Below are 72,089 nucleotides of genomic sequence, written 5' to 3' on the forward strand. Positions count from 1 at the left end.
GGATACAGTGATAATGCAATTGTGATCTGCAGTTTAACCCACATCTGTGAATGGTGTAACCTAAAAACAAAATAACAGAATGGTGCATCTTTTCAGTTCAGGCAAAGATCTCCCTTCTTGAATTGTTATATGCATCTTGAAAAAGAGACATGTTAATTGGTGAAATGATTGGTTTTGATGAACCACTACCTACCATCTTTTCCTCTGATATATCTACCTCCATGCACAGACCATTCATAATATGACCATCAACCTGTTTCTGCCTTCACTGTCCATTCTATCAGCTCCACTGACCATACAGGAGCACATTAGTTCTACAATTACTGGCTGTAGTCCACCTGTTTCTCTCCATACGTTCTTATCCACATTACCTTGTGCTTCAATAATCAGGACCCCCACAAAGCAGCTATGGTTGGGGTGGTGTAACATTCTCAATGCTGCAGGGCCACTGGCGTGGTACTGACACTGGGTGTTGAATTGATATAAGTGGATCAGACACAGCAGTTCTGCTGGAAGTTTTAATACTGTGTCCACTCAGATAACACCTACCTTACTGATCCAATTTGCAGATTTAAATCAGAGATAGAAGCTCATCTATCAATGGGCACAGGACACTGCTGGCTGGATTTTTTTTTTCCATGGACTATTCTCAGTCCAGCAGCAACTATATATATACATTTACCTTATCAATGCACTTGCTGCTAAGATGATACCCAGAATTAATGTCCTGTATTTTTTGGTCTGTGTGTTTCTGCTTAACATGTTTCTTCAGGTTACGTTTGTTCATTAGTTTATTACAATGAGGGCACTTCATTTGAATCACTGCTCCCACACAAACCCTGCCTTTGTAAACAGTGGTGGGTTGTTGGGTTTCCAAGATTGGTGCAGAGGTAGATGTTGAGAAGGACATGGGAGGGGCACAGATTCCAGCACTGGTTATTGAAGAAGAATTGATCCCTGCTTTGGTCACTGGAGGACCGTCGATTCCTGTTCTGGTCACTGGAGGACCGTCGATTCCTGTTCTGGTCACTGGAGGAGTGTCGATTCCTGCTCTGGTCACTGGAGGACCGTCGATTCCTGTTCTGGTCACTGGAGGACCGTCGATTCCTGTTCTGGTCACTGGAGGAGTGTCGATTCCTGCTCTGGTCACTGGAGGACCGTCGATTCCTGTTCTGCTCACTGGAGGAGTGTCGATTCCTGCTCTGGTCACTGGAGGACCGTCGATTCCTGCTCTGGTCACTGGAGGGGCATCGATTCCTTTTCTGGTCACTGGAGGACCGTCGATTCCTGTTCTGGTCACTGGAGGACCGTCGATTCCTGTTCTGGTCACTGGAGGACCGTCGATTCCTGCTCTGGTCACTGGAGGACCGTCGATTCCTGCTCTGGTCACTGGAGGAGTGTCGATTCCTGTTCTGGTCACTGGAGGAGTGTCGATTCCTGCCCTGGTCACTGGAGGACCGTCGATTCCTGCCCTGGTCACTGGAGGACCGTCGATTCCTGTTCTGGTCACTGGAGGACCGTCGATTCCTGCTCTGGTCACTGGAGGACCGTCGATTCCTGCTCTGGTCACTGGAGGACCGTCGATTCCTGCTCTGGTCACTGGAGGACCGTCGATTCCTGCTCTGGTCACTGGAGGGGCATCGATTCCTGCTCTGGTCACTGGAGGGGCGTCGATTCCTGCTCTGGTCACTGGAGGGGCGTCGATTCCTGCTCTGGTCACTGGAGGGGCGTCGATTCCTGCTCTGGTCACTGGAGAAGCACTGGTCAGTGAAAAAGTGCAGATTCCACCATTGATTATTGAAACAGCACTGATTCCTGGACTGGCCAAAGAAGGAGGGATCACTCCTGTAATGGTCACTGGAGAAGTACCTAATCCAGCATTTGTCACCTGAGGAACACCAGCTCTGTCATTGGTCACTGTAGGAGTGTCAACTATCAAACCTGTCACGGGAAGAGTGTCTCCTCCTGCAGTACAACTTGCACTGGAGGCTGGTGGTTCTGTGGCTACAACATGATGCTCTTTCAGTTTGCAAATGAGTAAATAGTACTGTAGTTGGGCAGTAAAGGCAGTGATAATGCAGCAATGGTCGGCAGTCCAAACCACATCTGTGAATGGTGAAACCTAAAACGTGTAAAAAGCATTACTGTAGAGACCACTGGTTACACTCAAAAACACTATACTTTTAAAGTGCACCTACCTTCGTGGAGAACTGCCCTGTTAAAATGCCTTTTAATGTGTGCATTTCATTTTCCCAATCTGGTGGGTTTAAATAAGCTGGGTGAACAAAAAGGACAGTGGTATTTCCTTTTTACATTGATATCAGTTGAAATTTAAGAATGTTTTTTTCCCCCACTCCTGTAAAGTTTGGACAATGATATTTTAACTTCTAATGTTCATTTTAATGGAAATGTTCTGCTGATCTATTTCATGTGGCTACTTTTATTAACATAATTGTATTTAATTAGAAGATAACAAAACATTACAAAAATAAGGGCGCACTTAAAATGCAGAGGCCCTTTTTTGGATTCTTCAGTAACATCCAGTATCCCAGATCCAATCTGTTGATGCAATAGTCCATTCAACCTAACCATATCCCAAATTGGGCGGCACGGTGGTGCAGCAGGTAGTGTCGCAGTCACACAGCTCCAGGGGCCTGGAGGTTGTGGGTTTGATTCCCGCTCTGGGTGACTGTCTGTGAGGAGTTGGTGTGTTCTCCCCGTGTCCGCGTGGGTTTCCTCTGGGTGATCCGGTTTCCTCCCACAGTCCAAAAACACACGTTGCAGGTGGATTGGTGACTCGAAAGTGTCCGTAGGTGTGAGTGTGTGAGTGAATGTGTGTGTCTGTGTTGCCCTGTGAAGGACTGGCGTCACCTCCAGGGTGTATTCCCACCTTGTGCCCAATGATTCCAGGTAGGCTCTGGACCCCCCGCGACCCTAAAATTGGATAAGCGGTTACAGATAATGGATGGATATCCCAAATTAACTTCGGTAAAGTAAAGAAAAACACCTATTTTAATATATATATATATATATATATATATGTAATATTGCTTATAAACTGTGACTCAATACTAAACTAAATTTTTCACTCACGTTTGGTAGTTTAACTACAAAATAAAAAAAAATAAATGAATAAATAAAATGGGGAGACATGTATCTATTGGGCGCCCCCTCCAGGGTGTATTCCCGCCTTGCGCCCAATGATTCCAGGTAGGCTCTGGACCCCCCGCGACCCTAAATTGGATAAGCGGTTACAGATAATGGATGGATGGATGGATGTATCTATTATAAAGTTGCCTTATTCACATGAACAAAGTAGACTGCTTGAAGACTTTCTCACTGTCTGTACAGTGATTGGGTTTTAACCTCTTTTTTATGTGTCAGGACAGAGGCCTAATTCATTCTTAGCCTCAAAGGCACAGTAACAACAGAATATTATTGAATATGTAATTATTAATGATAAGAGCGGATGGATATTTGGACTTGGAAAATTATTGTTTCCATACATAAATCCTCAGGAATATCTGGGGAAATGTTTAAATAGGAGACTAAGCCTTTGCCCTTTTAAATCTAAAAAAAGAAAGCCCATATCTCTAAAGCTAAACCACACTAGGCCAAAAGATAAATTATAAGGTCACCCTCACACTTTTCTGTGCTGGTGCCACGACTGCCGTCTACTTTGTTCTCGCTTCTCTGATTGGTTGTTAGCAGGCCATTACCAAAGTACACACAGATATCAGTTACTACAGAGTCATTAAACCTGCACACCTTCTTGCACAGCGCTCTTAAGTGCACTCTAAAGGTCACTAGGCCTGGGACTTCAGTGCATTACAAGGCAGTATGAAGCTTGTGCAGGTGTGCGTTGTCTATGTCTTGCTAACTACATGCATTTGTGGAACATTGTCTGATGAAGACCCCGAGCAAATCCAAGAGGATAAAGATGTTCTGGTGCTGACAGAAAGCAACTTCAAACAAGCCCTTAAACAACATACCCAACTACTTGTGCACTTTTGTGAGTATTCATGAGGTTTTTTATATATTGTGTTGCAGATTGTTTATATATATATATAAGTATATAGTATAATGAGAACAGAACCTCTTGTCATTGCTATTCTGGACTGAGCACTGCATAAACTGCACTATTTAATTTGGAAGAAGGGTTTCTGTAGTGTTTAGACTGGATTAGCAAAGCTCTATTATATGTCAGTTCAACCTCACAGTGATTTTGAAGCTGGAGTTTTAAGGTTGAACATTCTATCTAGTGTTCCTCTAAAAATAATAATAATTAAAAATCTTGATAAATTTGAGATATAATTAGGATACATAATTTCTTCGGATATGTAATTAAGAGCTGCTTTCCAGACCTTTATGCTACTCAGAAGGTCTGTGACAGCAATCTAGTGGCAATGATTATTTCTTCATTAAAGCAACACAGCATAATTTATCTTAAAATTACAGCTCAAAATCATGTGCACTGATGTAATATGGAGAATATAATCTTTCTTATGGCTACCCCGGGCTCAGCACTGCACTACACTACACTATTTTTCAGAAGGATAGGAAAACACCTCCTCCTCCCTCCCCATTGGTTTTAGTAGAGTGCTGTAAAAATGAAATAAGAAAAGATAATCGTTTGTTCCCACAGTGTGGGAATTCAAAATGTTACAGCAGCAAAGGGACAGTAAAGTACTCAGTAATACAAAAACGCAGCGCCAGGTAGTGTTGCAGTCACACAGCTCCAGGGACCTGGAGGTTGTGGGTTCGAGTCCCGCTCCGGATGACTGTCTGTGAGGAGTGTGGTGTGTTCTCCCTGTGTCCGCGTGGGTTTCCTCCGGGTGACTGTCTGTGAGGAGTGTGGTGTGTTCTCCCTGTGTCTGCGTGGGTTTCCTCCGGGTGACTGTCTGTGAGGAATGTGGTGTGTTCTCTCTGTGTCTGCGTGGGTTTCCTCCGAGTGACTGTCTGTGAGGAGTGTGGTGTGTTCTCCCTGTGTCTGTGTGGGTTTCCTCCGGGTGACTGTCTGTGAGGAGTGTGGTGTGTTCTCCCTGTGTCTGTGTGGGTTTCCTCCGGGTGACTGTCTGTGAGGAGTGTGGTGTGTTCTCTCTGTGTCCGTGTGGGTTTCCTCCGGGTAACTGTCTGTGAGGAGTTGGTGTGTTCTCCCTGTGTCCGTGTGGGTTTCCTCCGGGTAACTGTCTGTGAGGAGTGTGGTGTGTTCTCCCTGTGTCTGTGTGGGTTTCCTCCGGGTGACTGTCTGTGAGGAGTTGGTGTGTTCTCCCAGTGTCTGTGTGGGTTTCCTCCGGGTGACTGTCTGTGAGGAGTTGATGTGTTCTCCCCATTTCCGTGTGGGTTTCCTCCGGGTGACTGTCTGTGAGGAGTTGGTGGGTTCTCCCCGTTTCCGGGTGGGTTTCCTCCGGGTAACTGTCTGTGAGGAGTTGGTGTGTTCTCCCCGTGTCCGTGTGGGTTTCCTCCGGGTGACTGTCTGTGAGGAGTTGATGTGTTCTCCCCATTTCCGTGTGGGTTTCCTCCGGGTGACTGTCTGTGAGGAGTTGGTGGGTTCTCCCCGTTTCCGTGTGGGTTTCCTCCGGGTGACTGTCTGTGAGGAGTGTGGTGTGTTCTCCCTGTGTCTGTGTGGGTTTCCTCCGGGTGACTGTCTGTGAGGAGTGTGGTGTGTTCTCCCTGTGTCTGTGTGGGTTTCCTCCGGGTGACTGTCTGTGAGGAGTTGGTGTGTTCTCCCCGTGTCCGTGTGGGTTTCCTCCGGGTAACTGTCTGTGAGGAGTGTGGTGTGTTCTCCCTGTGTCTGTGTGGGTTTCCTCCGGGTGACTGTCTGTGAGGAGTGTGGTGTGTTCTCCCCATTTCCGTGTGGGTTTCCTCCGGGTGACTGTCTGTGAGGAGTGTGGTGTGTTCTCCCCATTTCCGTGTGGGTTTCCTCCGGGTGACTGTCTGTGCTCCGGTTTACTCCCAAAGTCCAAAAACACACGTTGGTAGGTGGTTTGGCGACTCAAAAGTTTCCGTAGGTGTGAGTGAATGTGTGTGTGTGTTGCCCTGAGAAGGACTGGCGCCCCCTCCAGGGTGTGTTCCTGCCTTGTGCCCAATGATTCCGGGTAGGCTCCGGACACACTGCGACCCTGAACTGGATAAGCGCTTACAGATAATGAATGAAGGAATGAAAAACTCGATTACCCAAATACAATAAACCCAAAATCTTACCTAGTGTTTTTTTAAGGAACTGTTGCCATAAACAATGTGTGTATTACCATTAAGAAAACTGTTTTCAGACTGAGATTAACCCTGGTCTTGGACTTTGCCTTCATACTATTGTGTATATAGGGCAAGGCTTTTTCCCTGTCACACTTTTTTTTTTATTTTTTTTTTTTATTTAAATTGTACTGCCAATGGTTAATCACAACTGGAAAAGCTTTTTAATTTAGGTTTGGACTTAATCTGCGTCTGGGATATTGGCTGTAATGACTACCATTAAGAGTTGGGTTGGTAATGTGAAACCTTCTCCATTTTCATAATGTTCTGTGTTTTATAGATGCTTCTCTGTCTGGTGAGTCTCTCGGCTCAATTTTAGAGTTTGGGAAGGCAGCTAATGAGCTGAAGGAGGCTGAGTCAGAGGTGAAACTGGGAGGAGTTGATGTGACCAAGCAGAAAGAACTCTCCAAGGCTTTGAATGTTACAGCTGTGCCATCTTTAAGGCTGTACCTCTCTGGAGACAAGTATAACCCTGTTTACTGTCCAGGTATTTTCACAGAATTCACCTATTTAACCTGTGGAAGAAAAACACTGTAATTTTTTTATTATTATTATTTTGCAGTGTAATTGGACAGAATTAACTTCCTAGGACTTTACAGTTCAGATAATCCACTGGGACCACATGTCTCTCAAACAAACAAACAGACAAAATAATAAGAGACCTAATGTGACCTAAACACTGTGTTGTATACAGTCTTCCGCAAATGTTTCTACATCTGTTCAAATATGCTATTCTCTGCTAATTTAAGGTTTATTTTTCTGGATTTCAAATACTGTGCCTACATGCCTTTGTCTTTCACAACTGAACAGATTTTCCCTTTTGTCTATTACTGTGTATTACTATTAACCGAACTATTCTGAGTGAATGCTGTTATTTCGTTTAGTTCTGAAGAGCTCCACCTCCATCCTAACATGGCTTAAGAGGAGAAAGGGTCCTAGTGCTGACCTCATCACTGACCTTAACCAATTAGAGACGTTTATTGCACAAGATGACCTAGTTGTTCTTGGATTATTTAAGGTAAAGTCTTTTATACATACACACAGTGTCCAAATACCCCAGGTACCAGTTCTGATTAATTTACAGATTTGTAACTTTTAAGGTTCAGAAAGTGCTGACTATTTGGCACATACCTTTCATAATCTCCATAGAAAGCCATTGACAATAAAAGAACACTTCAGTCACCATGTCCACTGCCAGGCGTTTGTTAAGAGGTTTAAATCTGCTCTTTAAGCGATTGAGCTCCATCAAATATCTTGAGATGAGGTGGAGTGATGTTTGCTATCCAGAACTAATCATACATCATTATTAATTGATCTCGCTAAAGCTATTGTGACTGAATGCAAATCCTCACAGAAATGGCTCTCATCTAAAAACTTTAAAAGTGTAGAAAAATAAAAACAACTGGAAAAACCCTACGTCTGCAGCAAAGGTAAACCAATTCCCTGTTAAAACAGAATAAATATTCAGTAAACAGATGTCTGCAAAGATGAATGGAAGCTGTAAGAGAAGCAAAGCATAAATACATAAGAGAATATTTGATGTTATAATTAATTGTGTAGATGTAGCTGTTTCTTTTCCTGATGCTGAACAATTAAACAACTCACAATTAATGGTGCTTTTCTTTGGAAATTACACAAATAAATGGTAGTCTGTATAATTTATATCAGCCTTGTTAACTTCAGATATGTCTTTATATTTTGTTTTTATAATCATTTAGGATGTGGAGGAAGGTGTAGTAAGTGTATTTTATGAAGTGGCTGCTGATGTTGCTGACCTGCCATTTGGTGTAACACAAAACAAGCAGCTCTTCAGCAAATACAACACTAATGAGGACTCTGTTCTGCTTCTGAGAAAGGTGAGAATGATAAACTGAAACTACATGTAGCATATTGCTTTGCTGTCAAAACGTTTAATGCATGTTAGTTTATCTACTGCCCTCAAAGTAGAAAGTTTCCTTTGTTACAAGCTAATATCCAGATGTATAAGTCTGTGCCACATGTAAAGTTTGGTGTAGAGTATACACCACTACCTTCTATGCAGGGTTTCAGTGCTCTACTTGGCTAAGTATACTACACTAACACACAAATTTGGGCCAAGTGCAATAACTAACCCAGCATAAGCCCACTTCTGTAGCATGAAGGAAACTGTAAGTCGTTTCGTATAGGTGCATCTGCCTTAAATCTGAATATATAAATGTAAATAAACTTGTCGTGATCTCAGTCGAAAACTGCAGAAAGGTTTGAGATGACAAGCACAACAGCGAAAGAGGATGTCATTCACTTCATCAGAATCCACGAGATGCCTCTAGTTACTGAATACAATGGCAAGGTACTTCTGTCCCTCCTAGACTTCTATTTGAAAAGATATTTAAGCAAATATAATTTACTTAATCATAGTTCACAAATGTTTCTCTTTGCTTCCAGACTTCATCAAAGATCCTGAACTCCGTGGTGCAGAATCACTTGGTTCTGTTTATTGACAAGGCTGAGAAAGGATTTAGACTAATAGCCCGTGCCTTTAAAAGCACAGCCAAAGAGTTTAGGGGCAAGGTATGGAATCAATTGATCAGTCAATATTATATGTATATACAGTACTGTGCAGAAGTCTTAGGCACCTAACATAATTATATATATTTAAAATAACGTCTTCTCAGTGAGCGTGGTGCTTGTATAAAGTTATATATAATCACAGGAATTACAAAAAACAAATAAGAAATATAAGATCATTTTATTCCTATAAAGTAGTAGGTGAGAGTGAGTTTGAAGAACAGTGTTTTGTTCAGATTCTCCTAGATTTTGCATGATTTTTTTAAATCAACAGCACACATTATTTAAAATCATTATTTATTAACCACTAAAGCTAGGTAATGGATGATAATCTCAGATAATACGGACTCCACGAGGAGAGATTTGGAAAAAGTTAAACCAACACATTCACACACAGAATATCACACTGGAATAATGTTATTGGGTTTTATTCTAATGAGCCCAGTCCAACCATGTTCTGTATGGTATACCATTAATAAATAATAAATTAAATGGGCGGGCTCTAGTGCTGACCTTTAATATGTAGGTTTATGTAAATTAATTGACTTTTTGTATTTACATTTATTTAGCAATAGTCCATTTACCACAGGAGGCATTATTTGGCAATTTAATTGGAGGATGATCCTCTGATATTGAAAAGGACCTCCGTGGACCCTTACACGGCTCTTTTAGTAAAGGAACATAAAAGAGGTATTTGTTGTAGGTACTGTTTGTGCTGATTGACACGGGGGAACCCCGAAATGGGCGCATCATGGAGTATTTCCGTGTGAGGAAGGAGGACGCCCCTCTGGTGCGCATGGTTAACCTGACTGACAATGTCCAGTATCAGTTACCTTCAGATGTCCTGGATATACAAGCTTTTACTGAATTCTGTGAAAGTTATTTTCAAGGGAAGGCTAAGGTGAGTATTCCCACTTCATAACCGTTTATTTCCTGGGTAAAGGCTTCATCAGTCATTGATTCATAATCTTATTCAAGTTTTGAAACAGCCATTATACTAACACCCAGTGGTCTATATTTATCAGTAATTTTACCTATATTTAAAATGTTAATGTTTTCGCCAACACTACTGAGAGCATAAGCTGGTTAGAAATAATAAATCATTCCATGGATATTGTTTGGATATTGGTGTAAAAATGAGCGATTCCTTCATTAAATACACAGTTTTACACTGTGCCATGTCGGTTTATGTTTTTTTTTATATCTTCATGTTCATAGCCAAAGCTGCAAAGTGAGCCAATCCCTGATGGTTGGGACCAACAGCCTGTGAAGGAGCTGGTGGGAATGAACTTTGAAAGAGTTGCCTTCAACCCCAACAAGAATGTTTTAATCCTGTTCTGTAGGTGTTGTCACACTTTTAAGCGAATGCTAATATGATGTATACCGAGATACATTTCCATTTATTTATTTATTTATTTAAACATGGGCTTCCCAAGTGGCACAAATGTATGAGTATAAATAGATCACAGAAAAAGGCAGTGTTTCCTCTATGCATGTTAAAAGCTGTTTGAAAAGAAGTAATGGTTGGCTTTATGCATCTCAGAGGAAGCATGTACTAACCAATACTCTCAAAGCTTTGCGTCCATATTTGATTGGAGAGAAGAGTTAAAAGATAAATTTGGCAGTGAATAAAACAAGGGAGAAAAATTAGTGGAAAAAATTGTGTATGGTTTGTTGTGGAGCTACTATAACCATGTGCTGTTGTCTTAATCCAGAAAGGTTTTGTTTGGTTATGCTACAGATCATATGAATATTGCATGCTTTATGCTAAGACCACAATAGAATCTCTAGCTTTTTGAGGCATCGGCTTTCTTAGATTAGTTGTGCAAACAGCCGGCTGCACTGAGATGTTTAGTATACATTAAACCAACAAATACAAACTGTCTCCTTGTCCAGATGCTCCATGGAGCCCAGAGAGTCGACAGCTCTTTCCATTGTGGGAGCAGCTTGCAGAACACTTCAGTGACTTTGAAGATGTGGTTGTTGCTAGGATTGACGTAACTGCAAATGATGTAAACATTCGCATGGTAGACAGATACCCAGCCATTAAACTATGTCCTGCTGTGTATGCTGAAAGGGTAAGAAACAAACAAAAACGAAATATGCTTCAAATATGACATGCTTAAAGGACTATGTGCTTCATTGAGTAGGTAGGTGGGTCATGAATCACTCGGGTCCAGATCATTAGGGCTTGTGTATTATAGTGAGATGATGACTGATTACTCCTTTAAAATTAAATGTAGTCTATTTTATATTTCATTTTTTCTAGGTTTACTTAAGATATGTGTTAATTTATTTACTAAAATCATAAATCATGTTCAAATTATCTATTTCTTTTTGCTACTATGCCTTTAAGAGTAATAATGTAAATAAGTTTTTAATTGGCTACGCTGCATTGTACCTTATTCAAAACAGCCCAGGATGAAACCCTCCTTATGTCTTCTGTGTGGGTGGGGCCAAACAATTGTAAATTGAGTAGGCCGTTATATGTAAATACCCTGGTTTTGTGACAAAATGAAGGATGAGTTAAAATGGTGGGTTTTACTGTTGAGGGCCTTACAGTGTAGGATTTTGCAGGGAATCCATGCTACCAGTAAGATGCTCATGCTAGACCCCTAATGGAAAATCTACATGTTGAGTGAAGGAACAGCAGTCAAGGAGAGCTAAAATATCAGTCACAAACTTGATGTCAGGAGTGTTAACATGTGTATTGAAGTCACCTAGTAGCAACAGACGCTAGCAACGAGTGTTAGCGAGAGTGAGTAGCTCAGATAGTTCAGAGAAAAAGGATGAATTAGATTTGGGGGGGCCATAGATGAGGAGAGCAGTAATAGAGCCAGGTGTTTTGACGGCAAGATAATCAAAAGATGATGGTGATGAGAAAACAAGTTCAGTAATTCTGAGATTGTTTTTAAAGATCACTGCCAGACCGCCTCCACGCCCTCAGGAACGTGGTTTTTGCACATACTTAAAGTTGGGTGGGGTTGAGAGAATAGTAATCACCTGGTTGTTGCCATGTTTCTGTTAGAGAACTGAGATCAAGTGCATTGTCCAATATTCGTTCTTGCAACAGATAAGATTTGTTAGTGAGTGAGCGGACATTAAGGAGGGCAAACGAGGAACTAGGGGGAACAGGGGTAAGAGGGCGTAAGATTAGACAGATTAGAAAAACGTTTACATTACATCTAGAATGATCCTATGGTTTTCCATGGCTTTCTAAATCTTTTAAACAGACTTCATCATTAATGCATTGGCTAATTAAACATGTGCTGCATACCTTTATGTATGATTAAGGTTTAGTCTCTTGTTTTTATGTGTTCTAGGTTGTGTCATATTCTGGTGAAAGGAAGCTGGAGCCAATTGCTGAGTTTGTCGATGCAGAAAGAGAGCGTGCAAAAGTGGATAAAGCAGAGGTCAGGGAGCCCTCACATAACTAAAGTCCTTAACTTTATTAAATGTATTTTAGAGAAATTGTGTGATTTAAATATGCCATTGTTTTCTTTTAGGAAGAGATAGAGAGGAAAAAATATCTGGAGGCACAGAAAGCAGCAGCCAAAGAAGAATTATAGAACACAAATGATGAAATACAAATTCTTTTAAAATGGTGAATACTGTGTTGATGATCAAACTCAAGCAATATAATAAAAGAATTATAAAGATATGTTGTTATAGCCTTGCACCCAGTGATTCCGGGGTAGGCTACAGACCCACCGCAACCCTGGATAAGCAGTAACAGGCAAATTACTGGAAGAAAGAATGTTGTAAGGTTACTCTGGGTTTCTCCATACGATATCTTTCTTTTGCAGTGTGAATGGAATTTAAAATATTTTTACATTGACTTCATATTTAACTTCATATTTAACACACACACACACTATATATATATATATATCAGTGGCGGATGCTGGTCTTTCAAGGAGGGGAAGCTCAATTTCAGCCTACATCATAAAATGTGTCGGTTTATTTATACGTAAATTCTACCCTCTGTTCCTTTTTAAGAAAATGATCTGTGACCCTGTCGTACCAACAAGGCGTCTTTTCCAGGGACTTGACTAGTGTCCTCTCAATGGCCAGCAGAGCTAGGCTGCTTAAACGGCCTTGGCCCATGTGAAGTGTGTCCTCCTGTGAGTGCTTTGTGACGGTGGAGGGGCTCAGCAGCACCCGCTGGACAGAAACTGCGATAGAAGTCAGAAAGAGTGATAGAAGTCAGTCTCCAAACACAACCAGCTACAAAAAACCCACCAGAAATAGAAGCTTGATTTGTCGCTAGTCGTTTTTAACAAAGAAAATGCCGCTAAAAGGACTTAAAAAGTCTCCGGTTCAACTCAGAACAGAATGAAAATTTAATGCTCTCACGGATCTTTACACCAAAGGATCGCTGATTCGCTCATTTCGCTGTCAATCAAAAAGGGATTCAGCCTCAGACAGATCATCCAATCATCATGCAGAAGCTGAGCGTCCGGGCCAGCCGAGGCCAACCCACTGCCCCATAGACCCCCAGAGACGCTGAGCGTCCGATGGGCGGGACAAAGCCCAGCATTTATCCAATGACTCGTCTCGTTTCGCTGCTTCACTACAGAACTCTGTGGACGCTCAGCGTCCTCACTGTTTAAAGCACTGTGAAGCTGCGGGAATGATTGAGAGGAAAGCCGCGTCTTTACCAGTGATAAGAAGTTGATTCTGAACAAAAGTTGAGCGCGTTGTAGTGCATATTTATTCAATGACATGTACGCACACAATGGGGCGGCACGGTGGCGCAGCTCCAGGGGCCTGCAGGTTGTGGGTTCGATTCCCGCTCCGGGTGAATGTTTGTGAGGAGTTGGTGTGTTCTCCTTGTGTCTACGTGGGTTTCCTCCGGGTGCTCCGGTTTCCTCCCACAGTCCAAAAACACACGTTGCAGGTGGATTGGCGACTCTAAAGTGTCCGTGAATGTGTGTGTCTGTCTGTGTTGCCCTGTGAAGGACTGGCGCCCCCTCCAGGGTGTATTCCTGCCTTGAGTCCATTGATTCCAGGTAGGCTCTGGACCCACCACAACCCTGAACTGGATAAGTGCTTACAGATAATGATGATGATGATGATGTACACACAACAGTATATATTTGATCACTTATTTTTTGACATTTTAGGGGAAGCTGAGCTTCCCCTGCAGTCTTAGAGCAATCACCTCTGATATATATATATATAATTGCCCTTTTAAAATGAATCATAATTAATCAATCATTCAGGCAGTTTGAATTCACAGACACAGTATAATTTCAGTTACACTTCCCAAGAGAATGCTGAAGAAAACTTTACCTTCATGGAGAACTGCCCGGTGAAAATGGCTCTCTAAGTGGGTTCTGACTTTGCTTAACTTTGTTGGGCGAAACAAATCTGAGCAGCAGAAAGGGCAGTGGAATTCCTTGCAGCATGTGGTGCATCTTTTCAGTTCAGGCAAAGATCTCCCTTCTTGAATTGTTATATGCATCTTGAATATATATATATATAACAGTTAAAGTAAACAATTGTATATACACTGTTAAATCTATTAACGGATGTTAGTCTGAAAAATCAAGCTTTACAATCAAGGTTTACAATCAGGCTTTTTATTTTTAGTAGATGGCATTTCTCAGTGAATGTTCAGGAGAATCTAAAGTGTAACCGCACCCTGCAGTTGAAACAATCACTATTTAATGAAACAGGTAACAGTTAAAAACTTAAATAATGGTAACATATTTCATCTGTCAAAAGAAACACAGACAAAGGTATTCCTGTCACACAAGACCAAATCCTGTCAGGCAACTACAAATACTTAAAAGAGGCATAATCCTTGTAATGCAGTGGTATGCCATGGGTCTCAAAACAGGTGGAGGCTGTAGGGTATCTGCCATTGACAACCTCTACAGAAAGAGTAGTTGGAAGAATCTCCCATCCAGAATTTGACCAGATCGTTAAATTCTGTTGGCGTTGTTATGGAGTACATGAGATTCCATTAAGCAACTGGATACAACATTAATACGAATAAAAAATAAAAAAAGTAAGTTAGACTACTGATGATATAACTAAAACATTTATTTACAACAAAATCCACCCGCATTAAGTATATATGAAATATTTAAATACGACTTGCCAATATAGCTTGACATGCTGCACATTTAGCGTCACCAAAACTGTTCTGATTAAGAGGAATAGGGGTATAACAGACAGACAAGGCTCAATGACAGATAAATGAACAGTCATGAGCTGACAGACCAAGGAAATAACGATTGTGAAAATGTAACAACTTAACAATAAAAATTAACAATATAATTTTTATTGGAAATTTATATTTATTTTACATTTCATTTTGGTGAACATTCAAACATGATTCAACTTGCTTTGTTCCATACAAAATATAGCATATACACCTTCTACACTCACTGTCCATTTTCTCCTCTCCACTGACGATACAGGAGCACTTTGTAGTTCTACAATTTCAGACTGTAGTCCACTTCTTGTTCTTCATAAGTAAGTATTGTTTTAAGCCAATTTTTAGCTGCTATCTCACAGTATATAGAAATTAGATGATTAATTATATGTATCAACACACCCAAGAGAATATTTACAAATATTTAATATATAAGTCTTTATTTGTTAGCATTACATGCCTTCAAATATTCTACTATTCCTATATTTTTATCTCAGATTCCACATGCCATAGACTCCCCGTACATGAAGTGATTAAACAAAAATGAAATCTGTAAATCTGTGTGTGAAAATGTCTGTTTAATGTTAACATGTTTTAGTGCATGTGCATTACTGAATCCAAAACCTCATTTCCCTAATCATTGTCAGTAAATAACTTTTCCTCTATATAATCATTGGCAAATGTAACGATATTTGTTATTGCCATCAGAATCAAGACATCCAGACAAACATTATTGTTGACCTCCTCACTGTAGTTCTTTACAGGGAAGATGCAGTTCATGGGGACGCCCAGTCTGTTACTGCACTCCTGCATCTGTAGGATGAACACAACAGAATTGGAACTGATACATACTTCATTGTAAACGATCAAATTTAAGCCTGTTAAAATCATAATATTTTACCTGCTAATTGATTGATGTACATATAATCACAGTTATATGTGATTCCCAGCTTTAGAGATTTAATTTGTATCTCCAAAGGGAGGGGAAATATATTCACTGTTGCCCCCTAATGCCAAAATATTCTTCTGGAAGCCCCTGCTGCCAGATTTTTCTAACTTTTTTTACAACTTTGACCAACCCTCTCAACTGAGCCCAAATGAGCAACAAATGGTTATACAAGTTGATTTGTGCTGTGTGTGGAATTTTGTTTAACATCTAACTATTCCATTTATCTACTTGGAAATCTTACAAACTGTTGTCTATATGCCATAAAAAAAACTAAATAACTCGCACAAAGACAGATGATAACACCAATGAGACAACACCACTGAATTCTTTAGTGGTCGAGCATTGAGGCTGATTGTAGACCATAAAAAACCAGAAAACCGCAACCACAAAATAATCTGGCCATTTATTTGGCCTGGCTCCAATCTTAGACTTGGAGTTGCACTTTGAGTTGGAACATATTTGTTGATGGACTGTAGCTCTGGTCTCTCTGAAGCATGGGAACACAATCTGGGCTGAATACACAGAGCAAAGTATCCACAATTCCTGGTAATAGATATATGAAAAGTGTTTTCAGTTCTCTATATCTATCTAATTGATGTGTGTGTTCATGTATGTTTATATTCATTACACATTCTCTTCAGACCTCTCAGTTTTTGAGAGTTTGGCTTTAAGGGATGAGCAGTGATCTATTTTGCTTGCAAAATCTCAGCCTGTGTTGAATGCTACTTTTGCATCTTTTATATTCACCTCAGAGTGCAATTCTTCATCCCAATATTGCATTTATTTTATATACATTTTCCACTCTTTTGTCCCTGTACAAACATTTTTTGGAGTGTGTTGCAGGCATCAAATTCAAAATGTATTTGTATTTATAAAACACAAGCAAGTTATTCAAGATCTTGAAAATATTTTCTCAGTTATACATTTGTCAGTTAAATTTCAAGAGAATCGCCCACCCCCTCCCAATTACGTTTTACAAAATGATCAACATTTCTTACAAATGGAACTTGTATAATCGATTACAGTACAATATTTGTTTAGAATTTTAAAACCTCACCCTGCTTTGGGTTTACAATCACATTCATTCATTTTTCATCACTTACCCTTTTCTATCGTAATAAGAGATTAAAAGACAAACCTTTTCTTTGATTTTCTTGCTTGTGTAGACCTTTCTGATGTCCTGGCTTACTAGTGGACATGCTATATCAACCATGGGTATGACTACCACTTGTGGTATATCTGTAAAAGAAAAAAAAAAGATAATTTTCTAATTTCTGTTTTTATCTTTCTTTTACACCACATCAAAGCTTAAAAACTCACCCAGGTCACGAGCTCTTTCTCGAACAGCTCTCATCTTCTTGATAACTTCATCAGAGATGAGGGAGATTTTGTCTGCTGGTAGAACGCTCACCAGACAGTGAACCTGGTCATTTAGACTTGGGTCGCTGTTGTATTCTGGGCTTCCTTTCGCAAGTGGGCGAACAGGGTTGAACTGAAAGAACATTAAGTTAAATGTTTTTTTTTTTTGTTTTTTTTTAAAAGCAGGTCATGTCCATAAAACACAATAATAATTATTATTTTATTTACCAAATTTTATTGATTACAATTTAACTATACACGATTAAACACAACTTATACTATTGCATATATATGTATGTATAGTTAAAAATTTGTGTAGGCAAAGGATTTGCATCATTAACATTGTTATATATCACTATGGTCTGTACCACTTGGAGTTAAAAATGGTTTAATGAGGATTAATCTATACAGATTGTACATTTGGCTTCAAGGAATCAACTCTAGAAAACAGAAAATGCTTTAGATAAAACCCTATAGTTTACATTGTGCTTTATTTTCTTAAGCTGTCATTGTAAAATAAGTATACAGACATTATGGTGTGAGATTTCCAGTGGATAAAAAGTTTTCTAATACTTCATTAATATTTGATTTTTGAGTTTGATATCCCCATAAGTTATGGGAGTATGGGAGGTTATTTATTTGCATGTGCCAATTTATTTGCTAATGATTAATGAGACAGACATTGGCTAACCAATTGCTTCTAATGACAAATACAGTCTGTAGATTTACATCTACACAATTTAGTACAGCATGCAAAGAAACTGCCTTCAAACAAAAAAAGGAAATGCTTCACTATTTACTTACTTTATAGAAAGGTTATGTATGTATAAGGCATTTAAATAGATTGTTATAAACAATAAGAATTTTAGTTAGGACATTCATGTATAAGTATTTTTAATATTATGCTGAAAGAACAGAAAGAAAAATAGTTTTGTACACTTACTGTGTAACCATTTCTTACATGGCCCTCTAAAATGCTGATGATGTCATCTGTTTGCACACCCTCCAAACTACCGGGTTCTAGACCCATGATATCAGTGAAGCCAAATGGATAGAACGATCCTGGTCCACCTTTCTTCAGCTTATGGAATTTGAACTGGACACAAAACAGAAGTACATTTTTAGCACTGGAGTGTTCTTCTGCAGACCTGTGATATATCGCTTGCTTCTGTAATCTCTAATTAGTCAAGATCAAGGCTCTACATTTCTGTTGTAGAACTCCTTGTTCTACATTTTGCTGCAGATCATTCATTATGACTGTGTGTTTGGAGAACATTGTAAAGCTGCAGAATAGGTTTGGGACAAATCAGATGCCCTTTCCTCAAAGAACTGCATGATGATTAAGAATCTATCTCTACTTGCCAGCAATTGGGTGGGGGTGGGGTAATCATTTGGTTTAATTGGGCATAAAATGCTTTTACTCTTTTGAGAATTAGAGCTATGGGTACATTTAAATAAAGTGGGTTTGTGATCAGTGAAAGGCAAAAGAAGAGAGTGGATAGGCCTGAAAAGAATAGGTACAGACCAGGTACAGGTATAGATCCAGAATGTGACCTTCACCTACCTGCTGGGTGAAGCTTTTATCAGCAGCTGCACTGGCCAGCGCAATAGATGAGATGTGACCTTGTAGGGCAGTATAGACAGAGTTGACAAAGCTGGATTTTCCTGCTCCAACTGGTCCATGAAGCAGAATCTTCATCACATTTACTTCTGATAGACAAAGCTGGAAATTGTTCAGTTTGCTCAACAATTGTTTTTTGTTGGTTTCACTGAGTAAGAAAACACAACAGCAAATCAACTCAAAAAATACTATTTATCTACTGGAAAAAGGTAAGCTATGAAAGAATTGAATGTAATATCTGATCAGTCAGTGGTCATACGTCCATGTCACTTCCCTCCATGGCTTTTCAAATTCTGTAAAACATCAAACTGATTGTCAGTTGTTTGTTACATGCACAAATGCTGGTGGGCATCTGTTATTAGCAGATACTTAAATTACAATATACATTCATTCATTGTCATTAACTTTTAATCCAGTTCAGGGTTGCAGAGGGTCCAGAGCCTATCCAGAATCAATTGGTGCAAGGTAGAACACATCCTGGAGGGTGCGCAAGTTCTTCACAGGGCAACACTCACTCACTTAGGATATTTTTGAGTAGCCAATCAACCTATTAACATGTGTTTTTGGACTGTGGGTGGAAACACACATGGACACGGGGAGAACACAGCAAGCTCCTTACAGACACTCACACAGAGTGGAGCTCGTACCCACAACCCCAGGACCTTAGAGCTGTGTAAATGCTATCTGATACTACTTGTTGCACGACCATGCCCCATCAATATGCGTTGTTTTTAATAATATGCTTATTATTATTATTATTAATTTCAGGTACATATCATTTGAAGCATTCAATTTATGGTCAAATCTACTCGACTCTACACAACTCGGCTCAGCGCGCTTAAAGCTTGTTGCTTTTCCACTGGCAGGGCTCCCCCCACAAAATGGACCCAGTGACGCTGTAAAACCCTGTCTCTAATAGTAATCGCTGGCTTTTCAAAAACCACAACAACGGCTGTGGAATAGTTAAATGATGTTTCCTCCTCATGTATTCACGTGTTGTTTTGGTTTTTTGGGCTGAACACTGCTCCGAGCTAAGTTCTCACAGATCAGTTTTACTTGTTGCATATTCGGCGTTCACTGGAAATTTTCATCGGCCACCGACCCAAGTTTGTGGATTTGAATGAGCTCTGCATTTTTTCACATCACTATGTAGTACCTACTTGGCACGGTTGGAACCCAGGGTTCCAGGGACCAGGTATCAGATTTGGCCAGTGGAAAAAGCAAATGAGCCGTGTAGAATCATGTAGGTTCTATGCAGTGGAAAAATGCCATTAGTCAATTCAGGCATTGAGACAGCCACAAAGCAATGATGCTGAATGATGTGTTTTGGATTGTGTTTGGACTCTTACTCATCGTTATGTACTAGACATTGATCCAGGGAATGCTCTTTTCTTTATAACCCCCAGTGGAATTGAGCTTCTGTCCCATTTCATTTTATACTAATACAGAAGATTATACAAACCATGTGTACACAACTGAACTGTATGCAACTGTATGTATGAACTGTGATTTATTTTCATACAGTGTGCAAATTAAAGTAGTTAAATTAAATTATTGCACATAATGTACATGGATTTGATGACATTTGGTGAAATAGATTCTATTTTCAGCAATTTACCTGAAAGTGTAGGGCGAGAAATGCTGCGTGTGGTTGCTACTGCAGGTGCAGCTGGCTGAGCAGCGCCTGTCCAGACTTTCCTGTGAAATACAGTGTTTGAGACATATTAAAAGAGAATATTCATTGCATATATCTGAGTAACATGCAAACAAATCAGTTTTCTTCTTCATTATATATTAAACTTTCTAGTTTCTATGCTTACCACATCTACATAATTATTACCAAAGGGTAAAAAATCCCCCTACTTTCCATTTAGGATTGTAGGGTAATGCAATTCTCTCTGGTTTGTTTATGTTCAGAAGCTTGGGTCTTTTAAAGTGGAATGGTATTTTTGAGGAAAAAAAGGACTGTTGTTTGTACATGGCTGATGTTTAACTTGTCTGTAAGATTTAATTCACTGTATGAATTACTACAGAAAGTCATCAGTTAGCCGTCTTACAAATTTGGAGACATTTGCCAACTTAAGTGATCCGAAACAGCAGAAATCAGTCAATATCACCCACCTATAGAGCAAAAATAGAGCAGTATCCTCATCTCAGTTCAATTTATGGAGTTCTCCCTGTTGTCTAAAAACTCCAGATGCCTTTTCTCTGCCATGAGGATTGAAAGAGAAAGCCTAGCATACTGGACTGAGACACTGCGGTCAAATTAGTAGATCACATTTTAAGTAACTCGGAGCCCGTTAGAGTGGAAGTCTGCAAAGTTATAAAATCAAAGGCTCAGAACCGGTACAGCAGTTTGGTACAAGTGATGCCTTATCCAGCTGAGGCTGGGTGTCCAAGAGATCAGAACTGGCCTCATTCTTAGTGGATTGAGTAGGCGTTTTCTCCCCTACACTCAACATGCTAGCCAATGCTGTTATCTTCATATCTTGGCAATTAGTGTTCTCTTCTAAGTGTATCGAGCTGTCCAGGGGTGTTATGATGGTATAAGTTAAAAAAATAAAAGACGGTTAGTGTCACATGACTTCATATGATGCTTCACAAAATGGCAAAATACCACCCTCCCAGGTCAGTGGTATTGTGTGTGATTGGCTATGACTAAAGCCTGGTTTAAACTGTGGAATTTAATTTGCCTTATAAGATTACATGTAGGTAATGATCATGAAATGTTGGTCAAAGTCTATGGCAGATTATATGGTGTTATATATACTTCAGATTTTACGTCATGAACCTTTTTTTTTTTTAAAAAAAAGAAAGAAACAACTCTGACTGTTATTATTATAATCATACATAAGATAAGATGTAAAATATCCTATGCCAGTCCATTAGAACTCCAGAAGTTCAGTGAGGATCTCTGAATGATCCAGTGTTGTCCCAAATGACTGATGATGATAAAAAGAATCCACCTGTGTGTAATCAAGTCTCCGTATAACTGCACCTGCTCTGTGATAGTCTCAGGGTTCTGTTCAAAGCACAGAGAGCATCATGAAGACCAAGGAACACACCAGGCAGGTCCGAGATACTGTTGTAGAGACGTTTAAAGCCGGAGTATCAAACCACTGCAAATCTACCAAGACCTGGCCATCCCTCTAAACCTTCATCTCGAACAAGGAGAAGACTGATCAGAGATGCAGCCAAGAGGCCCATGATCACTCTGGATGAACTGCAGAGATCAACAGCTGAGGTGGGAGAGTCTGTCCATAGGACAACAATCAGTCGTACACTGCACAAATCTGGCCTTTATGGAACAGTGGCAAGAAGAAAGCCTTTCTCAAAGATATCCATAAAAAGTCTTGTTTAAAGTTTGCCACAAGCCACCTGGGAGACACACCAAACATGTGGAAGAAGGTGCTGTGGTCAGATGAAACCAAAATTGAACTGTTTGGCCACAATGCCAAACGATATGTTTGGCGTAAAAGCAACACTGCTCATCACCCTGAACACACCATCCCCACTGTCAAACATGGTTTGGGCCTGCTTTTCGTCAGCCAGCAGGGACAGGGAAGATGGTCAAAATTGATGGGAATATGGATGGGGCCAAATACAGGACCATTCTGGAAGAAAACCTGTTGGAGTCTGCAAGAGACCTGAGACTGGGACGGAGATTTATCTTGCAACAAGACAATGATCCAAAACATAAAGCCAAATCTACAATGGAATGGTTCACAAATAAATGTATCCAGGTGATGGAATGGCCAAGTCAAAGTCCAGACCTGAATCCAATTGAGGATCTGTGGAAAGAGCTGAAGACTGAGCTTGAGCTGTTTTGCAAGGAAGAATGGCCAAGAATTTCAGTCTCTCGATGTGCAAAATTGATAGAGACATACCCCAAGCGACTTGCAGCTGTAATAGCAGCAAAAGGTGGAGCTACAAAGTATTAACGCAAGGTGGCCGAATAATATTGCACGCCCCACTTTTCAGTTTTTTATTGTTAAAATTTGACACATCCAATAAATTTCATTCCACTTTACGATTGTGTCCCACTTCTTGTTGATTCTTCACAAAAATTAAAAATTTTATATCTTCATGTTTGAAGCCTGAAATGTGGCAAAAGTTTGAAAAGTTCAAGGGTGCTATATATATATATATATATATATATATATATATATATATATACCAGAAATTCTTTACCATTACCATTCATTGGTGGATTTTAGGATTTTGATTCCAGCTTTATGAAACTATTAGACCATTTTTATCAGCTGTCTTTAGTTGTTGCGAAATATTTCCAACAATAAAACGACCAAGACCTATTTTTTACTTGGCTAATGCAAATAATGTAGCATAATCCAGAAACCATAACACTTACTTCTTTTCACACTTAGAGCAGCACCCATTCTTGTCCAAAGACTGAAAAACGTGTTTCTTGCACCTTGGCATTGTCCACCTGATGGAAAAGCAGATATAATACTTATTAAGACAGTAGAATTGGTAAGACATACACATTTTTTTATTTCATTTCTCTGATGTTTCTATACAACTGACTTGTATCAGATTTTTGATCACCAGTTGTCAAATGATGATTTTATAAATGAAAACATCTGCATTGAAATATAATATATACGATTTTATTTAATTCTTTAGAAATTAACGTGTATCATTTTGGTCACCTTTTCAGTTGGCTAAATGTTCAGCATTTGTTTTTATTTTATCATAAAACAATGTCATAATGAGACTCAGTGTAGTCCATCAAAGTAAGGAATGACAGTAGAACATATCTACATGCTTTTTTAAATGAAATAGTTACTGCCCCAAACTGACAAAGACTAAAACTGACAAAGACCCACTGAACTGGAGAAGGTTTACCAACAGTGAATGAATGAACAATCCAGAGGCATTTTCTGAATTAATGTTGTGAAGAAATGAAAGTAAATGAAACACTTTATCTACAATTAAGATAAATATTTAATAATAGAACAGAGTGGAGGAGTCTGTTTATTATATTTTGGGTGTGTCTAGTTCCCAGTCTTGTATCTAATATATTAATTATAATGTGACCCTGAACTGGATAAGCGCTTACAGAAAATGAGAGAATGAATGAAAAAAAATTGTTTTCCTGCATTTGTTTTTATTCAATGTTCAATGCTCTTTTTCACTTATCAGTAAGTAGGTTAACTATGTAAATTTTGGAGGGTAGGGGCCTATCCCCATCCGTATTGATTTCAATATGGAGCTGTATAAATATAATTACACTAGGGTTAGAAATAACCCCTTTGTTAGAAAAAATGAATTTACTTCGTGTTTCTTTATACTGTTATATGTAATATTTCTAAGGTAAAGGAACACTATGTGGCAGCATTTTTACTTAAATTTACTTCTTCAAAACCTTATGAGGCTCCTCCAAACTTTAATATGTAGAATAATGCCTCTCTCACAGCTCCCAGGTCTTTTTATGGCACATAACTCATGGGTGTTTACTTCGCTACAAGAAGAATCTAGCTCAGTTTTTTTTCAGTACAGACATTAAGTCAGATATAATAACAAGAAAGAGAGAGCGTGAGAGCGGCTGTCCAAAAAATTAGTATTGGACTGACTTTACTTTGTAAAGTGAGCTGAAACAGACATAAAGATACAAGTATTAAGTATTTGTTGCCTTTTTGTATTTGTTGCTGTGTTAGGGCTTGCCCCTGCTAACTTTGCCGAATCAGCTCACTTTTTAGCATTGGACATTGATTATTTTAATAAGAATAACATTGATTCTTTTTTTGTGTCAGTTACTGTGTTGTAAAGGCTAGAGTAACAAAGTAAAATTTTATGGTCGTAATAACACGGTCCAGTGTGACACACAGGTTTTATCATGCAGTCAACATTATTATTTTTTTACTCGATTAAACACATGTGTTTAGGTGTGTGTGTGAGACTTCACAACAGTACTGTAAATGTGAATTATATTCAGCATCAGGTAGGGGAACTCAGGAGACATAAAAGCACTTCTTACATTGTATTCCTTTAACAGTCAATTTGAATTCAGTAGGAAAATGTTTTATAAACAGAAAATATAAATGTATTAAAAATGCTATTTGAACATTACATTTAAAACCTGTTCTTGTAAACATTTTTAAGTGTCTTCAGCCAAAATTTTAAAACTAGTTTCTTTATAATGCTTTTAAAATACTCTTTAAAGCTGCTCCAAAACAATTCCAAGGAAAACTAATTTTTTAGTCTCATTATGAAATAAAACAGCATGTGGTAAGTTGTACTTTATGTCCCCTGAATGTAATTTATATAAAATTGATGTCCTTTTGATGTCTTAACCCCCACTATGGACATAAAGAGAACATAACAAACTCCACATATCCAGTAGAAGCATGAATTAACAATCATAACTGTTCCTGATTTGTAATGTATGACACTCTAAGAAAATATAATGGTTGGTTTCTGAGAACATAAAAATGAACCGACTTGCAATTTTAATAATCTTTAACAGAAATCCTTCAGACAACATTTTGTGAGCTGGACACACAGTGAGATAAGCTTAGACTTGAAGCTAGGCCTCCATGGCCCTGGAGTTGTGTTGCATTGATTACATTTATGAAAACACACCAAGCACAATTTAGTACAGATGATTTGTCATTGGTCAATATTATTCCTTGTTCTTAATTTTCCGAGATAAAATAACTGCAACAATCTCCAACACTAACAGTAATGTACAAATTCAGTTGGCAAAATAAATATTCTTTAATTGGCTCTGAACAATAAGTGCCTTACTTTAACTTACCTTTTAGAGCTCTTAGAAATCAAGGTTGTCTGTCTGGAGGACTGTTCGTAATGTCAGCTAAGTGTCGTAATGTTTAACTAAGTGTAAATACAGCTTGCGTTGTTTTAATGCTTGTGAAACCAACCTGAGGTGGCTTACTTTCTCTTTCATTTGTTTTAAGGAAATAATAGTTACTGGCAAAGTTTGAAAGTTTGTTGTTGACAAAGCTGTTCTCCTTCATTTTCTTTTTTTACTGTCACTAAACAAAATTAAAGGTAGCATATGCATACATTTTTTTCAGTTGATTCAGCTACTGTTGACAGCTCCTATATGTAATGTATTATGTGACACTCTTGCAAGAGATAACTTTAGGATTAGTAGGACGAGGATTAGTCACTCGCAATGTGTGACATATTTAAAATATTTATTGTTGTTGCTGTGTTTACACTTGGGGTAAAAGCAACACTCAGGGCAGCAAGAAACAAGCTCACTGCCAGCATCTAGGAAACCTAGGCCACGTAGGCACTAAAAATACAAAGAATGTTTCATAAGCATTGACCTTTGGCAGGCATCCAACCTGCCACTGACAATTGGAAAAATAATCTCACATGCACCAGTGACTCCACATATCTAGAGGCATTAAGCTCTGTGAGGTGGTGATATGGATGAAACCTTCCCCTGGCTAAATGTGCTGCGGGTGAATACATGAACTTCTGTGCCTTACAACATCCCTGGTCGTGCACTCCGTGTACCCAGCAAACAAAATGAGAACATCTTGGGATATCTTTAAAACATTCTTCAAACAAGTAAATATTCATTTTAAGGGTCACAGAAACGTATTTTCTTACATCGTCTTGTCTTAGAGTGAGAGGTAGCAGATTGGATAGTAGCTGAGTAGGTGTCTTGCCCGAGTGTTAGATAGAAGCTCTGTAATCCCAGAAGTAAGTTCAGCATCTAAACTCTCTCAACTAATAATTATAATTATATACTAGTAATTAGACACTCATTTGAAAAAGAAACTCATACCTAATAGCTTGCTAAAATTATTTTTAACATACAATGGACTACAGAAGTGCACAACTCGTTATTTTATGGGAGACTGTGCCTTACTCATGGTGTAGGGAGACATTTGTCTTTCAGTCAAAAGCAGAACTACTTTGTTGAACTTTACCCAAAACCAGTGGAATAATTTAGGCAAACAGTCACAAATCATCGTCATCATCATCATCATCATCATCCAAAATTCTGTTCCACATTCACAGTGCATCAGTTTCAGTGGGATCAGATTATTAACCTGCTATCAGGAGTAAAGAAAACATGGCATGTGTTGGTAGTCTCTTACACGCTTAAACAACACACAAGTGAAATGGTCTGTGGATGAATTACTCTTTGATTCAGACAGAATAATAGAGAAACGTATTAGAAACAGACACTCTAAGAGTTTTCCATTAAATCCTATCTTGAAAATGCTAATGTGGTCTTTTTGTCCTCATTCCTCTACACAGTGTAATAGGTTACCTTTGCTAACATATAGAGGAGGTGGGTTTCTCTGATTCTGGGTATTGTAAAATTCTCCAGCACAGGGAGAGGAGCTTTGTATGATATACATTTGTTAATCTTTCCCATTCTTTATCTTAGTGCTGTGCTCTAAAACCAGACAATCGGTCCCCAATATGGCTCCCACGCCATAAACTTCACATCACTGAAACCCATGAATAGCAGCTGTAGTGGTTGTGGTGGTCAGGGGGTTTGGAAGCAAGGAGAAAACCCTGAACTCCACACAGAGGTTGAGGTTGGAACCCAAGCCCCAAAAAGCCCCAGAACTGTGCAGCCGCAACTTGCTATACACTAAGAACAATTTTAAATATTAATTAATTGAACATTCAACATGGACTCAACATTATATCATATTCTTTATTGTTTGAGATACAATTACTGCCACAGTCTCTTTATTCACTCACTTGAGCAAACAGAAAAGTACATTTTCTTATGTCAAGTTATTTATTCCTTGATTATCTCTAAACAATTCCGCCTTACCTTCAGTTACCTGTTACAATTCTGAGAAACAAGCTTGAGCTATGGGAACTGAACTGTTGCTAATGCCAGTTGTTGGCTTAGCAAAACACATTTTTTAAATGCTCATGAAACCACCTTAAATTTTTGTGTGACATGGAAACAGCGCTGCTTGGAAACATTTACGTCTTAAACATTTGCATGTATTCAAACCGAACCACACCTCCTGTAGACTCAAAACAAGAAAACATCAAAGAGATATTTTTAGCTTGTGTTAAATTGGGCAGCACAGGTAGTGATGCTGTCACACATCTTCAGGGTCCTGATTTTGTGGGTTAATGGCATAATCTCAATTATACAGCGTGAGATATTGGCACTGGTGTACTGATCTATGACCACTGCACTCCAGTGCCGATATCACTTTGTAGCACACATTCTCATGTATGATTGCTTAAATAAAATAAAGGCTGTCCTCTAGCTGCACAAATGGAGTGCTTCTCCCAGACAGCAGCTACTGGAAACAGCTAAGAGCTTTGTTATAACAAAACCAAATGTGCTTACAGGACTGGGTTATACCCATGTTCCATTATGATGACAACCTTAACAGTAAAATCACTACCATCAATCATCAGTCTACACCATTGTAGGTACCACCCACGGGTAAATGTTCAAAAATCAAAAATGTGAAGTTGCTAGATACTAGGAGTTTGCGATATCAGGAATATATATCATTATAATAATAAGCTTATATCAGAATTATAGGACTGCCAATTAATATTTTATTTAAAAAAAAACACACTTTTAATTAAACAGAATGTTTAGTATGAAGTAATTACGCTGTCAGTGTTTCCTTGTTTATTTCGCCTCACCCCACAGAAGTGACACATCAATCATTTAATGAGAAAGAAAAACAAAAACCGCCTTAACATCTGTTACCTGCAGTGACCAGTGAAGATCCCAAGAAGATACTTTTTACAGCAGTGGATCCAGCAAAAAATTAAAGCAGTTCTATTTCTTTTATCACAAACGTTAATATTTTGTCCTATTAAATACAAAATCTATTAATTATTACAAAACATGAAACTAATCCACCAATGTTCATGTTTGCCTACTTTGGTTCAAGCTACAGGACATTTCAAATATCTCATGGCCTTCTCTGTAGACTGCCTGTTGAAACCTTGAATTACTGGTGTATGTGAGCATTTAGTGCCTGACAGAATTGAATCAACAGTTTAAAAAGAGCACTTAAGTGCATTTAAGAGCACTTTCGCAAATACTCAGTGTTCCTCAAACCAGTCCAAGACATTACATTACATTACATAACATATTTTTAGCAAAGAGATGACGTTCATAGAAAACAAAAATCTACACCAGGGGTCACGAATAGGCGAAACGCGGTCAGATGCTGTCCTATCCGGACCTGGACATTTACCTGATAAACTATTAAGAGCTGTTTCATTTTGAACAGAGTATTTAAGTAGTGTGACTCTTCTAGTCATTCAGATTCATTACAGTTGAGTTTTAGCCCTCCAGGAAACTCAAACTAATCACACGGGTCTTTGCATATCACACGTGAAGCTCAGCCAATCAGATCTGGGCAATATGATGAGCGTTGTAACTCGAATGAGTGACACACACAGGGCAGGGCTCCAGACACCGCTGTTCTGGGGCCAGTAGCAATAGTCCAAGGGACGTGATAAAAGCTTACTTGGGACACTTTCTTTACAATAGTGTTGTGTGAGGTACAATCTGAAACATTAAAAATAAGGGAACGATTACAGGTTGAAATTCTCATGGATGAAAATGGAACATGGACAGATAAAATCCCATCCTTCAGCACAAAGAGCCAATTAATTTGCTGTTAATGGAGAAAGTCCCTCCCCTAGCAATAAGAGCCAATCCGATTGCTGGTTATGGAAAAACATATTCATGTTCCTTAATTACTCAAAATCATTGTTTTCTTTGTAAATTTTACTAGAAATGAGAAAAGGATATTTTAATTTGAATTTTTTTTCTATTTATAAATTTGGTTGAAAAATGTTGAGATGTGCCAGGGTATATTCCCGCCTTGTGCCCAATGATTCCAGGTAGGCTCTGGACCCACCGCGACCCTGAACTGGATAAGGGTTACAGATAATGAATGAATGAATGTTGAGATGTGTAATTTGATTTGACATTCAGTTGCAAACTACATAAAATATTATCTACAAGGTTATTTTAATGTACAGGGTATGACACTGATCATAATGCAAGTTATACATTAAGTTCCAGTCTCTAACTGGAAATGAATTTTAATTATTTAACCCTGGTCTACACCATACTAATGTACATACAGATATCCTGAATAAGAAAAGACTGTTGGTAAGAGAAGAATGCTCCAATGTGTTCCGAATGATCCACTCATTGAAGTCACAAGAGAGAGGTGAGGAGGCCAGATTAATGGGTGAATGTGGTTTTATTAAATAAAAGAAGAAAAATATGGAGAAAACATGGCATGAAAAATACAACAGGGAGATAAAATAATAGAAACAAAAACTAACTAAAAGAAATAAAAAAATAAATTAAATATATATAACATTGCATGGTGGAGCTGCATGTGTCGCTGGTACACAGCTTTTGAACTAACCAATGCCAAGCCGAGGCTCTGGCAAACAAGCCTGGTGTCATGCCAAACACAGCCCCAGAAACACACACAAATGGCGTTGTTCCTGTCTTGTTTCCTATTATTCAGCTATGGTTCATGCTGAAGAACCTACTGTCCTTTGGATCAAATTTTTCTGATTTGCAAACCAGTTTGTCAGTGGAAATGTGCAGGAATTCCAAATTTAGTTCACGAACTGGAAATATGGCTGAACTAACAACAGATGGTGTAGTAGCGCCACATTAGGTTCTGTCTGTAAAATAGGGCTGAACTAACAACAGACGGTGTAGTAGCGCCACCTTAAGTTCTGTCTGTAAAATATGGCTGCACTAACAACAGATGGTGTAGTAGCGCCACCTTAAGTTCTGTTTGTAAAATATGGCTGAACTAACAACAGACGGTGTAGTAGCGCCACCTTAAGTTCTGTCTGTAAAATATGGCTGCACTAACAACAGATGGTGTAGTAGCGCCACCTTAAGTTCTGTTTGTAAAATATGGCTGCACTAACAACAGATGGTGTAGTAGCGCCACCTTAAGTTCTGTTTGTAAAATATGGCTGAACTAACAACAGACGGTGTAGTAGCGCCACCTTAAGTTCTGTTTGTAAAATATGGCTGAACTAACAACAGACGGTGTAGTAGCACCACCTTAAGTTCTGTTTGTAAAATATGGCTGAACTAACAACAGACGGTGTAGTAGCACCACCTTAAGTTCTGTTTGTAAAATATGGCTGAACTAACAACAGACGGTGTAGCAGCGCCACCTTAATTTCTGTTTGTAAAATATGGCTGAACTAACAACAGACAGTGTAGTAGCGCCACCTTAAGTTATGTCTGTAAAATATGGCTGCACTAACAACAGACGGTGTAGTAGCGCCACCTTAAGTTCTGTCTGTAAAATATGGCTGCACTAACAACATATGGTGTAGTAGCGCCACCTTAAGCTCTGTCTGTAAAATATGGCTGAACTAACAGTTCCAATTTGCGCATGTGTGTTTCAACATTAGAGTCAAGTAATCAAAAATGTCTCTTCTCGGCCGGACCAGTAGGCGATCCGGCAAAAGTGCAGAGAATATATACTTCACTGAAACAATAAGTTAAAACTGAGTTTATGCAGAATGTACGCTATTAAATGAAATTATCTTGTATTATAAAAATACAACAGGGAGATAAAATAATAGAAACAAAAACTAACTAAAAGAAATAAAAAAATAAATTAAATATATATAACATTGCATGGTGGAGCTGCATGTGTCGCTGGTACACAGCTTTTGAACTAACCAATGCCAAGCCGAGGCTCTGGCAAACAAGCCTGGTGTCATGCCAAACACAGCCCCAGAAACACACACAAATGGCGTTGTTCCTGTCTTGTTTCCTATTATTCAGCTATGGTTCATGCTGAAGAACCTACTGTCCTTTGGATCAAATTTTTCTGATTTGCAAACCAGTTTGTCAGTGGAAATGTGCAGGAATTCCAAATTTAGTTCACGAAATGGAAATATGGCTGAACTAACAACAGATGGTGTAGTAGCGCCACATTAGGTTCTGTCTGTAAAATAGGGCTGAACTAACAACAGACGGTGTAGTAGCGCCACCTTAAGTTCTGTCTGTAAAATATGGCTGCACTAACAACAGATGGTGTAGTAGCGCCACCTTAAGTTCTGTTTGTAAAATATGGCTGAACTAACAACAGACGGTGTAGTAGCGCCACCTTAAGTTCTGTCTGTAAAATATGGCTGCACTAACAACAGATGGTGTAGTAGCGCCACCTTAAGTTCTGTCTGTAAAATATGGCTGCACTAACAACAGATGGTGTAGTAGCGCCACCTTAAGTTCTGTTTGTAAAATATGGCTGAACTAACAACAGATGGTGTAGTAGCACCACCTTAAGTTCTGTTTGTAAAATATGGCTGAACTAACAACAGACGGTGTAGTAGCGCCACCTTAAGTTCTGTTTGTAAAATATGGCTGAACTAACAACAGACGGTGTAGTAGCACCACCTTAAGTTCTGTTTGTAAAATATGGCTGAACTAACAACAGACGGTGTAGTAGCGCCACCTTAATTTCTGTTTGTAAAATATGGCTGAACTAACAACAGACGGTGTAGTAGCGCCACCTTAAGTTCTGTTTGTAAAATATGGCTGAACTAACAACAGACGGTGTAGTAGCACCACCTTAAGTTCTGTTTGTAAAATATGGCTGAACTAACAACAGACGGTGTAGTAGCGCCACCTTAATTTCTGTTTGTAAAATATGGCTGAACTAACAACAGACGGTGTAGTAGCGCCACCTTAAGTTATGTCTGTAAAATATGGCTGCACTAACAACAGACGGTGTAGTAGCGCCACCTTAAGTTCTGTCTGTAAAATATGGCTGCACTAACAACATATGGTGTAGTAGCGCCACCTTAAGCTCTGTCTGTAAAATATGGCTGAACTAACAGTTCCAATTTGCGCATGTGTGTTTCAACATTAGAGTCAAGTAATCAAAAATGTCTCTTCTCGGCCGGACCAGTAGGCGATCCGGCAAAAGTGCAGAGAATATATACTTCACTGAAACAATAAGTTAAAACTGAGTTTATGCAGAATGTACGCTATTAAATGAAATTATCTGTATTGAACATATTTAATCCAGTACAATTTCCCAGCTTCAAGGAAAAAAGGCAACACAAATAACTACATAGATCCAAGCTTTAAATACTTATATTTACTTCTTTGGAGGGCTATTTATCCTCCACAATGTAGTCTTCTTACAAACCCAGGTAATATCAAACACATTTAGTTACAGCTCATTAATAAATAACCTGGTGTTCTACATAGTAACAGGAAATCCTAATGATATTTGTCATTGCCTTCAGAATCAAAATGTCCTTATCCAGGTCAATGGTAACCTCCTCGCTGTAGTTTTTCACAGGGTAGATATATTCTACAGGGACTTCAGATCGCCTGCTGCACTCCATTATCTAGGGGATAAAAAAAATACAGATAAACACTTTACGGCAAATAAATAAATAAATTCTGTCTAAAATAATAGTTTTTGTAAGATGTAGACACACGCACTTACGCACAAACATTAGTGGAAAGGGGGGAGCCTATTAGGTCACACAGATTGCACTAAAATCTCAGATTTTTTAAACATTCACTCTTAAAAAGATTATTTTGACAACAACAGAACAATTGTATTTTTATTGAATAATTTGCTTGAGAATGAAATGCGATTTTGGGGGTACCCACTGTGTGCACTTACAACACAGTCCCTGAAGTGCCTGTTAAGTCACTTGTTGTTTTGGAACATTTAGATCCAAGCGTGTTTTCTACCTTGATACCGGCCGCTGCATGCAAGCAAACGGAATGTCACCAGGCCAGTGTGACTGTCTTTTTCTGTGCAACAGGTAGTTTCACTGTCACACAGCTACAGGGACCTGGAGGTTGTGGGTTCGAGCCCCTCTTTGGAGGACTGTCTGTGAGGAGTTTGGTGTGTTCTCCCCTTTCTCCACCCATGTGCGTGCTCTGGATTCCTCATGTTGGTAGGTGGATTGACTACTCAATTGTCCGTACGTGTGAGTGAATGTGTGAGTGTGTGTCGCCCTGCAAAGGACTGGTACCCTCTGCAGGGTGTGTTCCTGCCTTGTGCCCAGTAATTTCAGGTAGGCTACAGACAATGAATGAATGAATAATTGTGCTTTAATTTTTCTATAAAAATACTAATGACTTGAGTTGACTTTAATTAAATCGTAATTTTTGTCATGTTATGACAGTTTCTTGAGAGGTGCAAGTCAATGTGGATCTTACTGTACACGAAGTAGGTACAGAGTAATATTCATGTCCCCTGATTGCAATATTTGCATTGAATGTCCTCTATATTTCTGAATGCAGTGGAAAATTGAGCATGTGTAATGTTAAAGAGAGAGCTCGCAGCTCTCAGGATGGGACCAAAAAACAAATGAAAAAAGAATGCCGTACTCACTTTGTCTTTAATTTTCTTGCTGGTGTAGATCTTTCTCAGGTCCTTGCTCACAAGGGGACATGCTTTGTCGACCATAGACATGATGATGAACTCTGGAATTCCTTTAAATTTTAATATCATACAAAACATTTATTAATTTTATTTAACAGTGAGTTTGTCTTTATTAAATGATTATTACATAATTATTCATTCATTCATTCATTGTCTGTAGCTGCTTATCCAGTTCAGGGTCGCGGTTGAATCACAGGGCACAAGGCAGAAACACACCCTGGAGGGGGCGCCAGTCCTTCACAGAGTGACACACACTCACTCACACACCCACACTTTTGAGTCGCCAATCCACCTACCAACGTGTGTTTTTGGATCGTGGGAGGAAACCGGAGCAGACGGAGGAAACCCACGCAGACACAGGGAGAACACACCACACTCCTCACAGACAGTCACCCAGAGGAAACTCACGCAGACACAGGGAGAACACACCACACTCCTCACAGACAGTCACTTGGAGGAAACCCACACAGACACAGGGAGAACCCACCACACTCCTCACAGACAGTCTCTTGGAGTGGGACTAGAACCCACAACCTCCAGGTGCCTGGAGCTGTGTGACTGCGACACTACTGCGCCACCGTGCAACCCTCATTACATAATTAGCATATCAGAAAAACATACTTCACAAAGACTTCACATAAATGTAAAGTGAGCACTCACCCAAATCGCGTGCCATTTTATGAACATGCTTCATCTTTTGCATAACATCTTCAGTGATGAAGGAGATTTTGTCTGCTGGTAAAACACTCACCAGACAGTGTACTTTGTCATTTATACTGGGGTCTTCTTTAAAGTGTGAGTTATGTTTAGTGATTGGGCAAACAGGGTTAAACTGAAAAAACAAATAAAAATAAAAAAAAGACAATTTTGCAGTGATATTGTAATAAGAACTGTACATCCAAATGTTTATAACCACTAATATTTAGTGAATAATGCTACTTTAAGGTGCAGCTGTCGTGTAAACATACATTCAACTGTGCACACAATTCAAAGTTTCATAAACTTCGTATTAAAACATCTAGCTACAGAATGGCCCACTTTGGAGCAGCTGCCTCTGAGCCAAAGTTACAATAACCAATGACACATTTGGGTTGGAGTGGTTTTAATGCCCATAAACATCTCTCCAATAATGTTGGCATAAGTTGGAGTGGCGTTTGTGTTCCAGAACCAATCATTCAAAATCTGTAGCTGAGCTCACTAATGTTCTCATGGCTGACTGCAATCAAATCCTAACAACGTTTTTTTCTTTCCAAAATATCATGTAAAGTCTTTCTATTAGGCCTTATACCTTTAATTTTAGAAAAATAATATTGAAAATATACGAGAGGGGTAAAGCATATTCACAAATATTTAATGCATTACAGATATATAAAAATGTTAATTGACTTACTATGTAGCCATTTTTCACTTCACCACGTAATACCCTGTGAATGTCGGTGGTGTGTACCCCGTGACCTTGCCCTGGTTCCAGACCCATGATGTCAGTAAATACAAATGGGTAGAAACGTCCTGGCTCCTCTGTTTTCAGCTTATGGATTTTTAACTGGAAGCAAACATGAAAGTACATTCGATGACAAAGAATTTACAGCAGGGTAAAATATAACCTGCTAGCAGTATACACTTTTTCTTCCTAATTTTATTTGCTCTTCTATGCAATTTACAAAAACAATTTTGGCCGATAAATAAGATGCTACTGGATAGGAAAAAAACAAACCAACAAAAAAAAAAACGTATTTTTAACGATTTTGAGAAGCATAGAGTTATCCTTCCCACCCCAACTGGGGTTGAGGCAATGGTATGAACAGAATTCAGTCTCAAAATACTTGACAAACGTGTAAATCATATTCCACTAATTGGACACAAATCACAATTATGTTTAACTTTTTAGAAATAAATATTTCCCAGTCTGTCTTATGGTCTACAATATGTGCAAATGCAGTTCAATTCATGACAGTGAATGCATCTGTTTAAATAGCCATTAGATATTTTTTTTGTAAAGTCACAGTTTGAAGTTGCAGATTGAACACTTTACAAAAATATGCAATGGATGTTTAAATAAATGCATTTATTGTCACACAGAAAATATGATATACCTATGAAAACCAAAAACGTGTATTCATTAATTTAACTGTATTTGAACAAATGGCAGACCATGAGAGACAGACTAGGAAATATTTATTTGTGAATAGTGAAACATATTTGTCATTTATTTTTAATTAATTTTGGAATGTGATATGTCAAGTATTTTGAGATTAATTTCTCTCCATACCATGGCACCCCACAAACTGGAAAATCCACAAATTAAATCCATGAAATATATATATTTTTTTACTTATTTTAACATCGCAAGGGAAATTGTTATGATTACAAATATTAAAATGCCTTAGTTTCACCTTTCCACAAAGTTATGGCCAGATGCCTTAGAGTCACAAGGGAATGATTGCTTACATTAGTAGACATGTGCTACGTTAATGAGAATTTTTGGTTGCTTTGTTACTACCTTGGTAGTGAAGCTTGCACCAGCAGTTGAATCTGCTAGTGCAACAACACTGTTACGTCCTTGGAGGGTGGTGCTGACTGAGTTGATGAAACTAGACTTTCCTGCTCCAACTGGGCCGTGAAGCATAATCTTGAGGCAGCTTATATCCGATGTTCTAAGATGGAACTTCTTCAGTTCCGTCAGCATAGATCCTCTGATGTTGTTTCTATTTAGGAATACAACAGAACATGAGGATAATATACCAGTAATTATGATTAAAAGTTGAAATGTAGATATCAAGGGCACAAAGTTTGTTGTCATACCTCCATGTCACAGGCCTCCATGGTATTTCAAATTCTGTTAAAAAAAAAATCATAAATATGTACGAACTATACTTTTTTCCGTGATAACCGAAATGTTACCCTGTAAAGGTTTAAGTTATTCAGGCATGTTAGAGTTTTAGTGTGTACATTCTAAAACTGATTTAGCAGACGATGAAATCTGAGAGATAATTAAACATATCAGCAGATGAAAAAGTCATTAGATAAAGTCGATAACTGTTAATGTCATGCAGAATTTGAATTTTGAAAACTTCAACTTATGAAATGCCTTAAACCACTATTTTCAAGGGTTGAACATGCAGAGTTTAATTAGTATAAAATAGCTTAATTCATAAAAAAAATATGTAATTCAAATTCCCTACCTGGGCTTACAGGTGTTGGTTGTGGGATTACGGTCTCACGTGATTTACGCTTATGTCTTCCAAATCGTAAAGTCCCAGCCATTTCCGGTATGTTGTCCTTAATCAGCCACGAACAAAATATAATGTAATTGAGTAAAGCTATGGCCCACAGGCATACATTGCTGTTACAGCTAATGCTTTCACTTCAGTTTGACAGAACATTCATTTTTTTGGGTTCCAGAGGACATCTTATCTTACATCATGTGATAATCCAAACAGGCTCATGTATATTCATTGATATGTTGCCTGTATGGAATTTCTGCAAAACATGTCCTCCTTAACACCTTGCACATTACATTATGCAGCAGACAATCATAGAACTTTGAGGAGGCTTTAAGTTGTAATGGTGTGTTTGAGGAGAAAATATGAATGTTTGCAAATTGGGTGGGCATGCACATTTCTATGTCCATGAATTTCAAATAACTGCCTTATAAGGAAGCGCTCGAACCGAGGAACTGCGGTAAAAAGCCTTAAAATCTCTACAGGAAAGCAAAAGAAAACAAAACTTCTGAGCAAAAATCATTTTTATTGAAGTGCGTTCAAATCTGTACTTTTCAGTTTCACTCTTATGTATATTTTGTGCTAACTTAAGGGTAAGTATAGCGAGGCATTAGATGGATTATGCCTTCGGTGAGGAGTATGGTGTGTTCTTCCCGTGTCCTCATGGGTTTCTTCTGGGCCCCCTGGTTTCCTCATGTTGATAAGTGGATCGTTGATTCAAAAAGTGCCCATAGGTGTGAGTGAATGTGTGTGTTGCCCTGTGAAGGGCGTGTTCCCACCTTGCACCCAGTAATTCCCGGTAGGTTCCGGACCTACACTGCTGACACTTTAGAATTAAAATAATATATAATATCTCCACTTTAAATGTTTACCTATAAGCCATAATAAGCCATGGCAAGCCAAAGAGTAAAATCTATATTATGTCTAACAATCTAAAATCAGTTGTTAGTCCTTAGCTAACCTTAGATAAAGTAAGGGAACACAGTTTACTCTATTATTATTATTGCAAGTGTTTCAGCCATTTAATTGCTAATGGGTTTAATAAACAAAGCACAAAGCCATGTAAGTTTCATATAACACAATGGAGAAATGGAATCTTGAATCAATCTTGAAAGACGGCATTCGCCATTTTAATAAAAATAATCTTCCCTGTTTGCTGCTCTCCAGTCTGACTGTGTGCCTGAAATATTTTGAGCCTGGTTTTCCTTTCTGACAAGTGTCTGACCGGATAAATGCTCTTTTGACTAAATGGGCACAAATTCACAGCCGTAATAAACAAAGTTAAGGGTAAACATTAATTTCCCATGAATTTGAATGAAAGGTTCATCAAAGACATAGATGTGATGGTTAGTTTCTACATACTCGTGGTCATGGGAATAGCGGAGCATATTCAAATATATTGGAGATATGATATATCACAAATATATTAATCCATATTGTGTTATTGCTTCACCCCAGTCAGTCCACAGCTGTTTGTCATGTTAACTTTGTTGTTTCACATACCCTTCACATACCCTGTCGTATGAGGAATAGGTTTCTCAGGACGTTAAAAATACTTTAAAATTTCCTTCATGACAAAATGGCTGATACGATTGCATCTTAATTTTATTATTTTATAAACTCGGATTACTTAATATGGAGGAGCTAACTGCGTGTCAATTTCAATGGATGATTACCTCTTTTGGTTCCCAGTGATGCCTCAACCACTTAGGAACAATGATGTAAACAATAGCAAGTTGTCAGGGTCCCAGGTGCCAACTCAAACACAACAAAACCTCATCTCTCATCTTTTTTTCTTCGCTGATTACACAGGCATGTTCCAGGATGATTATGTGAAGATCTTTCAAATTAAAATTGTTCAAATGTAGTTCTGGGAGCATGAATAATCATTTTCACATATGAATTGGCCACCAGAGTACTGACCTTAAACCTGTTGAACTGTTGTGATGCAGAAGAGAGATGTGTAACCCTCTTGTTGATAGTAAAATCTGAATGTAACCACTATCTATCTATCTATCTATCTATCTATCTATCTATCTATCTATCTATCTATCTATCTATCTATCTCAAATATCTCTGAATTTTACATAAAAATATTACAGTAATATTCAGAGAGTGTCAATTAATTTTATTTTTTAAATTCTATACAAGAAGAAATAACCTTTTTTTTTTACCTTTCACGTTTGGTCTTGGTCTGGAGAAAGGCTTTTATGTGTGTTGTTGCTTCAGCTGTGTAAGAAGAACTAATTGCACAGATGAAGCACTGGTTTGTTTTACTTTCACTTTTACTGAAAGAGTGTTTAAGGAAACATAATTTAAAAATGTGATTATATTTTCCCCTAACAAGACTTTTACATTATAAATTGTAATCATGTGACATTACTCAGATGTCTTAAATATTTCTGTATTTATTGTGTGATATTGTGTGATACATAGGTGTATGTGTGTGAGTGTGTCGCCATGTGAAGGACTGGCGGCCCCTCCAGGGTGTGTTCCCGCCTTCCTCCCAGTGATTCCAGGTAGGCTCCGGACCCACCGAGACCCTGAATTGGGTAAGCGGTTAAAGGTAATAAAAGATTTGCAATATTTACTTTAATCCAGCGGAGGCATGGACATGACCCATTTTATATATTTTTGTAATCTTTAAGAAACTTGCTTGTACCCCACTCCCTGCTTTAAAAAGAATGTGTTTTGACCCTCCTGCATGCAAATCTGTTGCATACTCTCTGTGTTAGTGGTACAGACTTGGATAAAGTGCACAGAGACAGAGTGAGAGGCAACTTCAAGTGCTGTAGTAATGAAAACTAGCTAACTATCTACATTTGCAGTCTATATAAAGGACAAGCTGAGAGTTGAAAGCACTGAAATTTCCTTCAGTGCCAAAGACATTTTTAGTAGAAATATTTCTGTTGCTAAAAACCAATGAAATTAACATCGGCCCGGCAAATGAAAAAGAAAGAACAGGCATCTCTTTCATTTTGGATGCAGCAAGCATACAAGGTTGGCTCCCAAAGTACATGGGTAATAGGTGTTACAACTCCCCAGAAATAATATTAGTTACATTTTACCATGGATTAATGGCTAATATCAATTTGTCTCTTTAAACTTGTTCATAAATCTGCATCTATATCTGGTGTGGGGTGAGGCACTGTCGCTAGGCTCTGGACTTACTGCTACTCTGATCAGGAGCAGGGTTACAGAAGATGAGTTGAGGGTATATCATTGGTTATAATATGGGGTTAGGGATAGGGTTAGTGTAATAGTAGTTATGATTAGGGCCTGGGGAAGTCTTCATGAAATAAATGGAATTATATATAATATCCCATTAAAGCACGGATACAAGACTGTGTGTGTGTGTTGCACTTTAAATTATAGAGGTAGGTTTAGGACAAAGACATAATTACACAGTTTCTCATCTTTTAGTGACAGCTTTCTAAATGTCAACTTTAGCTGGCTAGCATTCAGTAATTTGGTTTTCACCAAACCCCTCTGAATGCTTTTGATATTGGTAAATATGTTATTTGTGTTACATAGGAGAGTGTCTGTGCTACATAAATTATATGCTTAGCACATGCATGTGATGCAGCAGGTATTCATTTCCTTCCAGTTAATCGCAGCAGTACTTGCCTGACTGGTAAGTTTTGCCCAAAGGCAGACGTAATGTATTCTCCCCTAACACACGTGTGTATGGAAACAACCTTAAACTACATCAGTCTTTCCTGAATTGTAAAATATAGAAATGTACAGACAGAAACAAAACAGATGGAGCCATACTACATTTATGTCACTGAAATTACACCTACATATTTAGAAGAAGAAGAATTACATTTATTGACGCCCCTTAGGGAAATTGTGAACACACAAACACACACTATTGAGCAATTCTTCACAAACACTAGAGGCAGTGAACACACACACAGCTGGAGCAGCAGGCTGCCAAACATCTCGTCACATATGTAATGTGCCCTTGCAAGATGCTGATAATATTCTCTGTGGAAACCCCCTTTTGTTGTTTCGCTTGAAACCCATGACATTTGCAAATACAAGTTACAAGTGAATAATTCTTCTGAACACTTCTTCACCCTGTGGACTCTGAACTACAGACTCAAAAGTATTTCTGTATAAACATTTTTCGAATATAACCAGTAAGAACCGCATAACTCTAATTCTTTTTACCCTTTTTTTTAAAATATCTTAGAGGTAGGGCGGCACGGTGGTGCAGCAGGTAGTGACGCAGTCACACAGCTCCAGGGGCCTGGAGGTTGTGGGTTCGATTCCTGCTCCCTGTGACTGTCTGTGAGGAGTTCTTGTGTTCTCCCTGTGTCTGCGTGGGTTTCCTCCGGGTGACTGTCTGTGAGGAGTTGGTGTGTTCTCCCTGTGTCTGCGTGGGTTTCCTCCGGGTGACTGTCTGTGAGGAGTTGGTGTGTTCTCCCTGTGTCTGCGTGGGTTTCCTCCGGGTGACTGTCTGTGAGGAGTTGGTGTGTTCTCCCTGTGTCTGCGTGGGTTTCCTCCGGGTGCTCTGGTTTCCTCCCACAGTCCAAAAACACACGTTGGTAGGTGGATTGGCGACTCAAAAGTGTGAGTTAATGTGTGTGTGTGTGTGTGTGTGTGTGTGTTGCCCTGTGAAGGACTGGCGCCCCCTCCAGGGTGTATTCCCGCCTTGCGCCCAATGATTCCAGGTAGGGTCTGGACCAACTGCGACCCTGAACTGGATAAGCGCTTACAGATAATGAATGAATGAATGAATGAATCTTAGAGGTACTTTCTCTGTAGCTACAACGGAGTTTTAGGGCTATGGCATTGAAAAAATATTTATAATGTTTTGAGAATAAAGTCAGAATTCTGAGAATAATCTCAGAATAATTCAGGTCAGTAAAAAAGGTCAGTATAATAAAGTCAGAATATTTAGAGAAACACTGTTTGGGTTATTATTTATTTTAATATGTAGATAGACAGACTCTCTGCACCATAGAGTGAGTTGTGAACAAAGCAGTCAGTGAAGTGAACAGAATTAGCTATTAAATGCATCCCTGACTGCGATGCGTAGTTTTAGTTTCTCCCCCATTGTACGTGCACTGAATTATACCAAGATTATTCTCAGAATTCTGACTTTATTCTCTGAATCTTTTTTTTGTTTTCTCCCCCTCAAAGGCGTGGCCCTAAATCTCTGTCGTACTGTAACTTGTGTGCCTATGTGTAATATTTGAAATTTTCCCAGTAAGAACCACATCTATTACCACCCCTTTTAATTACTCTTCTTAATTAAACTTATTTTTATTGTATGACATATGGTTATGGTACTTACTCTGTTATTTACATGCCTTTCAGGAACACTTCCTTAAAATGCACACACACACACACACACACACCCACACCCACACACAGCTTCATTCTCGGTGCTGCAGTGACCCTGACAATGTGGTGTTGTGTTAGTGTTTCTCTTGTACGAGAACTTCCATTTATTTATCTGTGTATCTATCTATATCTATCTATCTGTGATCTGCCCAAGTCTGAAAACAAGGGGTTAAATGAGGTTTAATTTATGTAGAGAACAAAACAAACACAAGGAGCTTGGAAAATTTACAATACTTATTAAATATAATCAAAAGAATGGAGAATTTGTAAGAAAATAGGCTCCAGAACAACAGTTTCTGACTCACTGCTGAGCACATTGGCCTCTTTCTCAACAAAGGCTGAAATCTGTTGTTGTGGAGAGGGATGTGTGTAGAGGGTGAGAATGGTGCTGCGTTGTTTGACCTGTGTGGTATTTTGAGCAAAGCATATCACATATGTTTCCTTTAAACCCAGAACTCTGTAAATCTATTGACACTGGGGTAGAAATGAATCAAATGCTTAAATATGTGATAAAAAAAATGATTGACGAGTTAAAAACAAACGTATTAAAGTAAGGTTCATTCTGTTAACATTTAATCTGGAACTTTTACCTAATAATTATAGTTTTACACTTGTGGGGATTGTTGCAGTTTTATTAGTTAAACGCCTTTATAGAGATGACAACTTATTAAACATTTACCCCTCTCCCTTCTCTAAGAGAAAGATTTCATAAAAGTATTTCTTCTGCACCACCTAGTGGACCTTTATGTGTATTGAGTTATTAGGGAAGTCCTTATCGGAAAGGACAATTCTGATTAGTTTTTTATAATCATGTGATTTAAGTAGAAAAGATGGTAATGGCTATTTGATTTCCTCCTTTTTTCTATGCCTTGTACATCTTTAAGTGAAGATATTGTATTATTGATTGTTGTCATGAGTCAGACTTGACTTGGGTTATGGTCAGTGTATAATATGGACCTGTGGCTGAACTGAGGCTGCCAGACTCACCTTGAGTCACCTTGAGTTCTCCCTGTGTCTGCGTGGGTTTCCTCCGGGTGCTCTGGTTTCCTCCCACAGTCCAAAAACACACATTGGTAGGTGGATTGGCGACTCAAAAGTGTGAGTTAATGTGTGTGTGTGTGTGTGTGTTGCCCTGTGAAGGACTGGCGCCCCCTCCAGGGTGTATTCCCGCCTTGCGCCCAATGATTCCAGGTAGGGTCTGGACCAACTGCGACCCTGAACTGGATAAGCGCTTACAGATAATGAATGAATGAATGAATGAATCTTAGAGGTACTTGCTCTGTAGCTACAACGGAGTTTTAGGGCTATGGCATTGAAAAAATATTTATAATGTTTTGAGAATAAAGTCAGAATTCTGAGAATAATCTCAGAATAATTCATGTCAGTATAACATCAGTCAACACAGTTATTCCCAGACAAATGTGGGCCATAAGAGAAATGCAGACAGGCCACTTTTGGGCCAAGTAGTCTTTGTTTATTCACATAAATGAGAACCGAGAACCATGTGAGCTTGGTATAACTAAAATTAGTCCACGAAAAGATATTGTCATCGCTAGTTTCCATATAAATGTAATAATCTTTCCACCATCCATTACATATGCTTTTTTTACAACTGGAAAATGGTACTTTTCATGTTCTAAGGATTCATCATTAATACAGCAGTAACATTATTATAAGGTTCTTCACTCTAGCTCACTACTACTTTTTAGAAACAGATCTTACACATTTTCATTAATTCTTATTTCAAAAAAATCAGAATTTTAGAAACTGAAATTATTTTCCAGTTTTGCTGGTTACAATAGTTCAGTTGCGATTTCCGATTGTGAATTGGCCTCGTCTTGCTAAAATAAGCAGTCTTCCCTGAAAAATATTATTCAGCATTAACTGTGCCTTCACAGATATGCAAGTCACTCATAATCACATCCCTATACCATCACAGAAGTGCGCACTCATTCATTTTCTATAAACGTTTATCCAGTTCAGGGTCGCGGTGGGTCCAGAGCCTACCCAGAATCCCCTGGACTGGTTACAGGACTTATATTATGTTTGTTTTTTTTCCACTATTTGACTATATCTTAAATCTTAAAAAAATATTCACCTCTCCTCCTGGAGAACAGAATGTAATGTAATGGAACACAACTGGAATTTCAAACACTGTTGTACCTTTTAAAGACACATTTACACTCTTGGTACTTCTAGTAATCAATGATGTATTTCTGCAATACCTTTTTGTCTGAGAGTGTATGCATATAGAGATTTCTTTGTATTCTCTGGTTCTTTAGTCTTTCACAGAGGGGTGAACCCCTCCCTGTCTTTACTTCTGAAAGACTTAGCATCCCTGCACTGTCAGAAAACTGTCACCGTGTTGGTAGAGTTGAGGGTACGCATTGTGTAACTTCAATTAGGGAACATACATTGTACCTTATTTTATTAGAATAGTAGATTTTTAAATTGTGTTGATGTAATGTAAATTTAAGGGGGGCTTTGTTTAAAAAATATACCAATAAAAGGGCAAAACCAAATGATCCAGCAAAGTCCAAAAACCAGGACAAACAGCATAAAAAATGGAGCCCATAAAAAGAGCCAACAAAGCAGACAAAATGAGCAGGAAACTAGACGCATGTGTACTAACGAGCAGGCTAGTTCTGGCCACACTGTCAGAACTCTGGAGAGCCTGACCTCTGGTGGCCAGTTCAGGTAGTGCATTCTGGGCAGGGTGAGCCCCGCCTTACGTGACAATAACGAACCTCTACCGTACCTTTTTTTCTGACAGTGAGATACTCGTTTTAAACCTAAGCTTGTCTCTGACCTGTTGCCCTTTAACAGGTTTTTTGTACCGTTACACAACTTTACCCTTTGTTGACCCAAACTTTAACCTTTTTATATTATTGTTTTTATTTTGTAACGTGTTTCTGGCATCAAACTAAACATACGCCGTTATTTTTCAAAAACAAAAATTGCTCAGTTTTAATTTTGAATTTTTGGGTTTAAATTATTTACACACTGTTGCACGCTGTTTCTATTCACATTTTGCAGTGTCCCAGCATTTTAAGAAATGGGGACTGAATTTCAATGAGAAGAGCAAAGTACTTATGTTACTTGTTTAATCGAATATAACTTACAAGGGTAGTGTATGCAAATCTGTACACACAACAGTAGTAGTAGTTGTGTAAAAACGGCCTAAAATTATAAATTATAAATGTTCAAAAACATTCAGAAGCAAACATTTATTGCATTTATTTTATATTTAAATGTAATCTAATTACTGCAATAAGCACCCTTAATTTGTCATAAACTGTCTAAAAATTATACATTATGTATTAAATTACATTGTTTACACTTTTCAAGACAAAGTAAGTTTAGAATCTGTGAATCACAAAGTATTTAAATGTATTTATCTTGAGTAGAGATTGAGTAATGTACGGAAGTTATGTATCAATACATTCAATATTATTATTATTAATATAAAGAACCACATTAAATTTTCAAATGGATTAAAACTGAGTGTAGCATAATTTGTTTTAAAAGGTATTTAGAAGCTAATCTAAATTTTAATTCATACCTATATTAAGTAGAGATGAATGGTGGTAAATTGTCCCAAAATAATACACTATGGACTGAAATATATAAATATTTTTAACACTAAAGCATATACTTTAAGTTACAAGGGCAGTATCTACTAAATATTTTGATTGGAAATCTAAAGCATAAAAGATATAAAAGCTTTTAGAGAACCCACTACTGACAGAATTCAGCTAATTTCAACCACACCCATTTCTGATATGAAATAAGTGTCTATAAGCTTTTAGACTTATAGTGTACTTTGAGTAACATTGTAATATGATGCTGTAAGGAAACTGAACATAATATCAACATTTTACCTGTTCTTGTAAATCCTAATACACCATCTTTATATTATTAAGCTTTCAACAATAAATTTTGGAAATATGTCAAACTCTATAAAGACATATATCAAGTAACAAACAACAAGAAAAAAAATACAAATAAGCAGTAATTTTGTATGTGAATATGCTTCTTCTAAATATTTCTGTGTATTCCTGAAACAAGCCTCATACACCAAGTGTGTACTGATTTTATTCAAACATGTTTGTAATTATTCATCATCTTCAGCATAAACCTTGTCCTCCACGTAATCATTGGCAAACATAACAATATTTTTTACTGCCATCAGAATCAAGATGTCTAGATAAAGATTATTGTTGATCTCTTCATTGTAGTTCTTCAAAGGGAAGATACAGTTCATTGGGACGCCCAGTCTTTTATGGCACTCCTCCATCTGTAGGACAAACACAAGAGAATTTCATCTTGTACACGTTTCTTTATGTGTGAAAGCAGTACTATTAAGCCTCTCACAATCATAGAGTTGTGCCAGAGGATTAACTGATATTTAAATCATTTCTGTCAAGAGTGTAGTTTACTTTTTTGTACATTCCATGCAAAAGTGTGGTTGAAGTAGCTGATAATCTTGCTTCTTAGCTTGAGAGAGAGAAAATAAGAAGGTATTGTAGCTCAGAAGAGACATAGACACAGCTCAAGCCCTTCTGCTATCTAAAGGTAATTTTGCACTAGACAAAATGTTAAGTGTGAGATAGAACATACAACAAGCGAGGTTTGGTCAACCACCATTTTAGACAACAGCTGTTGCTTTGAAAGTTCAAAACTCCATATACACTTAATGGCCTAAGGTTTGTGGAATTCTGCTCATTTAACTTGTTTTTCTTCTAAACGTGGAGGGGGATTTCAGCATTGTATCTGGCACTAATCAGCAAAGGTATACACTCTCAGAGCATGAGAGATACATAAAGGGTCATACTACACCAAAAGGAGACCTTCTCATTTGACAGAAACATCTATGTGGTGCTGTTACACAATGTGAGCATCCACACTGTGTCATGTGGTTCAGACTGATTATGTTCCTAAAGTGTATGATCATACAGGAGCTTGACTGAACATGACAGATTATTCAAATGTGAGGTATGAGTTGTCATTCTAGATTACCAAAATCCCAGTGTCTGTCTGGCTTTACTGTTAGCATTCTTTATTCATTATTTTCTAAAGGTGTTGGAAATTTTTCCAAGTATAATTCCCTTTTCAACACTGTACTGAGACCAAAGGGTATGAAGTGGGAGAGTGGTTGGTTTCCTGCCCTCCCTCTAACGTTCCATAGTGTAGTTGCCGAAAATAACAGAATTACTTTACCCTTTAAGTATCACTTTTCCTCTAATTCAGTGAAAATTAGTTGTATACATTCAAAACGTATGGGTTTTTATGGCTAATATACAGAGTGTTAAAAGACAAACCTTCTTTTTGATTCTCCTGCTGATGTAGATGTTTCTGATATCTTTTTCTACTAGTGGGCATGCTAAATCCACCTTCGGCATGACAACCACTTGTGGTATATCTGTAAAAGGGGTATACACACTGTGGATGTTACGTAAAATCCCAAATTCACCTTTACTATTCACCACATAGAAAAGTATAGACTCACTCAGATTACGAGCTTTCTCCCGAACAGTTCTCATCTTTTGGATAACCTCATCAGGGATTAATGTGATTAGGCATGCTGGTAGAACGCTCACTAGACAGTGAACCTTGTGGTTCAGTTCAGGGTCTCTTCTGTAGTGTTCACTTTCTTTAGAAATTGGGTGAAGAGGGTTGAACTGAAAGAAGAAGTGAAGTGATTTGATACACTATGCCATATCCAGTCAACTTAAATTCGTCAATTGCCATATTATACTTGAAAAGCAAAGCACAGATATTCAGATAAGGATCAACTATTAAGGTGAAATGCCAAATAAATAACTGAGTGCCCTTTGTGTGCCAAGTTCAAGTTCAAGTTCAAGAAGTTTACTGTCATTTCAGCAGTATATAGTGTTTACAGTACACAGTGAAACGAAATAGCTTTCCTCCAGGACCAAGGTGCTACATAAGACAATACACAACATTAAAGTGCAACTAGTGTAAAGCTAGTGCAACATGAAATAGTGCACACACATTAAAGTGCAAAAGATATGGCTAAGAAAAATACAAAACAATGTCCCTACAGTACAATACAATACAATGTAATGCAAGACAAGGCAAAAACCATAAGTACGGAGGGGGTGAGGGAGAGAGACACTGCAATTTAAAGTGTACTTGTACTGTAAACGGTAACTGGATGCAAACATGATGTAAACCGGATATGTGAAAACAGTACACTCATTTACAGTCCAACAGACCAGTGTTTGTGTGAAGTGTGTGTGTGTGTGTGTGTGCTTCTTCAGTCCAGTCTCAGTCTCTAGGTGTTCAGGAGTCTGATAGTATTTGGGAAGAAGCTGTTACGGAGTCTGGATGTGAGGGCTCGAATGCTTCGATACCTTTTTCCAGACGGCAGTAGGTTGAGGAGTGTGTGTGAAGGGTGTGTGTGATCTCCCACAATGCTGAGTGCTTTGCGGGTGCAGCGAGTGGTGTAAATGTCTGTGATGGAGGGAAGAGACACATCGATAATCTTCTCAGCTGTCCTCACGATCCGCTGAAGGGACTTGTGATCTGCCCCAGTGCAGTTTCCAAACCAGACAGAGATGCAGCTGGTCATGATGCTCTCGATAACTCCTCTGTAGAAAGTGGTGAGAATTGGAGGGGGGAGATGAGCCTTCTTCAGCCTTTGCAGGAAGTAGAGGCGTTGCTGGGCTTTCTTTTTGATCTTACTGGTGTTAGTAGACCAGGTGAGATCATCCGCTAGGTGAACACCAAGGAATTTGGTATTCTTGACAATCTCCACAGCAGAGTTGTCGATGTTCAGCGGCGAGTGCTCACCCCTTATTTTTCTGAAGTCTACAACCATCTCTTTGGTTTTGTCCACGTTCAGAGACAGGTTGTTGACTTCACACCAGTCAGTTAGCCGCTGCACCTCCTCTCTGTATGCTGACTCATCGTTCTTACTGATGAGACCCACCACAGTTGTGTCATCAGCGAATTTGATGATATGATTTGAACTGTGCATCGCTGCACAGTCATGGGTCAGCAATGTGAACAGCAGTGGACTGAGCATGCAGCCCTGGGGGGCTCCAGTGTTCAGTGTGATGGTGCTGGAGGTGGTCCTACCGATCCGGACTGACTGAGGTCTCCCAGTCAGGAAGTCCAGGATCCAGTTGCAGAGAGAAGTGTTGAGGCCCAGTATATTCAGCTTCCCGATCAGATGCTGAGGAATGATGGTGTTGAATGTTGAGCTGAAGTCTATGAACAGCATTCGGGCATATGTGTCTTTCATGTCCAGGTGGGTGAGTGCCAGGTGCAGCGTGGTGGATATGGCATCGTCCATTGAACGGTTAGGACGATACGCGAACTGTAGAGGGTCCAGTGTGGGGGGAAGTAGGGTTTTGATGTGCCTCATGAGGAGCCTCTCGAAGCACTTTGTGATGACCGGTGTGAGTGCAACGGGACAGTAGTCATTGAGGCAGGACACAGAAGAATTCTTAGGCACCGGGATGATGGTGGTGTTCTTGAAGCATGTTGGAACAACGGCGCTGCTAAGAGAGATGTTGAAGATATCAGTGAGGACATCAGCAAGCTGGTCTGCACATTCTCTGAGCACTCTGCCAGGAATGTTGTCTGGTCCAGCAGCTTTCCGCGGGTCGACTCTGCATAGAGTTTTCCTCACATCGGCTACAGTAAAAGACAGCACCTGGTCGCTGGGAGAAGGGGTGGACTTTCTCGCCATTACATTGTTCTGTGCCTCAAACCGTGCGTAGAAATGGTTTAGCACGTCTGGTAGGGAAGCATCTCCGTCACAAACAGGTGGTGTAGTCTTGTAGCTGGTGAAGCTCTGGATGCCCTGCCACATGCGGAGAGTGTCTCTACTGCTCTGGAAGTGGCTGGAATGATCTGGCCGTGTGCACGCTTTGCCTCTCTGATAGCTCTGGAGAGTTTGGCCCTCGCTGTTCTCAGGGCCGCCTTATCGCCTGATTTGAAAGCAACGTCTCTAGCCTTCAGCAGCGCATGCACCTCTGCATTCATCCACGGCTTCTGGTTGGAGCGGATGGTGGTGGTCTTGGAGATGGTCACATCATCGATGCACTTCTCTATGTAGCTGGTCACTGATGATGCGTACTCCTCCAGGTTGATTGTGTTGCTGTAAGTTGAAGCTTCTTTAAACATGTCCCAGTCAGTGCACTCGAAACAGTCCTGAAGAGTAGAGATTGCTTCTGATGGCCAGATTTTCACCTCTTTCAGGATAGGTTTCGATCGCCTGATGATGGGTCTGTATGCAGGAATTAACATAACAGACATGTGATCCGAGTGTCCGAGGTGGGGGCGGTGCTCTGCTCTGTACGCGTCTGGAACATTTGTGTAAACAAGATCCAGCGTGTTCGCTCCTCTCGTAGCAAAGTTCACATACTGGTGGAATTTAGGGAACACTTTCTTGAGATTTGCATGATTAAAATCTCCAGCAACAATAAACAGACCATCCAGGTGTGTGTTTTGGAAGTCACTTATGGCTTCGTATAATTCCCACAGCGCTTGTTTTGTGTTTGCATCGGGAGGGATATAGGTTGCGATTAAATAAACAACGGAGAATTCTCGAGGTAAATAAAAAGGTCTACATCTCACAGCCACAAACTCCACTAACGGTGAACAATAAGCAGAGACTAGCACAGAGTTCTTACACCATTCATTGTTAATATAGACACATAAACCACCACCGCGAGTCTTATGCGGCTAGCCCATCTAGCTGAATGGCGGCGTCGGGAATACTGTCGCTGAGCCATGTCTCCGTAAAAACAAAAACACAACAGTCTCTGTATTCTCGCCGTGTAGTTCGCTGAAGTTTGATATAGTCCAGTTTATTATCCAGCGAGCAGACATTGGAGAGAAAGAGAGAAGGGATAGCTTGCCGGCTCGGGTTAGCTTTTAGCCTAGCACGGATCCCCCCTCGCTTGCCGCGCTTCTGTCTCCTCTCACACCGCTTGCGTCGTCTCCTTCCCCGGCCGCCGGCATCAGGAAACGTAGAGGCTTCAGGGCTAGGCCTCCGAAGCAAGCGGAGGTTCCGCAGCGTCTCCTGGAGGTCATCGCTGATACTGTAAATTTCCTGTTTGCGATATTGAAGCAGTGTCTGGCGGTGATATATGCTTACTGCAGGTGTTCCTGCGTCCATATATTATAAATAAAATGGAAAAAAAAAATTTAAACAAACAAAAGCCCGCTTGGTTCCGGAGCGGCCGCTGCACACGTGTTGACGCGCGCGCCGCCAGCTTACACTGCCATTTCTTGCAGTAAATTATTATTGAATAACCTGTCTTAAGAAGTTATATGTTTGCCTTTCAATCGACAAGGGGGCATTATTAAGTGTCCTCTATTGTGCCCCTCCTTGACAGTGTCCTTTCCATTACAGAATGCCATTTTAGAGAGTATATGGACAAATTTCCTAATGGAAGACTCGTAAGGGGAGAAAATGTAACGCCCTAGAGGTGTCCCCAAAATGGGATAAATTCAGCATCCCCTTTGTAATTAAAACATTTGTGAAGTGCCTTTTCAAGTGACCTTCTAAGTGTGGAATCATTATGCAGTGCCCTTGTTACACCTCTCCTGGGACTGACTTTGCCAAAGTTGGTGCAATGACAGCAGCCTAGGGGTTCAGTGAAATACTTTTTATAAGATTTTTGTACATCTTATTTTAAGACACATTGCACAGCCACTAACAGACACAGTGGGCCCTTGCAAAAATGCACACTAAGTTAGGATAATACCTAGCTATAAATTTTGATTCAATCTCATATATTGTAAGCTAATATTTTTTAGGCTAGATAACTTTTCCCACAGTAGCGTTGGGTATAAATTCCAGTAAAAACTGTTTGCTGTCGGTTGCTGTGATTATAGTGGCTAGAGTACCACCAAAGTTACATTTTATGGTTGTAATAACATGGTCCAGTGTGTATTAGGAATGATATGGGTTTTATTATGTAGTCAACATCACTTTATTAATCAACATCTGCTAAAGTCACTTCTTACATTGTATTCCTTAAAAAAGGCAGGAGGCAGACAGCTCTCTCCACTGTTTTAAAACTGTATTATAGTTCCGATTTTAAACGCTTTGTGTCAGTATTACACATTGCTCCTTTAAATAACACTGAAACTGTTGTTTCAGAATATTTTCACCTTGGAAGGACTTTTAATGTAGTTTGTAATTGTGGTACATATTATATCCAGTCCATTTAGGGAATATCTGCCATTGTTGGGTAACACTGTTCTCTCTGGTTTGTTTACATTCAGGAGCTCTACTCCTTTTAAGGTGGAATGGTATGTTTGCATTCTGCGGGGTAGAAACACACCTTATATAATCAGCTTTGTAAGTCTTGAATGTCTGAATGCGTCTGTGAGCTCCTTATAACGTTAGAAAGCGCAGACGCTCTTATCGCGGTGCTGTGAAGCCTCTGGGAGTAATCCAGTGTGAAAAACCACCTAAAAATCAAGGTGCTCCTTCAAAATTTGTATGTCATGTTCGTCATGAAAGATTCTAATGATATTCGCTATAATCAGAAATAAAGACGCTGCAAAGGAACAAGAAAGACGGTGTTTACTTTCAGTTTCGTTTTGACTCAAATGACGTCATCTCACGCTGTCTCTGGGTAGAAAATTATGATTCATCAGCAAAAACATATTCCTATTATTGATTTATAGGTTTTCAAGGTTTTTGTAGATTTCACATCAAATAATAATGCATTAGATCAACAAATATAAACTAAAAATCTTAAATAATTCTTTATTGTGTATTTTTATCTTTAATAGCTATATACATAGGGTTCATAGGGTTAAAAATAACCCTGATGCCTTTTCTGTGTTGTGAGTAGAGAGAGAAATTGGACTTAGACTGCAAAGGACAGAAGGACAGCTAATGGTGAGGAAACGGCCTCAGATGTTGTTTTTAACAGACGACTTAAGTCTACAAAGTATGTGTATTACAACAAATATAACTTAAAAAATGAATAGCTAATAATCATAATATGCTACAATTTCAGTAAACATTTAGAGACTTGTAGAAACATAGGGAAATTAAAGAAGATGATAAATGTGTAAGATTAAATTTAGCAGTTAGCATTTAATTATTACACTTTTTATTGTGTGTTTTTATTATTTCTGTGCTGGCAGAATGATCTATTATTGACAGTGTTTATACACTTACTTGGTAGCCATTTTTGATATGACCCTTTAATAGGCTGAATATGTCCTCTGTGTGTACTCCTGACCATTGTGTTTCTTCCAGACCCATGACATCACAGAAGGCAAATGGATAAATGGATCGTGGTCCATCTTTCTTCAGTGTATGTATTCTAAACTAGAAAAACACAAACACCTTCTTAAAGAACTACTTAATTATATCTGTCCCAATCAATTACAAGATTAAAATGATCAATGGATGCATTAAAAACACTGTTTAGCTCATTGCAAAGAAACTTGTCACGTAGAAGATTGTTTTATGTAACAAGTGAACAAGGAATCCTTGAAGTTGATTACTTTAAATAGGAAAAATGGGCAAAAGTAGGGACAGATTTATAGGCAGCTAAGGCTTACTGATGCACAAGGGAAGCAAAGGCTTGCCAGTCTGGTCCAATTCCAAATATAAGTTAATGCTGGATATTTTAGAAGAATGTAACTTACACAGTGCGTCAAAGGTTCCTGCATATGTTGCTATCTGCTGATGCTGACTCCTTCCTCCTTTAATAAAGTGCCCATGACCTTGTTGCTGCTTCACTGGTTGCGCTTCTTAAGTCTTTTTCAGCAGGTATTTACCAAGCAGGAACACCCAAAAAGACCTGCTGTTTGGGCGAATCCCAATTTCTTTTTTTTTTTTACATCAAAACCACAAATCCTCTGCAATATAGATTTTATAGCCCTTAATATGAATTGTTCCTCCATCACATTCTCACATTTGATATTTTAAAAGCCTTCTCTTGCCTTGTGCCATCGAGTCTGTTCCTTTACTTCAACTGGCCCATCTTGTTTGACCCGATGCTGCAGAAAATCACTGCCTGAGTGGGGTGTCCTTGTCTGCCCGCTTTGACCATGAGAAACAGAACATGTTTCAGTATGCTCATGGGTCCTTCTGCACCTGACTGAGTGCCTCACATTTACATCACCTACTAACCTCTGAGACTAGGTTTGGGCAAAACCTTTCCAAGTTGAACTGCTTTAGATATTTTTTTAATTAACAAAGCTATTAATAAACACAGAGCATGGCATGATAGTCCGTGAGCTCATTATATATCTATAATTATTATTAATTATTATTATTAATTCTTTCTTCTGCTCTGAGGGAATTTTTCCTGCCACTGTCACTTCAATGAAAATCTGTACCCAGAATTTTTTAAAGCTGCCAGTTGTAAATGATGCTCTATAAATAAAATTATACTATAGTTAGTTCAACCCCTCAATGTTATTGGCTTTACAAGCCCAAACAAAATGCAGGTTAGTGCATCTAAACTTAGCACGAAAAGTAAGGAAATTTGTGTTTGGTAGAGTATTTCTATGTTGTTACAATGCTTCATGGCAATGAATCTTATACAGCTGAAAAGCCAGTTAATTTCCCTTTTAAATGGTGACACGTTTGTAAGGAACATGCATTTGTGGGATGAGCAGTAGAGCTGAGTATGTGAGTTGTGCCCATAAAAAATTTGCCAAATCTTCTCTGCCAATGCCAGAGTTTTTCCTTGCCACTGTTGCCCCTGTCTTGCTCATAGGAGGCTTGGACCCGGATCTCTGTAAATCTGCTTTGACAACTTTCTGTTGTGAAAAGCGCTATATAAATAAAATTTGATTGATTGATTGATTGATTTATTTATAGTTAGTGATAGCACAAAGTTCACTCCACGTTTGTCTGAAATTAGAGCCAAGGTAGTATCCTCAACTCTGTCACTGTAATTCTTATTAACCAGCCTGATGGATCATTGAAGGCGTTCTTATAGTTTGCCAGGTCACCAGAGTTGTAGGCCATGGTAGAGCTCTTACTTTGGCTCGAATATCAGTGTTGATCCAGGGTTTCTTATTGGGAAATGTTCTGACATTTTTGGAACAATGTCATCAGTGCATTTACTGTATTGGAGTCTGTGTGTTCACTGATGCCAGTACCCGCTGCATTCTGAAACATCAACTTTGTGTGAATATGGCTTCCTCACCCCATTGATAGATGGAATTGCCTGATTAAGTCTTTGTTTGTATGCAGACAGTAAAAAAATGGAGCAGTGATCACCTTTGCCAAATGCAGGCTTTGTACTTGTCCTTGAGTGCAGCGTAGCAGCGATCAAGGTTCTGTTCTCTACGAATGGGAAATTTAATGTGCTCATAGTGTTTGGCCAGAGCTGTCTTCAGACTTGCCCTGTTGAATAGTCCAACCACAATAAAAACAGCCCCAGAGTGTGTATTTTCATGTCCATTGATGGTCTGGTACAGAACTTCAAGTGACTTGTCTGCCTGTGGTGGAATGTAGACCATGGTGAGAATAACTGAGCTGAACTCTCTGGGTAGATAATATTGTGGAACTATAATTGTAAGGAGTTCAGTATCTGGAGAACAGTGACTGGCTAGGGCTGCAACATCTGACCCCCATCAAGAGTTCACCATAACACATACCCCGCTCCCTCTCGCCTTACTAGACTCCAGTGTTCTGCCCTGGAAGTAGATAGAGAAGCCGGCTGTCGTGATGCCTTTTTTTGGTGTGTCCACAGTCAGCCACGTCTCTGTGAGCGCTAAGACACAGCAGCGGTCAGTGTTGCACAGAAACCTGATCTGAATCCCGGTGCATGTGCCTCTCCTATGCTTCTTCCTGACTCGCTGGCATACATGTGTGAGCCTCTGTTAAAGTCTATCTGGATCGATGTTCAGATGTTTAGAAGAGTTTGTCGGTCATATTGAATGATTCCACATGCGGTTTGGGTGAAGACACAAAGAAACAAGACAATAAAACACAAACTGTTGAGTTTTTGCGAAGCTTGCACCAGCGTTGCCATGCTACGGTGCACTGGAAACAGAGAGCAGTAAAAGTCAGCAAGTTTACATGTGTTGTGTCTGTCTTCCTAAGCTTTCAAACCTTGACAGTTTTGTTTATTGTTTCTTCCATTTTCTTGCTCCTCTGGCAGTTTTGTTTCCACAATTTTGTGGCAGCTCTCTCTCTCTCTCTCTAAGTAGGAGGTCTCTTAATGTCTACGTTCAACCCCTTTTAGATCTGTAGGTACAGGCTTCCCCTGTATCTTCTGCTCCAATTAAGCAGTAGAGTATTTACCCATCAACACAAGGTTCAAATTTCAGATCCTGCTTCCATTGTTTTTTAGGTATTCAGTTTTTTATTGTTCTGAGATCTAGCTGTTCTGCAGTTGAGCCCTATTTAACACTTGACTGTAGTATAGTTCTCCCAATAAGCACATATGTCACAACCTGGGTTTGAACACTTTTACATAAGAAGTGTTAACATTGGATGATAAAATCAATGGATATATTCTTCTAGCTGAATCATCAGTTGACAAGGAGTTTGTGGCAAATTGTTCTTTTAAACATTAAGTGATTTCACAGTATTACAATTTACTGCAAATCCCCAAATATTAATAATATCTGGAAAGAGAGACTAGCCCCCTTTTTTATATGACCCCATTTGGCCCCCTTTTAAAAAAAGTTTGAACATCCCGCCTCTAATTCATTTTTAAGTACATTTCCTCCTATTTGTTTTACATAATAACTTGTTTCATGTTCTTGGATAACAGTGTAAATTGGAAAGGTAGCTTTGTTTAATATCCTCAATGTGCTTGTTGGCATTGTATGTTTAGCTATAAGTCAGGAGTGCTCCCATATATAATTAAAAATAGGAGATTTAACTGACTATTGAATAGCTTTGTTTCTACCTTTCTGGTGAAGCTTCTGCCATCAGCTGAATGTACCAGTGCAATAGTTGAGACATGGCCTTGTAGGGCAGTGTTGATTGAGTTAATAAAGCTGGACTTTCCTCCTGCATCTGGTCCATGAAGCAGAATCTTCAGACAATCTACCTCTGATATTCTCAGCTGGAGGTTTTTCAGTTCACTCAAAATTTTTTTTCATCACTTTTTTGTTGCCGTCACTGAGTAAGAAACAACAGAATACTGACTCATGCACTGACAGATCAAACTGTGTTAATCTACTGGATAAAAAGTAGCTGTAAATGAATTTAATGTAGTATCTGTTAAATCAAAGATCATACCTCCATATTACTTCTCTCCATGAATTTTCAAGTGCTGTAATGAGTTAAAAACAATTTTAGTTTTATGTACATTAACATTTGTAGATACCCATGATATGTAGGGAATTACTTTAATAGACATGCAAATCAAAACACTTACAGGTGCATCTCAATAAATTAGAATAAGTGAAACTCATTAGGTAGATTCATTACAAGCAGAGTAATCTGTTTCAAGCGTTTATTTCTTTTAATGTTGACACTATGGCTTACAGCCAATGAAAACCCAAAAGTCATTATCTCAAAGTTAGAATATGTTGTAATTATATCATTATCAAATGCTGACCTACTGAAAACTATGTACAGTACATGCACACAATACTTAGTCAGGATTCCTTTTGCATGAATTACTGCATCAGTGTGCCATGGCATGGATGCGATCAGCCTGTGGCACTGCTGAGGTGTTATGGGACTTCAGGTTTCTTTGATAGTGGCCTTCAGTTTCACATTTTGAATAGAATTACTAAAAGTTAATAGAATTAACTTTCTCCCACATGGCACTATTTCTTATGTGATTAGTTGACAGCATTCGGCCTTGAGAGATTAGTGAAATGTGGTAATGATATTGAATATTTAGTGGATCACTAGCTTTATTTCAACTCAAAGGTATTTAATGGTGCTCCATCACCCCAGGAAATGTACATTCACTGTTCCTGAGCCCAGTGCTGGGGATTTATAACATCCTTTGGCATTTTCACATCATAGTAATACTGAAGAGAACACACTGTGTGCCCCCAAATCGTTAATGTTCATATAGGGTGCATCGTACTGTAGCTAAATTCAAAATTGTGAATATAGCATATTAAATGCATTTGAATAAATAGGTTTGAACTGTCTTTAGCTCCTTACCTGGAGGTTTAGGGCCAGTAGGAGTGGTGGGTGCTGGTGCCAGGGCTCCTGACTGCGTTGGTGTGGGTGGTAAGTGATCAATCTGTGCCCTGAGCGCAAGGCAGATAAATTTTGTCATACATTTTTTCTATGTCTGAGTAACATTATATATTCTTCATATTATATTTCCAATTAATACCGCTCACATCTTTCCTTTACTAATCAAAAGTGTGGGTCACATTAGAAGGTGGTTGATTGAAGTTTTTTTAAATATGCAGTGAACATTAAAATGCACCAATTAAGCAAAACCTAAACACTTCAGTCATACCTAGAAATACATTGCCAGGTGATCAAAAAACACTCAAACAAACAAATAAAGAAACAATGAACAACCAAGTAGGACCACACACTAAATGCATAAAAATGTAGAAAAAATAAGATGCACCTGTGAGCTTAGATGCACAAATGCCTAAGTGTGTGGGTGTGGGCTGAGGGAAATGGGTTATCAAATTAAAATCACATAATGCTCATCTAATGCTGAGCATACAACACACGAAAACAGCAACATAGCAGAACTCAAAAGAGATTTAATTTGCATGATCCCAAGCAAGAGAAAAGTGCACTGAAAAGTTCATGACACAAAACAGGAAGAAAAGCTGATGACAGCCAAAAATGGAACAAGTAATGGCTGAACAGGATTGCAAGGTGGATCCTCACTACAAACATGAGCTCAGGTCTCAGCCACTTGTTGCTAAGATGCACAGTGTCATGTATAGCCCTGTCTAGTGTGTTCCTGCTGTCTGTCTCATTTTTTCCCTTTGTCGGTCATGTAGTGGAAATAGTTACGCACGTTGTGGTTGCATAAGCACTACATAGCGGAGTCAATGGTAATTAATTATTATTTTATTAATAGTTAATTATTTCATTCATTTTGATAAGCTCCATGTTTTGGAGCCATTAAATAATATGTAGTGTCTTTACCTGTCTAATTTTAGCTTAGACAAGTAGGTCATCTTCACATATTATACAGCAGAATTAGCTAGAATTAACTATTATTAATGAATTATGCTCATTGACCCGCTGTGGGTTCTTGACTCTGAAATTGAATCGGAAGTGATAATAATGTGGGAACTTCTCTATGATAATTACTCTAAATTCTAGAAAAGGCTATGTTTATCCCAGCACGCTTTCAGTACCAACCCTGAGCCATGAGAGACATGAGACAATGTGACGTTACGTATCCTGAGAGCTGGAGATAGCTGGGAGTATGTCGATGTGCGGGGCTTTCCGGCGCGACTTCCTGGAGAATTGCAGATGCAGGCAGCGTGGTTTGCAGCCACGGGGGGTTCCTTTTCTCTCGAGACTTTCAGACACAGCGACATTTCAATCGGCTGGTGGCAGTCTGAAGTTCTCTGTGGGGATTGTCCATCATCGCTGATCCGCTGCCTTGTGAGAGACAGTCCCTGCCGGTCTCTCCTGGGCAGGTCTCTCCTCATCTCAGAAGGTCATTCTACAGCCCTGTTTACTAAAGTTCTCTATCTGGACCACACTTTAGGGGCCCAAGACTGTTTAATAAAGCCATGAGTCTGACGCCTGCAGAGTCACTTCAAAAGCTGAGTTATTTTCCTCTTTAGCCTTGAGAAAGGCTAAAAGAGAAAACGCCCCAAGTGTCTGGAGCCTTAAAGTGACAGTTGAGCAGCGGAAGGTTTTAGAGAAGAAGGGGAAGAAGGAAAGAGCATTTGGCACCACAGGCTTTTAACAAGAGTTTAGAAGACCCGCCTTTAATACCAATTGGATAAGATTGGTGCCTCTCTTGCTCCTGATTGGCTGCTTCCTGTACCTTAGTAGAGACATCACATACAATTTATGACCCTTGACAAGACAAAAGCTTGAAGACCATCTCCTTATAATGAATCTCCAAAATTTTGAATCATACTTTTGCAATATAAAAGATTAGATGTTAACACAAAGTAATATCATTAAGACAACCATGTTCTACATAATTATTAACCAACTACACACATAGTATGTGGCTACCTTGGTTCTACATACATTCATACAAAACAAAAATGACTTTAAACACATCTAAATTAATCCCACCCATTTTGATTGTCCAAATGGAACTAATTTCAAACAGTTGTGCACATATGTAACTTCAAATTGTTTTAAACCAATGGGAATTAAGGTTAAGGTTTAATTAAGGCTAAAGTGATCCTCAGGAGTGTCTCTCTTAAAGATTCTTGGGTCATAAAAGAGGTTCGTGGAGAAGGGTTTATGAGCAGGCTCTGGAGGTTTATCTCACCTTCCATCTGCTTGTGCAAGGAGGGGATGTCTCCGAGATGAGCTAAAGTTTGGGTATTTTAAATAAAACTCTCAGAAAGTCAAATTTCTTATTATGAATTAATACACATTCATCATATCATATTACAGTCATGTATGTATAAACACATGGCTCTTTGTTTTATTCCTGTCTTCCTTGTCTCTGCCTTCGCTCCTCCCTCTTGTGCCTCCTTTGTGTTCCTGCCCCCTCGTTATCTGTCCCAGGTGTTTCTTGTTTGTGTAGTCTTTTTATAGTCCATGTCAGTGTTTCCTGTTTGTGGGTCATTGTGGTTGTATGTATGTTTGTGGGTCATGGCTATGCTTAAGAGTCTTGCTAAGTTTTGGTGTTCTGCTGTTTAGCCTTCTTGTGTAGCCTTGTTTAATATTTCTTATGGTTTAGTGTCTTGCCCCTTCAGATCTATACCTATTTAGTGTTTAGCCCTTGTGTTTAATGTCCTAGCCTTTGTGTTTAGCCTTGTTGTTTATAGTTTAGCCTCTGTTTTGTTAAGTGTTTAGCCTGTTCTGTTTTGTTCTTGTTTAGTTTCTGTGTTTAGCCTTGTTTAGTATTAGTCTTAGTTTTGTTTAGTTTCTGTTTAGTGTCTAGCCTTGTTTAGTGTTCTTTGCTTTTGTTTTGAGGTCTTTGTATTGTTTTTGTTCTATGAGTTAAATTTGTTTTGCATAGTGAGTTTAGTAGTCTTTGTCTAGTTCCCTTGTCTCTTTGTTTAGTTCTCTTTTTGTGTTTATTTAAAGTCTCCTGCGATAACCTCCTCCCTGTTCATTGCTCCTTGACCTCCCCTACACACCACCATGTGACACACAGATTGCTGGTAGATTTTCTGTTATATCCCACCAGTGGGACCACCGACTCCAGAGGGTTAAGGGCAGTAAGAGCTGGCACAGGTCATACATTGTGCGAGGAACTGGCTTGTCTACAGAGACAGGAGGTCCAGCAATGACATCCCTGAATGCAGGAGTTCAGCCATTCTTTCTGCTTGCACTTTGCTTGTTTGTTATTAATTTTATCACTGGTGTCAAATCATGGCATCACATATTACAGGTCACAAAGCCAGTTACACTAGAGATCCACACATTATGAAATGAAAGGTGTGCAGCCTTCCTACTCCTAGTAATACCTCAAAAGTAAAATAAAAAATGAATATGGGCATTCACAAGAAAAAAAAGGCTTCATTATCTCTGTATAGAAAAGATGGCCTGCTTTCTCACTTTTACTCAGCAAGTCCAAGCATTTTGTTTCCACAAATTCCACAGAGATTTCTTGATGATAGAGTTGTAATGAATTAACAACAAAGAAAAAGATTAATAACATCAATGATCTGCTTTGAAAAAAAGTTAATGTAAAAATGAGGAAGGGCAGTTTTATGTTGTTTGTTGTTGAGTAATAAATTCCTTGATATGAGTTTCAGGTGACGACGAATTAATAGATTAATTAAATTTAAATGTGCCTCTTTCCTGTAAGCTTTTTGAGCGTTTTTTAAAAAAAAATGACAATTCAACTCACTTCTTTTCACACGTAGGGCAGTGTCCATTCTTGTCCAATGAATGCCAGATACTTTTCTTGCAATGATGCATTGTCCCACCTAAAGCTGAACAAGATGCCAAAATTATTAAGACTTTAATATTGGTTGGACAAAGTTAAACATTCTTGGGTATAAAATACCATATCTACACCATAATGTCTAAAGACAAAATATTAAAAATACATAAAAATGTATTTCTCTCACAAGAAATACATAATGCTTTACAGCAAAATTCTCACGAGTGGTTACTTGGCTACAAGAAGAATCTAGCTTACTGGTCGCTGTAGTTACTTAATTTGTGCGACCGACCCGATTTGGACTGCACATGCGTAGACCTTTACACACGTAGCTTACAGCAGCAAAGAGACAGTTTTCAAAAGGAAAGAAGAGTTTTATCTCCAAAAGTAACATTAAATAAACAAACAGGAGTTTGACTTTAGGGCAACACAGTGATGCAGCAGGTAGAGTCGCAGTCACACCACTCTGGGTGAATGCCTGTGAGGAATTTGGTGTGGTTGCATAGGTTTCCTCTGTGTGCTCCAGTTTCCTCCCATGGTCCAAAAACACACGTTGGGACGTGGATTGGCAACTTTAACCAACTTCATCTTCAGGATATTGATAGTCTGTTATATTGTGTCTTTAGTGAGACTTTCAGGTTTTTGAAACACTTAGAAAATAAAGAGATAATATCTGCGGAAGAAAGCTAAACATGTAGTTTTTCCACGGTACGGAAGTTGTGTTCATATTTCACCATCTAGCAGAGACAGAAAGCAACTAGTGCAGGTGAAAGAAAATCCTAATAAGAAACTGGCGAAAAAGCAGCCAACTTCAGCATCATGGTTGAATGTTGGTTCGATTGGAGACACAATCTATTGCTTATCCGTTGTATCCCGAATGTGTACTCTGAAATTTTTCACTCATGTTTTGGCATCTGAATTCTGCCTGAATCAAATCTGAGCAACTTCAAAATACATTGTTTGATTTTTTTTTAGCTTGAATTATTTTATCTGAATGTATTAACCTTGAATAATAACAGTGAAAACGTGTTCTTGAAAATTCATGAGTTCAATTCAAGAGCAATTATATTCAGATGCATAATTGAAAATCAAAATATTCAGAGGTGGAAATCTGAAGACTTAAATTCAAAAGCAGCAAAATTCAGTGCTACAAATTCAAGGGTGGTAATATTTCAAAATCTGATGAGACAGATTTGCTTCCATAGGAGTGTCCCAGGTACAGTGCGAACTTGCCATAGAAGAAACGGTTTACAAACTGATGACCAAGCTGTGCCCAAGGGTTTCTGCATGCACATGAAGAAACTTCAAAACCTGAACCTACAGTCTCCAAACTTTAGATAATATTATGTTAGATTGCAACCAAAAGGTTTGCTTACAGATATCTTTATCCTCCCTAACACTAGGATACGCTCTCTTTAAGCTCTCTCCTGACCTGGTCTGCAGTGAATGTGGGAGGACTGTGGGAGTGTATGTTTATTCCAGCTGATTGTGACAATGATAGTGTTGGAGGTCAAGGTGATAGCTGATCTTACAGGGGTTCTGGTGGAGGTGATAACTGCTGCAGGAGGACAAGATAAGAAGTGTTCTTATCAGTAACAGAACAATCAAACCTGTTATAAAACTGGTTTGTTTTGTCCACACCCGTCTGCTGACCTGCCGCTGTCCTTTTTGCAGCCTGTGAGTTTTTTCTTTGCATCCCAAACCTCCTTCATGCTGTTTTCCTGCAGCCTCTGTTTTATTTTCTTCTTGTGGTACTCCTTGGCCTCTAAGTTGAATCTTGCGTTTCCCCTGTGCATGCTTAAACTCTGTCAAGTCTCTGAATGCCCTCTTCTTTTGATTGAGGAGGTCCTTGACACTTCCCCAGCAGCGGTAATGGGGTTGCCCTGTATGCGTTCTGCATCTTTGCATACACCTGGTCGATAGTTCTGTTCTTTCTGGTGGGACAATTCATAAGCTAATAGAAAGCAGGGAGAGTGGAGTCCAGTGTGACATGTATGGTGTCAAAAATGGGTCAAAAATAATTTGAGTTTCTAAAACAATACTCACAAATGTAACAGACTTTGTAACTGCGTTTGAGGAACTACAGACACGTAAAACTAAAATCCACAAATGTATTGGAATGCACAAATTTAAAACAACAACAACAATAATAATAACTTAAAATCACAAATATGTAAAAAAAAGATTTGCATTTGTAAATCAAGTGTCGTAAATGTGTGAATCAGTACCTTCTCAAACGGCTTAAAATGTGTAAGAGCAAACCTTTTTAAGGTTCCAAATGTGACAGTGGGAGTTTTTGAATGAGGTGGAAAAAATCAGCCAATTGATGGACCAATAGGAAAGCTTTAGCTGGACCAATCAGATCGCGAGGTTTGTTTAAGCAATCAGAACACTGATTTGTTGCTGTCGACCATAGTGCTTTTCCACAAAATGAACTCCGGTTCCTGAACCGGTTCTATTCCTGATTCTTGCAACCTTGGTTCTTTCCAGTGAACGTCAAGTGAATGTCAACAGAACACTGCCACAATTGCCTCATATGCCAAAGATAAGCATTGTTTGTGTGATTAATGTATTCTAGAATTCCACTTTGCAATCAATCCAGCCTGGCAGGAAAGCACTGGGTTTACCTAAAGTAGCTTTGGGAAGGAAACTTAAAGGGCCACTAGAGATTTTGTTAAATCAACCTCTTAGCCCAGATCACGAAGCTAGCAAGGTAGTGCAAATGCAGCAAAACTTGTTCTGTCAAGTCAGGGACAATGTAGACAAGGCCCAAGCCAACAAGGCCAAGTACTACAATCATTGATTGGGGTCAGGTTGACATCATCCATGTAGAGAATCAAAAGTGTTACTGTCATCAGGCTGTATCAACTATTAAGAGGGGAGGGTGTGTAACCAATCTGGGTACATGAGTTTGCTTCCAGATGTCTTTATCCTCCATAACACTAGGGGCCTCCAGGTCTTTCACTTATGCTTTGGCTTCATATTCAGTTAGGCCAGTCAGTAAGAAGAGAGAGTGTTTGATGAATACACTGTCTTCTGTGCTGGATCTCCCTGGAAGGAAACCACTTGGTTTAATGCCATCTGTAAGTACTGGTGTTATGTAGTAAAACTGAGTTAATGTGGAACTACGTGTATATTGTTGGGCTTTGTGGATAGACTTCTCAACAAGATGCATCATGCTAAAATGTAAAAGCTAACATGCTAATGCTACCATGTCATTGCTAACATTGTAATGTTAACATATTAGTGGACATGCTTGTGGTGCCATGCCTTTCACTAAGCTTTGGAGATATTCAGGTGCGTTTACTCCTACTGTAATAATTTTTTATATTTTTGTTTATACAGAGGGAGATTTTTGCCAAGTTATTGTGGGGTGCTTGGGCCTGGTGAGGAGTGAATGCGAACATAAGGGCTCATCAACTATCATCAGCTGTCAACCATGAGGAAGACTGCTAACCTGCTACTAAAACCTTCCAAAGACTATGGACAGACAGGTGGGACTATCGGATGCTATTACCAATAGACCAGGGTAAAATTCCAGGGTCTTCTTTCAGTGGGAATATACATTTTATGGTTCATTGTGGAATATACATATGAGCTTTTTGGGGTTTTTTTTATACGCAATACTTCTATGATATTGTGTTTCTTCCTTACAGTGACGGTCACACATTAGTAGCTGAAGCATATGCAGGTCCCCTAGTCAATACCAAAACTGCCTCCTGATTCTTTCTTCTAAATTTCTAACACTGCACAGTCCATATCGGGCAGCAGAGTAAATCTGGTAGTGACAGTAACTAACCAGTCGATCACGATCCACAGGTTGATCTCCAAGTCGATTGTGACATATCATGGCTGTTTCAGTTATCACATTTAATTTACTATAGCTGCGTCATGCTGTATCCACAGTGGGTCGATGGTTTGGCGTGCAGGGACGTATAAAGCTTCGGTCACAAATGGTTTGTGTTTGCAAATTATGACTTGTGTCTCTGAGCGAAAATGCTGCTGTTTTCTATTCTCTGCCCTGTCTGAGCCAACATGGCACTGATGTTTTGTTGGTAAAATGAGATATTATAAAACATAAAGGACAGTCAAGCTATACCCCGGTGTCCTGTAAAGATCACAGTGTACTTTTATAATTACAGCGGCCTAAATAAAATGCTGTAGAATAGGTTATGATTGGTTATATATATTATTATTTATAATAAATTATTATTTATAATACATGTATCATAAAATATTGAATGCAGATGTTAAATTTAGCAAAAAGATTTCGTCCTTTCTGAAAATGGAGAGACCCATAATTACTGCATACAGATTTGTTTAAAGTTTAAGTATACAGTGTGCTTTGTTGTTTATTACAAATGAAAGTGTAATTAATATTTGCTTTGAATGTTTTAAGTAGAGCTTTATCTTTTTTGATAAATTACATTATACCCAAAATACAGTGCTTGTTGCTGGACACGCCTACCAGTGACATATACCCTGCTGCACGGGTGACACTGAGAGATTTTATCACTTTCAGTGTGCATGAGCACAGTATATATCCCCATAAGAAGGGGGAATATAAGGTAATTTAATATATTTTAATAATAAATTGTAAAAATGTAATTATTAATGTAATGTAAATAAACTATTTATATTTGATTCAGCATGTATGGCTTTGGAATGCTGAAACAAAATTAAAGTAAGCTAATTGTATAATGCACCCGAGGAAAACAGATTTGGTATCATTAAAAACCCTACAACGACGATAAGGTTATTGGGTCTGTTTTTTTTTTTTTTTTTTTTTTTAAACAATACAAATTAAAGCCCATGCATTTTTAAATAATGTTTAAACAAACTCTTAAAGACAGCATTTTGTTAGCTGGACAGGCAGTGTCTCAAGCTTAGGCTTAAACCCAGGTCTCCATGGCACTAGAGCTCTATGGCACTGACAGTCTCTATCTGGATTCTGTGCCACCAACTAAACAAAAAATAATATTGAGTATTTTATAAATGGTCAACATGCTCTTTACTTGCTGAGATAAAATAACATCCACAATCTCTACATAACTCTAATTACAAATTCAAACAACAAAATAAACCTCTCTTAATCTGAAAATTAAAAAAAAAAAAAAAAAAAAAAAACTAAAATTTGCCATACTTCAACTTACCTCCTAGTTTTCTTAGAAATCAAGCTTGTCCGTCTGTACAGCTGATGCCAGCTGGAGGCTTAGCTCTGTATAATTAAATGAACCATCAACAACTTGAATTCTTTTAATGCTTGTGAAACCAATATGTGGTGGTTTACTTTCTCTTTCACTTTTATTGCGAAAGCATCACAATACTGCTCTCTGGCTACAAGAGAAAAACTCATCACAAAATCACCGATGACCTATGGTTTAGAAACCACTGGATGACTTCTATGCATGATTTAATACATTCTACACAGCAGTGAGGGTCATGCTTTCCATTGTCAACCAGTGGGTGTCTGTAAATCAGTTGACAGGAGAACAGGAGAACCCTGCTATGGGTGAAATGTTAATAGTGTACGCTCCCATAATTATACAAGAGCTGAGTTAGATCTTTTCTTACACTGAACACATTATGTCATAATAAGTGATAATTAGAAAGTAAAATTATCCTCTGATGGTCATATAATAATGATCCTCTTGAAGGAACCAAACAATTACTCTAAGTATTCAAGAGATCTTAGATATACCTAGATATACCTATATTCATATGTTGCATCAAGATTCCACAGACTCACACATCTCTTTAAAAAGCATGGTTCTTTAGGGAACCAAAAGTGGTTCTTCTATGGCATCACTCAAAAAGCTTTTGTAGCATCTTTATTTATAAAAGTACAGAAGTATTTGCCTCCAAATATACTTATGTATTGGAAGTATAAGTACTATGTTCTATAAACATTCTTACAAAACTGGCAATGAGACAATAAAGGCTATAGAGACAAATGTTCTAAAAGACTTGTTACCACATTTTCATTTGTATAAAATAACAATGATCAAAACCTCACAATATTAGACCCAGAACAAAGAAATCATGTGACTGCAACTCAGGGATTAAAAAGAGAAATGTTATCAGCTTTGACGTCTGTTCAAACACCTTTGTGAACACTTATCATGTCTTATGTCAAAACAAGCCTTGTCATGTCATGTTTGCATGTAAATGTAGTTCAAAAGAAGCATGTTTTCAGTTTGTCTTGAAGCACAAGACAACATCTTCAAGCAAGTAAGACAGGAAGGACAAACATGAGACATTTTGAGTTAAATATGAGCAGACACGTAGGTACTGGGTAAAATTTAATGTGAAATACCTAAAACATTTTTTAATGAAATTGTAGCCAAAGTATTTTTTAATCTGAATTTGCTGTTCTAATTAACGATGTCTAATGGAAGAAAACCCTGTTGTTAGTGTGTGTATATATATATATATATATATATATATATATATATATATATATATATATATATATATATGAGCTCCTTACCCGATCACGGAGAATACGCCCAGCAACCCATCTGAGAAACCTCTTTTCGGCCGCTTGTATCCGCAATCTCATTACCCAATCTTTCGGTCATTACCCAGAACTCATGACCATAGATGAGAGTGGAGATGTAGACTGACCAGTAAATTGACAGCTTTGCTTTATGGGTCAGCTCTCTCACAACGGTGCGGTACAGTGACCGCATTACTGCAGACGCTGCACCTAACCTATGGTCAATCTCACTATCCCTCTTCCCATCACTTGTGAACAAAAACCCGAGATACTTGAACTCCTTCACTTGGGGCAGGTCCCCACCCCTTACCTGAAGGGAGCATGCCATCTGTTTCTGGGAGATAACCATGGCCTCAGATTGGAGGTGCTGATTCGCATACCGACTGCTTCAGACTCGGCTGCAAACTGCTCATGTGAACACTGGAGGCCTCTGTGCGAAGAAGCCAGAAGAACAACATCGTCCGTAAAAAGCAGAGATGCCACCTCCTGAGCTCCTCGACAGAAGCCCTCCCGTCACAGGCTATGCCTTGCCACCCTGTCCATAAATATCAGGAACAGGAGTGGAGATAAGGCATAGCCCTGACGGAGTCCAATTCCCACACTGAACAAGTTTGACTTACTACCAAAGATGCGAACACAACTCAAACTCTCAGAGTACAAGGACCGTACAGCTCGCCGGAGCGACCCTGGTGCCCATACTCCCGGAGCAAAATCTGAATTGTTCCTCCAAAATCCTAGGTTCAACTATCGGACAGATTCTCCTTTCCTGCACCTTGGTATATACTTTCCCCGGGAAGCTGAGCAGTGTAATGCCACGATAATTGGTACAGTTTCTCCAGTCCCCTTTTTTGAAAATAGGAACCACCACCCCAGTTTGCCAATCCAAAGGCACCATTCCCGAGGTCCATGCAATATTGTATAGGCGTGTCATCCAAGACAGCCCCACAGTATAGAGTGCCTTCAGTAACTCTGGGAGAATCTCATCCACTCCTGGGTCTTTGCCAATGCGAAGCTTTTTTCACCACCTCAGTGACTTTGGCCAAGGAAATGGAATCCGACCCCCCAGACACTTCTGGCCCTACCTCCTGCACAGGAGTCATGTCTCTTGGGTTAAAGAGTTCCTCAAAGTGCTCCTTCCAACGCCCAGCAATCATTCTCCCAGAAGTTGTTCTCCATGGTCTCTCCAAACTCCACCCATGCTCTGGATTTTGCTTCAGCAACTGCCACAGCTGCAGCTTTTTTGCCTGCCGGTACCCATCCACAGAATCGGAAATTCCCTGAGCTAGCCAATCCCGAAAAGCTTCCTTCTGCTTGACAGCTTCCCTCACCCCCAGTGTCCACCAACGGGTGCTTGGGTTGCCACCATAACAGGCACAAGCTTTTGACCACAGCTACATGCAGCTGCTTCCACGATGGGGGTCCAGAACAGTGTCCATTCAGACTCCATTCCCCCTACCTCCTCCAGAACATGTGAAAAGTTCTCTCGGAGGTGAGAGTTGAAATCCATCCGGACAGAGTCCTTTGCCAGCTTTTCCCAGCACACCCTCACTATACGTTTGGGTTTACCAGGTCTGTCCGGCACTTTTTCCCACCATCGGATCCAACTCACCACCAGATGGTGATCGGTTAACAGCTCAGCCCCTCTCTTTATCCGAGTGTCCAAAACATATGGCCTCAGGTCAGAAGACACAACCACAAAGTCGATCATTGACCTTTGGCCCAGGGTGCTCTGGTACCAAGTACACTTATGAGCAATCTTATGTTCAAACATGGTGTTCGTTATGGACAAACCATGACTAGCACAGAAGTCCAAAAACATCACACCACTCAGGTTTAGATCAGGCAGGCCGTTCCTCCCAATCACTCCTCTCCAGGTTTCCCAGTCATTGCCAACGTGAGCATTGAAGTCCCCCAGCAAAACAATAGAGTCAGTGCATGGAATCCCCCTAGAACTCCACTCACTGCCTCCAAGAAGGCAGAATACTTTGAGCTGCTCTTTGAAGCATACGCACACACAACAGTCAAAGTTTTCCTCTGTGAAGCCGGAGCCACATTGAGGCGACCCCCTCGTTTACTGGGACAAACTCCAGCTGTACAGCCGCTGGCCAGGGACTTATGAGTATCCCCACACCCTCCCGGCGTCTCTCACCCTGTGCAACTCTTGAGTAGGAGAGAGACCAACCCCATCGAACAGTTTGGTTCCAGAGCCCACACTGTGTGTAGAGGTGTGCCCAACTATATCTAGCTGGTATCTCTCAACTTCACGCACCAGCTCTGGCTGTTTCCCCCCCAGTGAAGTTATGTTCCACGTACCAAGAACCAGTTTCCGCTGACAAGTTCCATGACGCCAGGGGCCCCTTCGCCCCCGCTCTGTGTCCGATGGTCATTGCACCGCACCCCTACTCTGGATCTTGCGGGTGGTGAGCCCACATGATCCTCCCACGTTGCCATTTCGGGCTGAGCCCGGCCGGGTTACGTGGGCTGCCTGGCCACCAGGTGCTCGCGATCGGACACTATTTCCAGGCCTGGAAATACAAAGCACAGCACTCACAGGCGGACACACTTCACATGGGCCAAGGCCGTTTAAGCAGCCTAGCTCTCCTGGCCATTGAGAGGACACTATTCAAGTCCCTGGAAGAGATGCTTTGTTGGTACGATCTCCCAATGATGATAGACTTATTTAGCAGGAGGCATTAGGGAGGAGTCCTAATCACCATGTACTATACCACTTTTT

General features: G+C 39.2%; 2 protein-coding genes and 1 long non-coding RNA gene across 3 annotated transcripts in view; 2 read left to right on the forward strand and 1 right to left on the reverse strand.

Moving 5' to 3' along the window:
• Window positions 1-3,840: 3,840 nt before the first annotated feature.
• On the forward strand, window positions 3,841-12,434 carry zgc:136472 (uncharacterized protein LOC678514 homolog). The gene is made up of 11 exons (XM_066660048.1): window positions 3,841-4,012; window positions 6,533-6,739; window positions 7,137-7,270; window positions 7,971-8,108; window positions 8,474-8,581; window positions 8,677-8,802; window positions 9,503-9,700; window positions 10,018-10,138; window positions 10,696-10,877; window positions 12,123-12,212; window positions 12,306-12,434. Exons 1-11 carry the CDS (start codon window positions 3,841-3,843, stop codon window positions 12,366-12,368), a joined length of 1,539 nt encoding a protein of 512 aa, XP_066516145.1. The 3' UTR covers window positions 12,369-12,434.
• Window positions 12,435-15,076: 2,642 nt separating this feature from the next.
• LOC136678054 (interferon-induced protein 44-like) lies at window positions 15,077-37,586 on the reverse strand. Its single transcript, XM_066655853.1, has 12 exons — window positions 37,505-37,586; window positions 37,125-37,158; window positions 36,823-37,027; window positions 34,983-35,154; window positions 34,272-34,372; window positions 33,157-33,267; window positions 20,513-20,592; window positions 18,838-19,042; window positions 18,217-18,369; window positions 17,235-17,406; window positions 17,053-17,153; window positions 15,077-15,778 (listed from the first exon to the last, which is right to left on the reverse strand). The coding sequence occupies exons 1-12, from the start codon at window positions 37,584-37,586 to the stop codon at window positions 15,599-15,601; spliced, it is 1,596 nt and encodes a 531-aa protein (XP_066511950.1). The 3' UTR covers window positions 15,077-15,598.
• A 28,166-nt stretch (window positions 37,587-65,752) lies between these two features.
• Window positions 65,753-72,089, forward strand: part of LOC136687121 (uncharacterized) — a 9,151-nt gene continuing 2,814 nt past the window's right edge. The window contains exons 1-2 of the long non-coding RNA XR_010800405.1: window positions 65,753-65,939; window positions 66,202-66,350. This is a non-coding gene — a long non-coding RNA (uncharacterized lncRNA). The remainder of the gene's footprint in view (window positions 65,940-66,201; window positions 66,351-72,089) is intronic.

Source organism: Hoplias malabaricus, chromosome 2, assembly GCF_029633855.1.
Source record: "Hoplias malabaricus isolate fHopMal1 chromosome 2, fHopMal1.hap1, whole genome shotgun sequence".
In the NCBI taxonomy this organism is placed as follows: domain Eukaryota; kingdom Metazoa; phylum Chordata; class Actinopteri; order Characiformes; family Erythrinidae; genus Hoplias; species Hoplias malabaricus.

What these genes read in the sequence shown, in the direction of transcription:
- zgc:136472 (XM_066660048.1), top strand. Translation starts at nt 3,841, where the DNA reads ATGAAGCTTGTGCAGGTGTGCGTTGTCTATGTCTTGCTAACTACATGC. An exon ending in CCAACTACTTGTGCACTTTT is followed by an intron (nt 4,013 to 6,532) that starts GTGAGTATTCAT and finishes TGTGTTTTATAG; the next exon opens with ATGCTTCTCTGTCTGGTGAG. An exon ending in GAATGTTTTAATCCTGTTCT is followed by an intron (nt 10,139 to 10,695) that starts GTAGGTGTTGTC and finishes CTCCTTGTCCAG; the next exon opens with ATGCTCCATGGAGCCCAGAG.
- LOC136678054 (XM_066655853.1), bottom strand. Translation starts at nt 37,586, where the DNA reads ATGGCTGGGACTTTACGATTTGGAAGACATAAGCGTAAATCACGTGAG. An exon ending in AGGACATTTTGATTCTGAAG is followed by an intron (nt 20,593 to 33,156) that starts GCAATGACAAAT and finishes TGTATTTCACAG; the next exon opens with GAAAGTCTGGACAGGCGCTG. An exon ending in AGAAAGAGCTCGTGACCTGG is followed by an intron (nt 17,154 to 17,234) that starts GTGAGTTTTTAA and finishes TTTCTTTTACAG; the next exon opens with ATATACCACAAGTGGTAGTC.